The 63,470-nt window shown below is 44.2% G+C and overlaps 1 protein-coding gene across 2 annotated transcripts; it reads right to left on the bottom strand.

Annotated features, from left to right (window-relative positions):
- Positions 1 to 51,153: 51,153 nt before the first annotated feature.
- LOC123082483 (histidine-containing phosphotransfer protein 2-like) lies at positions 51,154 to 53,946 on the bottom strand. Of its 2 annotated transcripts, none has more exons than XM_044504812.1 (5): positions 53,729 to 53,946; positions 53,519 to 53,634; positions 53,364 to 53,432; positions 51,783 to 51,855; positions 51,154 to 51,374 (listed from the first exon to the last, which is right to left on the bottom strand). In XM_044504812.1, exons 1-5 carry the CDS (start codon positions 53,786 to 53,788, stop codon positions 51,336 to 51,338), a joined length of 357 nt encoding a protein of 118 aa, XP_044360747.1. In that variant the 5' UTR covers positions 53,789 to 53,946; the 3' UTR covers positions 51,154 to 51,335. The 2 variants fall into 2 exon arrangements, with proteins under 2 accessions (XP_044360747.1, XP_044360748.1); XM_044504813.1 differs by having other exon boundaries at positions 53,732 to 53,844.
- Between the last annotated feature and the right edge of the window lie 9,524 nt (positions 53,947 to 63,470).

Here is a 63,470-nt window from a genome sequence, read left to right on the forward strand (position 1 = left end):
GATACAAAGATTGGATACAAGAGATGAACTAGGGTTTGAGATGAGATGGTGCTGGTGAAGATGTTGATGGAAATTGACCCCCTCCCGATGAGAGGATCGTTGGTGATGACGATGGTGATGATTTCCCCCTCCTGGAGGGAAGTTTCCCCGGCAGATCAGCTCCGCCGGAGCCCTAGATTGGTTCTGCCAAGGTTCCGCCTCGTGGTGGCGGAGTCTCATCCCGAAAGCTTGCCTCTGATTTTTTTCCTCGACGAAAGACTCCATATAGCAAAATATGGGCATCAGAGGGTGAGGGAGTCCTGTATTAGGGGGTCTCCGGATAGCCGGACTATCTCCATTGGCCGGACTGTTAGACTATGAAGACACAAGATTTAAGAGTTCGTCTCGTGTCCGGATGGGACTCTACTTGGCGTGGAAGGCAAGCTAGGAAATACGTATATGGATATCACCTCCTTTGTAACCGACCTTGTGTAACCCTAACCCTCTCCGGTGCCTATATAAACCGAAGGGTTTTAGTCTGTAGGACGACAATCACAACATACAATCATACCATAGGCTAGCTTCTAGGGTTTAGCCTCTCTGATCTCGTGGTAGATCTACTCTTGTACTACCCATATCATCAATATAAATCAAGTAGGACGTAGGGTTTTTACCTCCATCAAGAGGGCCCGAACCTGGGTAAAACATCATGTCCCTTGCCTCCTGTTACCATCCGGCCTAGACGCGCAGTTCGTGAACCCCTACCCGAGATCCGCCGGTTTTGACACCGATATTGGTGCTTTCATTGAGAGTTCCTCTGTGTCGTCACCGTTAGGCTTGATGGCTCCTACTATCATCGATAGCGATGCGGTCCAGGGTGAGACATTTCTCCCTAGACAGATCTTCGTATTCGGCGGCTTTGCACTGCGGGCTAATTCGCTTGGCCATCTGGAGCAAATTGAAAAGCTACGCCCCTGGCCATCAGGTCAGATTTGGAAGTTTGAACTACACGGTCTACATCCGCGATGACTTGATCTTCGACGAATTCGAGCCATAGCCGGGCGCGCCGCACTATCGCGATGGGTATGACCTAGCTCTGCCGCCGAACAGTAACCCAGAAGCCGCGCCTGCATCAGCTCCGACCCTTAGTTCGGAGCCAACTGTGCCAATCGAGGACGGATGGTTAGACACCGCCTCAGGGTCTGCAGTTTCAACGGCGATCAAGCCGAACACCAGCATAATCCTCTGCGCAGCCCGTGACTCCAAGGTGTCGGACTCTTTTTCTGACTCCGAACCGCCCGCGCCCCTGCCAATCAAATCCGATTGGGCACCGATCATGGAATTCACTGCCGCGGATATCTTTCAGCACTCGCCCTTCAACGACATTCTGAATTCACTAAGGTCTCTCTCTTTGTCAGGAGAGCCCTGGCCGGATTATGGCCAACAGGATTGGGATTCGGACGACGAAGAAATTCGACGCCCACCCACCACCCACTTAATAGCCACTGTCGATGACTCAACCGACATGCTCGACTTCGACTCCGAAGACATCGACGGTATGGACGACGATGCGGGAGGCGAAGAGGAACCACCGCCCACAGGGCGCTGGACGTCCACTTCATCATATGACGTATGCATGGTGGACACAATAAAAGAAGACGACGACGAGGAACGAAAGGACGCATCGAAGGCTTGTTACCTCGAGAAGCAGTCAAAGCAGCGACACAAGCGCCGCCCCAAATCTCGCCTCGGCAGAAATAACGATCATACAGACCCAGCGTTGGAGCAGGGCGAACCACTGCTGGACCACGGCAATACGGAGAATCAAACCGAACAAACTAATTCTGTCAAAGATAATAGTCCGGACGACATAACGCCGGACAGGCACCCAGAGCAGCAGAATTCCCATCAAAGGCTTGTTGCCACCGCGAGGAGTCTGAAAAAGCAGAAGCAAAGGCTCAAGGCTGCGCAAGACACACTCCAAATCAGATGGAGTAAAGTACTCAACACAGCAGCGAGGTACGGCGACAATCGCCCCACCAAGAGCTACCCAAAGCGGAAGTTGCTACCTGAATTCGATGAGGAGGCCTCAGACCCCCCACAACCAAAAATCAAAACAGCCACCTGGCCGGATAGACGACCTCATGGCCAACTTCGAGCTGCAAACAACGCCACTCACAAGCCAATACGCGATCCATGCGAGGGCTCACACCAAAAGGATGGCGCAACCAGATCCATCTATGGACCACGCAAGCGCGCCCCAGCATACAACATAATACAACAAACATCCGAACAACGCGGTACACCTAGATACAGGGGTGCCACACACCCCCTATGTTTCACCGATGAGGTGCTGGGCCATGAATTTCCAGAGGGATTCATACACGTAAACATAGAGGCATACGACGGAACAATAGACCCTGCGGTCTGGATTGAGGATTATATCCTCCATATCCATATGGCTCGAGGAGATGATCACCACGCCATCAAGTACTTACCCCTCAAGCTCAAAGCGCCAGCTCGTCACTGGCTTAAAGGCCTCCCCGAAAACTCCATAGGAAGCTGGGAAGAGCTCGAAGACGCTTTTCGGGAAAATTTTCAAGGGGCTTATGTCCGACCTCCAGATGCGGACGATTTGAGCCATATAACTCAACAGCCCGGAGAGTCAGCCCGAAAACTTTGGAATAGGTTTCTTACTAAAAAGAACCAAATTGTCGATTGTCCGGACGCCGAAGCCCTGGCAACTTTTAAGCATAGCGTCCGTGATGAATGGCTCGCCAGACACCTCGGCCAAGAAAAGCCGAGAACAATGGCAGCATTAACAAGCCTCATGACCCGGTTTTGCGCGGGTGAGGATAGCTGGCTAGCCAGATGCAGCACCAGCGACCCTAGTACATCTGAAGCTAGAGATGGAAACGGGAAATCATGGTGCAACAGCAGTAACAAACGGCGGAACTAAGAAGACAGCACGAAGAGCACGGCAGTAAACGCCGGATTCAAAAGCTCTCAGCCAGGTCAGCAAAAGCCGCCCTCTAAAGGCGCCAGAGACGAATTGTCCAGCCTAAACAAAATTCTGGACCAAATATGTCAGATGCATAGCACCCCTGGTAAACCTGCTAATCATACCCACAGAGAATGTTGGGTCTTCAAGTAGTCCCATAAGCTCAACGCCGTACACAAAGGGGAGGATACACCAAGCGAGGACGAGGATGAGCCTCTCAAGCAAGACACTGGGGAACAAAAGAAATTTCCACCAGAAGTCAAAACAGTAAACGTTTTACACGTGATCAAGGGAAGAAACAAAACAGCACTCCCAGAACAATATGCCCAAGGGCCTATCAGCGCGGAGTCCTGCCACTGGTCGTCTCAACCGATCACTTTCGACCATCATGATTACTCAGCAAGTATCCGGCGTGTAGGATGGGCTGCCCTGGTATTAGACCCAATAATTGACGGATATCACTTCACACGAGTTGTGATGGACGGTGGCAGTAGTCTAAACCTGATATATCAGGATACAATCCGCGAAATTGGGATAGACCCAACAAAAATTTGCCATAGCAATACTACCTTTAAAGGAGTAACGCCAGGCCCAGGGGCTCATTGCAGGGGCTGCCTGCTACTAAAAGTTATATTCGGCTCCCCCGATAACTTCCATAGCGAACATTTAACCTTCCACATTGCTCCGTTCCAAAGTGGCTATCAAGCACTACTCGGACGCGAAGCTTTCGCTCGCTTTAACGCAATACCGCACTACGCTTCCCTCAGACTCAAGATGCCCGGACCATGTGGCATCATTATAGTAAATGGAAGTATTAAGCGATCTTTGTGCGCGGAAGAGAGTGCGGCTGCCTTGGCAGCCACACACTAAAAACGGCCTCACCAACTAAAGCATTTAACAGGTCGTCAAGACCTCGAACACGGTTAGATGAGTCCGGCACAGGTATATGTAATTCATACCGGATCAATGGTCACACCCCTATACAAGGGGCTCAACGCGCCAAACAAGTGGCAATTTTTACTCATCTGGAATTATACTTGGTTCCTTTAAAAACTACCTTTTGCACGACAACTTTTTCACCTAAGTTCCTCTCTTTTACAGATGATCATCGTGCTACACCCGTCCAGGATACGGCACAACGGAGACACAGGCGCAGACGTGCAGCAGGGACCCGCTCCAAGGATTCTTTTTAGATTAAGACCCTGCGTAAACCTTTTTTACTGTCTCTTGCTGATACATATCCACCGAATTCTCAGCACAGTTGAGAAGGATGCTGACGTCTTGGCATGTGGCCACGTCAGAATAATGCACGTACCTGGACACAAGGGGCTTCTTACGAAGGGCACTATTTAGGTCCGGTTTATACCATAAAGACCGAATACCTTAGGGAGTGTTCGGCGTCGCGAGTTTGGCCTTATATGCATCAGCTTCGAATCATTGTCTTTGGTTAAATGTTGGGTTTGCCCGGCTCCTGTGTTTTGGTGCCTTAGGTTCCGCTTTACCGGCCAAGGTAGCACCAGGAGAACTACTGCGATTGTGCCCTGGTTCATCCGGACGAGCACCTCAGTAGAGAAAGCCGAAAACTGACTGTCATGATATAGCGTGAGACTGGTCAACCACTCGGTGACCTATCGGAATGTTAGAATTCCTCCGCCTTAACGAAGGGCTGTTTTCCGGCCGGGCATGTACGCATCCCACGATCGGGAGAGTGCGGAGCCACCAGGGGCTATCTAGTAGCCCCAATGTCAAACTCCTATGGCTAAGTGAAAGTGTTAAAGCATTATAGTCCGGTTGCCTCGCTCGCTATGCTATCACCTCCTTAATAGGACCAAGACATTGGGTTAAGTGTGAACACGCCTTTTTTGCAAGCACCCCCGCATTCTATGCGTGGGGGTTGAAGCCGACGGCTGCAATCTTTCAGGTTATACACAGGTATACATAAACGGCCGCACAGGAGGCATCATACTACTTTTAGGAAAAAGTATAAAAATTACCTTATAAAAAATTCATAAAAGCAATGTGCTTACAATGAGAATACATATCACTCAAACATAATATTTTTCGAGCACTGAGCCTCTATCAAACGAGCACCCTCGAGAACCTCCTCGAAATAGTGCTCTGCAGCCACCCGGCCTATGGTCGAACCCTGCGCCGCAACAGTGGTAGCGTCCATCTCCGCCCAGTATGCTTTAACACGGGCAAGGGCCATCCGCAAGCCTTCTATGCATGTCGACCTCTTCATTGCATTAATGCGCGACACCGCATCAAGGAACTGCTGCACTAAGCTGAAATAGCTGTTCGGCTTTGGCCTTTCCGGCCATAGCTGATCCACAACAGACCTCATGGTGAGTCCGGACAACCTATTCAGTTCGGCCCATTCGGCTAGCTGGTCAGTCAATGAAAGCGGACGCTCTGGAACGTGGAATTGCGTCCAGAACAACTTGTCCACTTCACGATCTGTCTGACCTTGGAAGTACTTGGCCGCATCGGCAGCGCTCGCCGCCAAATCCATATACGCATCTGCCGAACTCCATAGCCGATCCAGAGGGGCATACCGTGGATCTCCGAACTTCCTCCGTAACATGAAGGGTTTCCCAGCCGCAATATCCCCGGCTTCCCGCAGCTCCTCCTTCTTTGCTCTCATAGCAGAACGAGTGTCTTTTGTCCGCCGTCGCGGCATTCTCAAGGTCCGTTGCCTTCGCTCGGTTTTCTTTCTCAAGGACCCGGCAATGGTCGGCAGTGTCTTTTAATTCTACTGCCATCTTGGCCATCTTCTCCTGGCTCTCGCAATGTGCGGCCTTCTCGGCTTTCGACTCTTCGGCCGCCTTCAAAGCAGCCACATTACTAATCCTCGCTTGTTCCTTGGCTCGGGCAAGTTCCTCCCGCAAGGCTTCCATGGTGGCAGCTCCATCTGGAGTCACAACATATTAAAGATACTGGCATTATGCTGCTCTTACTATGTGGCGTTCACCGGATAATAACACTTACCCTGTGCCTCGTCAAGCCTCTTGTTAACAAGCTCGATGTCGGCGTCTGCCGCATACGGTTGCCGTTTTAATTTGGCAAACTCACTAGTCCGGCTAGCCACCGGAGCTTCCACCACCTGCACATAGGGGCAGTCTGGTTATTGCCTGGGAATATGATCCTCTATTCGCCGCCGTTCTCGACGACAACCAGAGTCTCAGGGGCTACTATCTACACAGGGCACACATAACATGTGCAGTACTATCACATATTATCTCACGTACCTCAAAGCCCGTTAGTAGACTCATAAAGGCTTCATGTAATCTGTTTTCAGCGGACGAGGTTCTCTCCATCACCGTACCCATCAGCATACGGTGTTCTTCTGAGATGGCCGCTCGCCCCACCAACTCCCTTAGAACGTCCGACCGCACACCAAACGGTGAAGGACTCTTTTGTATGCTCTCTTCGGGAGCCGGACACTAGGGACTTTGGGGGTCTACGGGATTATCTTCTGGCCTCACCGGATCCGGAGAGGCCCTCCGTGACGACACTTCGGGGTCGCCCACTTCTGGAGTGGAGGAGTTCGGGGGAGGCGTTTCGCTCTCCATCATCTCTGGAAGAAGATCCTCCGAAGAGGAGCTCATTTGAGAGGGGCTAAGGCCCGAACTGCAAGATATATGCGGTGGTTATTTTCTCAGAGAAAAAAGATAGCATACCTTTACTATTAAAGTATTTTGGATCACTTACGACTCGTTGGAGGGCTGATCCCCCCGCGGACTTTGTGCGGTAAAAGCACCCCCCGAGGCAAGACCCTCTGTGGGAGACTTCTTCTCCCGTTTGGAGGCTTCAGCTTCCGGATCCTCGGAAGCAGTCCTTTTCCTCCCCCGGTCGTCCTCCTTCATGGACACACTCATTCCCTTGGTTGGAACGGGCAGCGATGGGGGCCCGCGTCCGCCCGTATTATCCCCCCCCCCCCCGGTATCTTCCTTCAAGGGCGCCGGGCAAGGTGCGACCTCGAGCATCTTTTCCAATACCGGATTTTCCAAACCATCAGGGAGGGGGGCCAAACACTGAGTCATCTTCGCCTTTGTTACCCAGTCCTGGTCAAAAAGCAAACTCTCAGAAATAACTTCGAATAAAAGACAGTGTGTTCGGCTAGAGGGTTTCTTACTTGTTCGGCGGCGCGGTTACTGCTCAGGCCCGCGTCCTCGGTAATATCCGGACATTCTACTTGAGGTCCTAAGAATGACTTGTACATCTCGTCGTGCGTCAGGCCGAGGAAACTTTGAATGTCACGTGGTCCCTCTGGGTTGAACTCCCACAAGTGAAGGGGCCGGCGTTTGCAAGGCTGGATTTGCCGAACCAGCATAACTTGTATTACCACAACCAAATTAAAATCTCCCTCGAAGAGATCTCGGATGCGGCTTTGCAGTATAGGCATGTCCTTGGCTGGACCCCAGCTCAGACCCCTGCTAATCCATGACATCAGTTGTGGTGGGGGGCCCGAGCGGAAAGCGGTGGCAGCCGCCCACTTGGCACTTCTGGGAGCCGTGACGAAAAACCACTCCCGTTGTCATAATTCGGACACCTCTGGAAAGGAACCTTTCGGCCATGGAGCTCCTGCCATCTTGCCTATTGATGCACCTCCACACGCTACATGTTGCCCCTCGATCATCTTCGGCTTTACTTCAAAGGTCTTGAGCCACAGGCCGAAGTGAGGGGTAACGCGGAGGAAGGCTTCACACACGACAATAAATGCCGTGATGTGGAGAAAGGAGTCCGGAGCTAGATCATGGAAATCTAGCCCGTAATAGAACATCAAACCCCTGATGAACGGATCCAGAGTGAGGCCTTGACCTCGGAGGAAGTGGGAGACGAACACAACATTCTCGTTGGGTTCGGGAGTAGGGACGATCTGCCCTCGAGCAGGCAGCCGATGCGAAACCTCAGCGCTCAGATATCTAGCCTCCCTCAACTTCTTAATGTCCTCTTTTGTAATGGAGGAGGGCATCCATCAGCCTTGAAGTCTGGATCCGGACATGGTTGAAGATCCGGAGCACCTAACCTAGGCTTTGGGTGTTAGAACTCGAGGCGGGGGAAGGGTTTGATTGAGTACGAGAGGGAAAAAGCGAAAACCTTGTCCCCTTATAAAGAGGGTGAATATCAAGCGTCCTCTCCGTAACCGTTTGGGACATGCCAATAATCTAGGAGTCCTAGACACGGTTGGGTTACCCACAACCGCATTAATGAGAATCTCGTAATTAGGGGAACACGATCTCCGCTTCGGCAAGACGTGTCAAGAAACCACCTCGCATTATGTGTGGAGCTGGTTAAAAGAAACGTTCGAATAATCACCCGGCCATGACATAACATCATGCTGCCAAAACAAGCCAGCAAATTAGATCTGCAGAAAAATTATTCTCTCTGCGGTGGAACGTGCAACTTATTTTGCAGGGTCGGACACTATCCTCGTATTCAAATTCTTCTGTGATGTATTCGGAGAAGGAACCCGCCTTGCAATGCCGAAGACAATACTCATCGTCATTGAAGCCTGGTTCAGGGGCTACTGAGGGAGTCATGTATTAGGGGGTCTTCGGATAGCCGGACTATCTCCATTGGCCGGACTGTTAGACTATGAAGATACAAGATTGAAGACTTCGTCTCGTGTCCGGATGGGACTCTACTTGGCGTGGAAGGCAAGCTAGGCAATACGTATATGGATATCTCCTCCTTTGTAACCGACCTTGTGTAACCCTAACCCTCTCCGGTGCCTATATAAACTGAAGGGTTTTAGTCCGTAGGACAACAATCACAACATACATTCATACCATAGGCTAGCTTCTCGGGTTTAGCCTCTCTGATCTCGTGGTAGATCTACTCTTGTACTACCCATATCATCAATATTAATCAAGCAGGACGTAGGGTTTTACCTCCATCAAGAGGGCCCGAACCTGGGTAAAACATCGTGTCCCTTGCCTCCTGTTAACATCCGGCCTAGACGTGCAGTTCGGGACCCCTTACCCGAGATCCGCCAGTTTTGACACCGATAGAGGGCCACCAGGGGGCCCACGAGGCAGGGGGCACGCCCCCACCCTCGTGGCCAGGGTGTGGCCCCCCTCTGGAACTTTCTTCGCTTAATATTTTTTATATACTCTGGAAATAACTTCCGTGAAGTTTCAGGACTTTTGGAGCTGTGCATAATAGGTCTCTAATATTTGCTCCTTTTCCAGCCCAGAATCCCAGCTACCGGCATTCTCCCTCTTCATGTAAACCTTGTAAAATAAGAGAGAATAGGCATAAGTATTGTGACATAATGTGTAATAACAGCCCATAATGCAATAAATATCGATATAAAAGCATGATGCAAAATGGACGTATCAACTCCCCCAAGCTTAGACCTCGCTTGTCCTCAAGCGAAAGCCGAAATTGAAAAATATGTCCACATGTTTAGAGATAGAGGTGTCGATAAAAAATAAAATATGGACATGAGGGCATCATGATCATTCTTAGAACAGCAACATATATATATATATATATATATATATATATATATTGTCATATGATCTCTTATCCTAAAGTAACAATTCAATCACAATTTCAAGTATGAATCATAAACTTCATTGAGAACCAACAAACTCTAATCTCAGTCATTGAGGCAATTGTAATTTATCATAACATAGGAAAGAGTCAATATAAGAGCTTCTCAGCAAGTCCACATACTCAACCATCTTTTAGTCTTTCACAATTGCTAACACTCACGCAATACTTATGGGTATGGAGTTTTAATCGGACATAGAGAAATATAGGGGCTTATAGTTTTGGCTCCCAATGTTTTACCTCAAGGGTAATGTCAACAATAATAGTTCATGAAGACTCACATCCAATTAGCTATATATATCAGGATCTTTCCAACATATTGTGCTTGCCAAAGGATAAAATGTAAAAAAGGAAAGGTGAAGATCACCATGACTCTTATGTAAGGTAGAAGATAAAATTAAAAGATAGGCCCTTCACAGAGGCAAGCAGAGGTTGTCATGCGCTTTTCTGGTTGGATGCACAAAATCTTAATGCGAAAGAACGTCACTTTATATTGCCACTTGTGATATGGACCCTTATTATGAAGTCCGTCGCTTTTATTTCTTCCATATCACAAGATCGTATAAAGCTTTTTTTTCTCCCACACTAATAATTCATACATATTTAGAGAGCATTTTTTATTGCTTGCACCGATGACAACTTACTTGAAGGATCTTACTCAATCCATAGGTAGATATGTTGGACTCTGATGGCAAAACTAGGTTTAGGGATATTTGGAAGCACAAGTAGTATCTCTAATTGGTGCAAAGAAATTGGCTAGCATGAGAGGGAAAGGCAAGCTCAACATGTTGGATGATCCATGACAATATAATGTATCTCAGATGTAAGAAAACATAACCCATTACGTTGTCTTCCTTGTCCAACGTCAACTCTTAGCATGTCATACTTTAATGTGTGCTCACAATCATAAAAGATGTCCAAGATAGTGAATATATATGTGAACCTCTCTTTCTTTATTACTTCCTATTAATTGTAACAATGACCAAAACTATGTTTATCAACTCTCAACAACTTTTATTCATCATACTCTTTATATGTGAGCTCATTACTCTCCATGAGATCCATATGATCTCTTTGTTTCTTTTTTATTTTAGTTTTCTTTTATTTTATTCCCTCAAGATCATAGCAAAATAATGAAGCCCTTGACTCAACACTAACCTTTATTATATATAACTCACGGACTCGATTACATAGAAGGATCATAAAGCAAAACTCACAACTAGATCATACTAACACTTTATTCTACTAGATCAAGATATTATCAACAGGATCGAACTCAGAAAAACGGTAAAGATAAAAGTGATGGTGATACGATACCGGCGCACTCCCCAAGCTTGGCATTTGCCAAGGGGAGTGCCCATACCAATGTGTTTATATCTCCTTTGTCAGTGAAGAGGATGTTGGTGATGATGGATGATACGTCTCCAACGTATCTATAATTTTTGATTGCTCCATGCTATATTATCTACTGTTTTGGACTATATTAGGCTTCATTTTCCACTTTTATATTATTTTTGGGACTAACCTATTAACCGGAGGCCCAGCCCAGAATTGCTGTTTTTTGCCTATTTCAGTGTTTCGGATAAACGAAATATCAAATGGAGTCCAAACGGAATAAAATCTTCGGGAACATGATTTTCTCACCGAACATGATCCAGGAGACTTGGACCCTGCTCCAAGGAACAAAAGAGGTGGTCACGAGGGTGGGGGTGCCCCCCCTAGGGCGCGCCCCCCTGCCTCGTGGGCCCCTCGTTGCTCCTCCGGCGTACTTCTTCCTCCTATATATGCACACATACCCCCAAACGATCAGAACAGGAGCCTAAAACCTAATTCCACTACAGCAACTTTCTGTATCCATGAGATCCCATATTGGGGCCTGTTCCGGAGCTCCGCCGGAAGATGGCCGTCATCACGGAGGGCATCTACCTCATCATAGCCTCTCCGATGAAGTGTGAGTAGTTTACCTCAGACCTTTGGGTCCATAGTTAGTAGCTAGATGGCTTCTTCTCTCTATTTGAATCTCAATACAAAGTTCTCCCCCTCTCTTGTGGAGATCTATTTGACGTAATCTTCTTTTTGCGGTGTGTTTGTTGAGACTGATGAATTGTGGGTTTATGATCAAGTCTATCTACGAATAATATTTGAATCTTCTCTGAATTCTTTTATGTATGATTGGTTATCTTTGCAAGTCTCTTCGAATTATCCGTTTGCTTTGGCCAACTAGATTGGTAGTTCTTGCCATGGGAGAAGTGCTTAGCTTTGGGTTCGATCTTGCGGTGTCCTTACCCAGTGACAGAAGGGGCAGAAAGGCACGTATTGTATCGTTGCCATCGAGGATAACAAGATGGGGTTTATTTCATATTGCATGAATTTATCTCTCTACATCATGTCATCTTGCTTAAGGCGTTACTCTATTTTTAACTTAATACTCTAGATGCATGCTGGATAGCGGTCGATGAGTGGAGTAATAGTAGTAGATGCAGAATCGTTTCGATCTACTTGTCACGGACATGATGCCTATATACATGATCATGCCTAGATATTCTCATAACTATGCTCAATTCTGTCAATTGCTCAACAGTAATTTGTTCACCCACCGTAGAATACTTATGCTCTTGAGAGAAGCCACTAGTGAAACCCATGGCCCCCGGGTCTATTCTCATCATATCAATCTCCATTACTTTAATCTTGCTTTGCTTTTTACTTTGCCTTTATTTTTTACTTTGCATCTTTATACCAAAATTACAAAAAATATTATATCTATCATATCTCACTCTCGTAAGTGACAGTAAAGGGCTTGACAACCCCTAATCGCGTTGGTTGCGAGTAGCTATCGCTTGGTGTAGGTACGAGGGACTTGAGCATGGGCTCCTACTGGATTAATACCTTGGTTCTCAAACACTGAGGGAAATACTTACGCTACTCTGCTGCATCATCCCTTCCTCTTCGGGGAAAACCAACGCAAGCTCAAGACGTAGCAAGAAGGATTTCTGGCGCCGTTGCCGGGGAGTCTACGCAAAAATTTAACATACCAAGTACCCATCACAATCCCTATCTCTCGCATTACATTATTTGCCATTTGCCTCTCGTTTTCCTCTCCCCCCAATTCACCCTTGCCGTTTTATTCGCCCTCTCTCTCCCTATCCCCCCTCTCTATTTGCCTTTTTGCCCGTTTGCTTTTTGTTTGCTCGTGTGTTAGTTTTCTTGTTTGTCATGACGGCTCAAGATACTACTAAATTGTGTGACTTCACCAATACGAACAATAATGACTTCCTTAGCACTCCGATTGCTCCTCTTACCGATGCTGAATCTTGTGAAATTAATACTGCTTTGTTGAATCTTGTTATGAAAGATCAATTCGCTGGCAAATGCAAAGATGCTTTTATCTCTAAGTATTTTCCTCCCGCTAAGATCATCTCTCTTAGAAACGATATTATGAACTTTAAACAACTTGATCATGAACATGTTGCACAAGTTTGGGAGAGAATGAAATTAATGATACGTAATTGCCCTACTCATGGTTGCAATTTGTGGATGATTATACAAAAAATTTATGCCGGATTGAATTTTGTTTCTAGAAATCTTTTAGATTCGGCCGTGGGAGGCACTTTTATGGAAATCACTTTAGGAGATGGTACTAAACTCCTAGATAATATTATGGTTAATTATTGTCAATGGCATACTGAAAGATCTTCTAATAAAAAAGTGCATGCGATAGAAGAAATTAATGTGTTGAGTGGATAGATGGATGAACTTATGAAATTATTTGCTACTAAGAGTGTTTCTTCTGATCCTAATGATATGCCTTTGTCTACTTTGATTGAGAATAACAATGAATCTATGGATGTGAATTTTCTTGGTAGGAATAATTTTGGTAACAACGCTTATAGAGGGAATTTAATCCTAGGCCATATCCTAGTAATCCTTCTAATAATTATGGGAACTCCTACAATAACTCTTATGGAAATTATAATAAGATACCCTCTGATTTTAAATATAATATTAAAGAATTTATTTTTTGCAAAAGAATTCTAATGCTATGATTGAAGAAAAATTGCTTAAGATTGATGATTTGGCTAGGAACGTTGATAGAATTGCTCTTGATATTGATTCTTTGAAATTAGATCTATTCCACCTAATCATGATATGAATGAGTCTCTAAAAGCCATGAGAATTTCAATTGATGAGTGTAAGGAAAGAACCGCTAGAATGTATGCGTCCAAAGATGCCTTTATTAAAGCGTGTTCTTCCAATACCTATGAAAATCAAGATGGAGATCTAAAAGTTATTGATGTGTCTCCTATTAAATCTTTATTTCGCAATATGAATCTTGATGAAACTGAATATGATCTTCCTTTACCTAGAAGGCGTTCTAAAAATCGGAGTATTTAGATCTTTATGATGAAATTGATGAAAGTGGGATTGAAAGAAATAAAAATCTAGATGTTGCTAAACCCACTATATTGGATTTCAAGGAATTTAATTATGAAAGTTGCTCTTTAATTGATTGTATTTCCTTGTTGCAATCCGTGCTAAATTCTCCACATGCTTATAGTCAAAATAAAGCCTTCACCGAACATATTGTTGATGCTTTGATGCAATCTTATGAAGAAAAACTTGAGTTGAAAGTTTCTATCCCTAGAAAACACTATGATGAGTGGCAACCAACTATTACAATTAAAATTAAAGATCATGAGTTTTATGCTTTGTGTGATTTGGGTGCTAGTGTCTCTACTATTCCCAAGACTTTGTGTGATTTACTAGATTTCCGTAACTTTGATGATTGCTCTCTAAACTTGCATCTTGCGGATTCCACTATTAAGAAACCTATGGGAAGGATTAATGATGTTCTTATTGTTGCAAATAGGAATTATGCACCCATAGATTTCATTGTTCTTGATATAGATTGCAATCCTTCTTGCCCTATTATTCTTGGTAGACCTTTCCTTAGAACGGTTGGTGCGATTATTGATATGAAGGAAGGGAATATTAGATTTCAATTTCCATTAAAAAAGGGCATGGAACACTTTCCATGAAAGAAAATAAAATTACCATATGAAACTATCATGAGAGCCACTTATGGATTGCCTACCAAAGATGGCAATACCTAGATCTATCCTCGCTTTTATGCCTAGCTAGGGGCGTTAAACGATAGCGCTTGTTGGGAGGCAACCCAATTTCATTTTTATTCCTTGATTTTTGCTCCTGTTTAGTAATAAATAAATTATTTATCCTCTGTTTTGGTTGTGTTTTTTTGTGTTTCATTAGTGTTTGTGCCAAGTAGAACCGTTGGGAAGACTTGGTGAAATTCTTGTTGAACTTGCTGTAAAAAACATAAACTTTAGCGCTCACGAGAACTGCTGCCATTTTTATTTGAAAAGTTCTATTTAGTTAATTATTTTTGCAGATGATTAATAGATAAATTCCTCACGTCCAGCAATTTATTTTAGAATTTGCGGGGTTCCAGATCTTGCGCTGGCTACAGATTACTACAAACTATTCTGTTTTTGACAGATTCTGTTTTTCGTGTGTTGTTTGCTTATTTTGTTGAATCTATGGCTATTAAAATAGTTTATAATCCTATAGAAGTTGGAATACAGTAGGTTTAACACCAATATAAATAAAGAATGAGTTCATTACAGTACCTTGAAGTGGTCTTTTGTTTTCTTTCGCTAACGGAGCTCACGAGTTTTCTATTTTGAGTTTTGTGTTGTGAAGTTTTCAAGTTTTGGGTGAATTCTTTTTATGGATCATGGAACAAGGAGTGGAAAGAGCCTAAGCTTAGGGATTCCCATGGAACCCCCAAGATAATCCAAGGACACCAAGAAGTCAAAGCTTGGGGATGCCCCGGAAGGCATCCCCTCTTTCGTCCACTTCCATCGGTAATTTACTTGGAACTATATTTTTATTCACCAACATGATATGTGTTTTGCTTGGAGCGTCTTGTATTATTTGTGTATTTGTGTCTTAGTATGCCACAATCATCATTGCTGTACACACCTTTTGAGAGAGCCATACATGAATTAAAATTTGATAGAATACTCTATGTGCTTCACTTATATCTTTTGAGCTAAATAGTTTTGCTCTATGTGCTTCACTTATATCTTTTGAGCGTTATAATTTTGCTCTATGTGCTTCACTTAGATCTTTTAGAGCATGGTGGTGGATTTTTTTTAAAGAAACTATTGATCTCTCGTGCTTCACTTAAATTATTTTGAGAGTCTCTTAATAGCATGGTAATTTGCTTAATAATAATATGCTTGGTATTCAAGATTTGTGAAACTTTCTTTTGAGTGTGTTAAATACTAAGAAAAGATTGAAACATGATAATTGTTTTGAGATATGGAGGTGATAGTATTAAAGTCATGCTAGTTACTTGTGAATTTAAAGTATACTTGTGTTAATGTTTGTGATTCCCGTAGCATGCACGTATGGTGAACAGTTATGTGATGAAGTCGGAGCATGATTTATTTATTGATTGTCTTCCTTATGAGTGGCGGTCGGGGACGAGCGATGGTCTTTTCCTACCAATCTATCACCCTAGGAGCATGCGCGTAATACTTTGCTTTGATAAGCTTCTAGATTTTTGCAATAAGTATATGAGTTCTTTATGACTAATTTTGAGTCCATGGATTATACACACTCTCACCCTTCCACCTTTGCTAGCCTCTCTAATACCTCGCACCTTTCACCGGTATCATACACCTACCCTATATCTTCCTCAAAACAGCCACCATACCTACCTATTATGGCATTTCCATAGCCATTCCGAGATATATTGCCATGCAACTTTCCACCGTTCCGTTCATGACACATTTATCATTGTCATATTGCATATCCCGGTACACCGCCGAATGCATTCACATAGAGTCATATTTTGTTCTAAGTATTGAGTTGTAATTGTTGAGTTATAAGAAAAATAAAAGTGTGATGATCATCATTATTAGAGCATTGTCCCAGTGAGGAAAGAATGATGGAGACTATGATTCCCCGATAAGTCGGGATGACACTCCGGACGAAAAATAAATAAATAAAAAGAGGCCAAAGAAGCCCAAATAAAAAGAGGCCATAAAAAAGAGAAAAGGCCCAAGTCAAAAAAATGAGAGAAAAAGAGATAAGGGACAATGTTACTATCCTTTTACCACACTTGTGCTTCAAAGTAGCACCATGATCTTCATAGTAGAGAGTCTCTCATGTTATCACTTTCATATACTAGTGGGAATTTCTCAATATAAAACTTTGCTTGTATATTCCAATGATGGGCTTCCTCAAAAATTGCCCTAGGTCTTCATGAGCAAGCAAGTTGGATGCACACCCACTTAGTTTCTTTTTGAGCTTTCATATACTTATAGCTCTAGTGCATCCGTTGCATGGCAATCCCTACTCACTCACATTGATATCTATTGATGGGCATCTCCATAGCCCGTTGATACGCCTAGTTGATGTGAGACCATCTTCTCCTTTTGTCTTCTCCACAACAACCATTCTATTCCACCTATAGTGCTATATCCATGGCTCATGCTCATGTATTGCGTGAAGATTGAAAAAGTTAGAGTATGAAACAATTGCTTGGCTTGTCATCGGGGTTGTGCATGATTTAAATACTTTGTGTGGTGAAGATGGAGCATAGCCAGACTATATGATTTTGTAGGGATAACTTTCTTTGGCCATGTTATTTTGAGAAGACATAATTGCTTTATTAGTATGCTTGCAGTATTATTGTTTTTTATGTCAATATAAACTTTTGTCTAGAATATTTATAATATGAATATTCATACCACAATTAAGAAGATTTACATTGAAATTATGCCAAGTAGCACTCCGCATCAAAAATTCTCTTTTTATCATTTACCTACTCGAGGACGAGCAGGAATTAAGCTTGGGGATGCGTGATACGTCTCCAACATATCTATAATATTTGATTGCTCCATGCTATATTATCTACTGTTTTGGACTATATTGGGCTTTATTTTCCACTTTTATATTATTTTTGGGAATAACCTATTAACCGGAGGCAAAGCCCAGAATTGCTGTTTTTTTGCCTATTTCAGTGTTTCGGATAAACGGAATATCAAACGGAGTCCAAACGGAATAAAATCTTTGGGAACGTGATTTTCTCACCGAACGTGATCCAGGAGACTTGGACCCTGCTCCAAGGAACAAAAGAGGCGGTCACGAGGATGGGGGGCGCCCGCCCCTAGGGCGCGCCCCCTGCCTCGTGGGCCCCTCGTTGCTCCTCCGGTGTACTTCTTCCTCCAATATATACACACGTACCCCCAAACGATCAGAATAGGAGCCTAAAACCTAATTCCACCGCCGCAACTTTCTGTATCCACGAGATCCCATCTTGGGGCCTGTTCTGGAGCTCCGCCGGAAGAGGGCCGTCATCACGGAGGGCTTCTACATCATCATAGCCTCTTCGATGAAGTGTGAATAGTTTACCTCAGACCTTCGGGTCCATAGTTAGTAGCTAGATGGCTTCTTCACTCTCTTTGAATCTCAATACAAAGTTCTCCCCCTCTCTTGTGGAGATCTATTCGATGTAATCTTCTTTTTGCGGTGTGTTTGTTGAGACCGATGAGTTGTGGGTTTATGATCAAGTCTATCTATGAATAATATTTGAATCTTCTCTTAATTCTTTTATGTATGATTGGTTATCTTTGCAAGTCTCTTCGAATTATCCGTTTGGTTTGGCCACTAGATTGGTAGTTCTTGCCATGGGAGAAGTGCTTAGCTTTGGGTTCGATCTTGCGGTGTCCTTACCCAGTGACAGAAGGGGCAGCAAGGCACGTATTGTATCATTGCCATCGAGGATAACAAGATGGGGTTTATTTCATATTGCATGAATTTATCTCTCTACATCATGTCATCTTGCTTAAGGCATTACTCTGTTTTTAACTTAATACTCTAGATGCATGCTGGATAGCAGTCGATGAGTGGAGTAATAGTAGTAGATGCAGAATCGTTTCGATCTACTTGTCACGGACATGATGCCTATATACATGATCATGCCTAGATATTCTCATAACTATGCTCAATTCTGTCAATTGCTCAACAGTAATTTGTTCACCCACCGTAGAATACTTATGCTCTTGAGAGAAGCCACTAGTGAAACCTATGGCCCCCGGGTCTATTCTCATCATATCAATCTCCATTACTTTAATCTTGCTGTGCTTTTTTACTTTGCCTTTACTTTTTACTTTGCATCTTTATACCAAAAATACCAAAAATATTATATCTATCAGATCTCACTCTCGTAAGTGATCGTGAAGGGCTTGAGAACCCCTAATCGCGTTGGTTGCGAGTAGCTATCGCTTTGTGCAGGTACGAGGGACTTGAGCATGGGCTCCTACTGGATTGATACCTTGGTTCTCAAAAACTGAGGGAAATACTTACGCTACTCTGCTGCATCATCCCTTCCTCTTCAGGGAAAACCAACGCAAGCTCAAGACGTAGCAAGAAGGATTTCTGGCGCCGTTGCCGGGGAGTCTACGCAAAAATTTAACATACCAAGTACCCATCACAATCCCTATCTCTCGCATTACATTATTTTCCATTTGCCTCTCGTTTCCCTCCCCCCCCAATTCACCCTTGCCATTTTATTCGCCCTCTCTCTCCCTATCCTCCCTCTCTATTTTCCTTTTTTGCCCGTTTGCTTTTTGTTTGCTCGTGTGTTAGTTTGCTTGTTTGTCACGATGGCTCAAGATACTACTAAATTGTGTGACTTCACCAATACCAACAATAATGATTTCCTTATCACTCCAATTGCTCCTCTTACCGATGCTGAATCTTGTGAAATTAATACTGCTTTGTTGAATCTTGTTATGAAAGATCAATTCGCTGGCCTTCCTAGTGAAGATGGCGCTACTCATCTGAATAGCTTCGTTGATTTATGTGATATGCAAAAGAAAAAGATGTCAATAATGATGTCGTTAAATTGAAGCTCTTTCCTTTTTCGCTTAGAGATCGTGCTAAAGCTTGGTTTTCATCTTTGCCTAAGAACAATATTGATTCATGGAACAAGTGCAAAGATGCTTTTATCTCTAAGTATTTTCCTCCCGCTAAGATCATCTCTCTTAGAAACGATATTATGAACTTTAAACAACTTGATCATGAACAAGTTGCACAAGCTTGGGAGAGAATGAAATTAATGATACGTAATTGCCCTACTCATGGTTGCAATTTGTGGATGATTATACAAAAAATTTATGCCAGATAGAATTTTGTTTCTACAAATCTTTTAGATTCGGTCGTGGGAGGCACTTTTATGGAAATCACTTTAGGAGATGCTACTAAACTCCTAGATAATATTATGGTTAATTATTGTCAATGGCATACTGAAAGATCTTCTAATAAAAAAGTGCATGCGATAGAAGAAATTAATGTGTTGAGTGGATAGATGGATGAACTTATGAAATTATTTGCTACTAAGAGTGTTTCTTCTGATCCTAATGATATGCCTTTGTCTACTTTGATTGAGAATAATAATGAATCTATGGATCTGAATTTTGTTGGTAGGAATAATTTTGGTAACAACGCTTATAGAGGGAATTTAATCCTAGGCCATATCCTAGTAATCCTTCTAATAATTATGGGAACTCCTACAATAACTCTTATGGAAATTATAATAATATACCCTCTGATTTTAAATCTAATATTAAAGAATTTATTTTTTGCAAAAGAATTCTAATGCTATGATTGAAGAAAAATTGCTTAAGATTGATGATTTGGCTAGGAACGTTGATAGAATTGCTCTTGATATTGATTCTTTGAAACTTAGATCTATTCCACCTAATCATGATACGAATGAGTCTCTAAAATCCATGAGAATTTCAATTGATGAGTGTAAGGAAAGAACCGCTAGAATGTATGCTTCCAAAGATGCCTTTATTAAAGCGTGTTCTTCCAATACCTATGAAAATCAAGATGAAGATCGAAAAGTTATTGATGTGTCTCCTATTAAATCTTTATTTCGCAATATGAATCTTTATGAAACTGAATTTGATCTTCCTTTACCTAGAAGGCGTTCTAAAATTCGGAGTATTTAGATCTTTATGATGAAATTGATGAAAGTGGGATTGAAAGAAATAAAAATCTAGATGTTGCAAAACCCACCATATTGGATTTCAAGGAATTTAATTATGAAAGTTGCTCTTTAATTGATTGTATTTCCTTGTTGCAATCCGTGCTAAATTCTCCACATGCTTATAGTCAAAATAAAGCCTTCACCGAACATATTGTTGATGCTTTGATGCAATCTTATGAAGAAAACTTGAGTTGAAAGTTTCTATCCCTAGAAAACTCTATGATGAGTGGCAACCAACTATTAAAATTAAAATTAAAGATCATGAGTTTTATGCTTTGTGTGATTTGGGTGCTAGTGTCTCTACTATTCCCAAGACTTTGTGTGATTTACTAGATTTCCGTAACTTTGATGATTGCTCTCTAAACTTGCATCTTGCGGATTCCACTATTAAGAAACCTATGGGAAGGATTAATGATGTTCTTATTGTTGCAAATAGGAATTATGCGCCCGTAGATTTCATTGTTCTTGATATAGATTGCAATCCTTCTTGCCCTATTATTCTTGGTAGACCTTTCCTTAGAACGGTTGGTGCGATTATTGATATGAAGGAAGGGAATATTAGATTTCAATTTCCATTAAAAATGGGCATGGAACACTTTCCATGAAAGAAAATAAAATTACCATATGAAACTATCATGAAAGCCACTTATGGATTGCCTACCAAAGATGGCAATACCTAGATCTGTCCTCGCTTTTATGCCTAGCTAGGGGCGTTAAACTATAGCGCTTGTTGGGAGGCAACCCAATTTCATTTTTATTCCTTGATTTTTCCTCCTGTTTAGTAATAAATAAATTATTTATCCTCTGTTTTGGTTGTGTTTTTTTGTGTTTAATTAGTGTTTGTGCCAAGTAGAACCGTTGGGAAGACTTGGTGAAATTCTTGTTGAACTTGCTGTAAAAAACAGAAACTTTAGCGCTCACGAGAACTGCTGTCATTTTTATTTGAAAAGTTCTATTTAGTTAATTATTTTTGCAGATTACTAATAGATAAATTCCTCACGTCCAGCAATTTATTTTAGAATTTTCGGGGTTCCAGATCTTGTGCTAGCTACAGATTACTACAGACTGTTCTGTTTTTGACAGATTCTGTTTTTCGTGTGTTGTTTGCTTATTTTGATGAATCTATGGCTAGTAAAATAGTTTATAATCCTATAGAAGTTGGAATACAGTAGGTTTATCACCAATATAAATAAAGAATGAGTTCATTACAGTACCTTGAAGTGGTCTTTTGTTTTCTTTCGCTAACGGAGCTCACGAGTTTTCTATTTTGAGTTTTGTGTTGTGAAGTTTTCAAGTTTTGGGTGAATTCTTTTGATGGATCATGGAACAAGGAGTGGCAAGAGCCTAAGCTTAGGGATGCCCATGGCACCCCCAACATAATCCAAGGACACCAAGAAGTCAAAGCTTGGGGATGCCCCGGAAGGCATCCCCTCTTTCGTCCACTTCCATCGGTAATTTACTTGGAACTATATATTTATTCACCAACATGATATGTGTTTTGCTTGGAGCGTCTTGTATTATTTGTTTATTTGTGTCTTAGTATGCCACAATCATCATTGCTGTACACACCTTTTGAGAGAGCCATACAAGAATTAAAATTTTATAGAATACTCTATGTGCTTCACTTATATCTTTTGAGCTAAGTAGTTTTGCTCTATGTGCTTCACTTATATCTTTTGAGCGTTATAATTTTGCTCTATGTGCTTCACTTAGATCTTTTAGAGAACGGTGGTGGATTTGTTTTAAAGAAACTATTGATCTCTCGCGCTTCACTTAAATTATTTTGAGAGTCTCTTAATAGCATGGTAATTTGCTTAATAATAATATGCTTGGTATTCAAGATTTGTGAAACTTTCTTTTGAGTGTGTTGAATACTAAGAAAAGATTGAAACATGATAATTGTTTTGAGATATGGAGGTGATAATATTAAAGTCATGCTAGTTAGTTGTGAATTTAAAGAATACTTGTGTTAAAGTTTGTGATTCCCGTAGCATGCACGTATGGTGAACAGTTATGTGATGAAGTCGGAGCATGATTTATTTATTGATTGTCTTCCTTATGAGTGGCGGTCGGGGACGAGCGATGGTCTTTTCCTACCAATCTATCACCCTAGGAGCATGCGCGTAATACTTTGCTTTGATAAGCTTCTAGATTTTTGCAATAAGTATATGAGTTCTTTATGACTAATGTTGAGTCCATGGATTATACACACTCTCACCCTTCCACCTTTGCTAGCCTCTCTAATACCGCGCACCTTTCACCGGTATCATACACCTACCCTATATCTTCCTCAAAACAGCCACCATACCTACCTATTATGGCATTTCCATAGCCATTCCGAGATATATTGCCATGCAACTTTCCACCGTTCCGTTCATGACACATTTATCATTGTCATATTGCATATCCCGGTACACCGCAGAATGCATTCACATAGAGTCATATTTTGTTCTAAGTATCGAGTTGTAATTGTTGAGTTATAAGAAAAATAAAAGTGTGATGATCATCATTATTAGAGCATTGTCCCAGTGAGGAAAGAATGATGGAGACTATGATTCCCCGATAAGTCGGGATGACACTCCGGACGAAAAATAAAAAGAGGCCAAAGAAGCCCAAATAAAAAGAGGCCATAAAAAGAGAAAAGGCCCAAGTCAAAAAAATGAGAGAAAAAGAGATAAGGGACAATGTTACTATCCTTTTACCACACTTGTGCTTCAAAGTAGCACCATGATCTTCATAGTAGAGAGTCTCTCATGTTATCACTTTCATATACTAGTGGGAATTTTTCAATATAGAACTTGGCTTGTATATTCCAATGATGGGCTTCCACAAAAATTGCCCTAGGTCTTCATGAGCAAGCAAGTTGGATGCACACCCACTTAGTTTCTTTTTGAGCTTTCATATACTTATAGCTCTAGTGCATCCGTTGCATGGCAATCCCTACTCACTCACATTGATATATATTGATGGCCATCTCCATAGCCCGTTGATACGCCTAGTTGATGTGAGACCATCTTCTCCTTTTGTCTTCTCCACAACAACCATTCTATTCCACCTATAGTGCTATATCCATGGCTCATGCTCATGTATTGCGTGAAGATTGAAAAAGTTAGAGTATGAAACAATTGCTTGGCTTGTCATCGGGGTTGTGCATGATTTAAATACTTTGTGTGGTGAAGATGGAGCATAGCCAGACTATATGATTTTGTAGGGATAACTTTCTTTGGCCATGTTAGTTTGAGAAGACATAATTGCTTTATTAGTATGCTTGCAGTATTATTGTTTTTATGTCAATATAAACTTTTGTCTAGAATCTTTCTAATATGAATATTCATACCACAATTAAGAAGATTTGCATTGAAATTATTCCAAGTAGCACTCCGCATCAAAAATTCTCTTTTTATCATTTACCTACTCGAGGACGAGCAGGAATTAAGCTTGGGGATGCCTGATACGTCTCCAACGTATCTATAATTTTTGATTGCTCCATGCTATAGTATGTACTGTTTTGGACTATATTGGGCTTTATTTTCCACTTGTATATTATTTTTGGGAATAACCTATTAACCAGAGGCAAAGTCCAGAATTGCTGTTTTTTTGCCTATTTCAGTGTTTCGGATAAACGGAATCTCAAACGGAGTCCAAACGGAATAAAATCTTCGGGAACGTGATTTTCTCACCGAACGTGAGCCAGGAGACTTGGACCCTGCTCCAAGGAACAAAAGAGGCGGTCACGAGGGTGGGGGGCGCCCCCCTAGGGCGCGCCCCCCTGCCTCGTGGGCCCCTCGTTGTTCCTCCAGCGTACTTCTTCCTCCAATATATACACACGTACCCCCAAACGATCAGAATAGGAGCCTAAAACCTAATTCCACCACCGCAACTTTCTGTATCCACGAGAGCCCATCTTGGGGCCTGTTTTGGAGCTCCGCCGGAAGAGGGACGTCATCATGGAGGGCTTCTACATCATCATAGCCTCTCCGATGAAGTGTGAATAGTTTACCTCAGACCTTCGGGTCCATAGTTAGTAGCTAGATGGCTTCTTCACTCTCTTTGAATCTCAATACAAAGTTCTCCCCCTCTCTTGTGGAGATCTATTCGATGTAATCTTCTTTTTGCGGTGTGTTTGTTGAGACCGATGAATTGTGGGTTTATGATCAAGTCTATCTATGAATAATATTTGAATCTTCTCTGAATTCTTTTATGTATGATTGGTTATCTTTGCAAGTCTCTTCTAATTATCCGTTTGGTTTGGCCAACTAGATTGGTAGTTCTTGCCATGGGAGAAGTGCTTAGCTTTGGGTTCGATCTTGCGATGTCCTTACCCAGTGACAGAAGGGGCAGCAAGGCACGTATTGTATCGTTGCCATCGAGGATAACAAGATGGGGTTTATTTCATATTGCATGAATTTATCTCTCTACATCATGTCATCTTGCTTAAGGCATTACTCTGTTTTTAACTTAATACTCTAGATGCATGCTGGATAGCGGTTGATGAGTGGAGTAATAGTAGTAGATGCAGAATCGTTTCGATCTACTTGTCACGGACATGATGCCTATATACATGATCATGCCTAGATATTCTCATAACTATGCTCAATTCTATCAATTGCTCAACAGTAATTTGTTCACCCACCATAGAATTCTTATGCTCTTGAGAGAAGCCACTAGTGAAACCTATGGCCCCCGGGTCTATTCTGATCATATCAATCTCCATTACTTTAATCTTGCTTTGCCTTTTACTTTGCCTTTACTTTTTACTTTGCATCTTTATACCAAAAATACCAAAAATATTATATCTATCAGATCTCACTCTCATAAGTGACCGTGAAGTGCTTGACAACCCCTAATCGCGTTGGTTGCGAGTAGCTATCGCTTTGTGCAGGTACGAGGGACTTGAGCGTGGGCTCCTACTGGATTGATACCTTGGTTCTCAAAAACTGAGGGAAATACCTACGCTACTCTGCTGCATCATCCTTCCTCTTCGGGGAAAACCAACGCAAGCTCAAGACGTAGCAATGGATAATCGCACATCAAGCATAGGAGGTCTTCCAACTTGCGGATAATGCCCTTGAGTGCGATGATATGCTCCTTCAACAAAATATTTTCACGTGTGAGATACTTGTTTTGTATACGAGCTAACTCAATCATCTTGAAAGCTTCAATCTCAGTTGGGGTAAGAAGATTGTGATCAAGTTTAAGGATGTCTTCTGCTGCCGGAACTTGGTCCTCTGTGCCCTTCTTGATCTCTTCATCCTTGTTGATCTCCATAGGTTCTTCCCTCTTCAGCTCTATCTTCATTAGCTAAGCATCATTGTCACCATTGTTGGAGGAGGGGGACGACATGATGCCTGACCTTGACAATCCTGACAGAAAACAGCTCGAAATAAAGACAAGAGATATTTGCGTGATACGGTGGTCAAAACCTTCGGGAGATTATATAATGAATTTTTACTGACCAGAAGAAGTATCGTGCAAGAAAACAGAGTCCTGAGAGCACACGAGGTGCCCACGAGGCAGGAGGGGGTGCCCTCCACCCTCGTGGAAGCCTCGTGTCCTTTCGGGTCTGCTTCTTATTTTCCTATTTTTCTAAGTATTCCAAAATGGAGAAAAATTGACATTAGAACTATTTTGGAGTCAGTTTACTTACCGTACCACATACCTATTCCTTTTCGGAGTCTGAAGAGTTCTGGAAAGTGTCCCGTATGTATTCCTCCGGGGTTACGGGTTCAATGATATTAGTTTCAATATTTATAGGATTACCTAAAATATAATGTTTGATTCTTTGATCATTCACCACCCTCGGATTTGTGCCTTCGAAGTTGTTGATTTTTATGGCACCGGAATGATAGACCTCCTCGATAACGTAAGAACCTTCCCATTTGGAGAGGAGTTTGCCTGCAAAAAATCTTAAACGAGAGTGGTATAGCAATACACAATCACCTACATTAAACTCATGCTTTTGTATCCTTTCGTCATGCCATCTTTTAACTTTTTCTTTAAACAGCTTGGCATTTTCATAAGCCTGGGTTCTCCATTCATCAAGTGAGCTAATGTCAAAAGGCCTCTTCTCACCAGCAAGTTTTAAGTCATAGTTGAGCTCTTTAATAGCCCAATATGCCTTATGTTCTAATTCAAGAGGTAAGTGACATGCTTTACCATAAACCATTTTATATGGAGACGTACCCAAAGGATTTTTATATGCAGTTCTATAGGCCCATAATGCATCATCAAGTTTCTTGGACCAATTCTTTCTAGATCTATTAATAGTCTTTTGCAAAATTAATTTGAGCTCTCTGTTACTCAATTCTACTTGACCACTAGACTGTGGGTGATAAGGAGATGCAATTCTATGATTAACGTCATACTTAGCAAGCATCTTACGAAATGCACCATGAATAAAATGTGAACCACCATCAATCATTAAATATCTAGGGAATCCAAACCTCGGGAAAATAACTTCTTTAAGCATCTTAATAGAGGTGTTATGATCAGCACTACTAGTTGGAATAGCTTCTACCCACTTAGTAACGTAATCAACAGCGAGTAAAATATGTGTATACCCATTAGAGGAAGGAAAAGGTCCCATATAATCAAAGCCCCAAACATCAAATGGTTCAATAACAAGTGAATAATTCATAGGCATTTCTTGACGTCTACTAATATTACCAATTCTTTGACATTCATCACAAGACAAGACAAACTTATGGGCATCCTTGAAGAGAGTAGGCCAATAAAAACCGGATTGCAATACCTTATGTGCAGTTCTATCTCCAGCATGGTGTCCTCCACAAGCCTCGGAGTGACACTTGCCTAGGATCTGTTACTGTTCATGCTCAAGTACACAACGTCTAATAATAGCATCTACTCCTTCTTTATAAAGATGTGGGTCAACCCAAAAGTAATGTCTCAAATCACAGAAGAACCTTTTCTTTTGCTGGTATGTGAAACTAGGTGGTATAAATTTAGCAACAATATAATTAGCATAATCAGCATACCATGGAGCAGTTCGAGAAGCATTTATGACATTTAGTTGTTCATCAGGAAAGCTATCATCAATAGGTAGTGGGTCATCAACAACATTTTCTAACTTAGACAAGTTCTCTGCAACGGGGTTCTCAGCTCCCTTTCTATCAATAATATGCAAATCACATTCTTGTAGCAAGAGAACCCATCTAATATGTCTAGGCTTAGCATCTTTCTTTTCCATAAGGTATTTAATAGAAGCATGATCAGTGTGAATAGTTACTTTAGAATCAAAAATATAAGGTCTAAACTTATCACAAGTAAATACAACTGCTAAGAATTCCTTTTCAGTCGTAGCATAATTTCTCTGGGCATTGTCTAGAGTTTTACTAGCCTATTGAATAACATTTAATTTCTTATCAACTCTTTGCCCTAGAATAGCACCTACAGCATAATCACTAGCATCACACATAATTTCAAAGGGTAAATTCCAATCAGGTGGCTGAACAATAGGTGCAGAAATCAATGCTTTCTTAAGTATTTCAAATGCTTCTACACAATCATCATCAAAGACAAAACGAATATCTTTTTGTAATAGATTAGTCAGAGGCTGAGAAATTTTTGAGAAGTCCATAATGAACCTCTGTAATGCCCCGAGACTGATGTGCCAGGTGTCCTCCAATTATTCGCCGTCGTTGACATGTCATTTGCTTGCGTGTTGCATCTTGTCATGTCATCATGTGCACTGCATCATCACGTTTTCAAAACTTGCATTCGTTCGGGTTCTCCGAGTTCTCTCTGTGTCCGTTCTGAGCCCAACCACACTTGCACGCGCCCGCGGCATGTCCGAAATAGTATTTTATAAGTGGCCGGAAAATGTTCTCGGAATGGGATGAGATTTGACATGTGGTCTTATTATAGTGTAGATAGACCGCCTGTTAAGTTTCATCGCATTCGGAGTTCGTTTGATAGCCCAACCGTTAAACTATAGAGGCATTATAGCCGGTCAAATCGTCGGACGTTTTCGGTCTCCGGAAACAGTTGTCGGGTCTCTCTCTTCTCTTCTCTCAACTCAAGACCGTCTACACAGCCCACTGCTTACCGCCAGGCCCAACCTAACCTCTCTCAACAGCCCGCAGCCCTCCTCACGTGCGCGTCCAAAATTGTCCCGGACCCGACCCGAACTGTCGCCACCGTTGTGTCCGGAGCATCCCCAAACGTCTACAAAACGTCTCTGTTTTGTTAATTGGACTTCCTAACATATTTTTCTTGACCGTTCGATTAAGATCGGAGGCATCAAATGCCCCTAAACTTAGCCCTTTTTGCTATATATAGATCTACCAATAGCCTATTTTGGGCAAACCCTAGAAATTAGGAGGCTTGTCCCATCAGTCCAATTCAGCCGCCGCCACATTCCAAATCCCCCTCGAAATCTCCCCCTGCCGGATCCAACCAACCAGTGCTCCTCCTTGGATCCCGCAGCGCACCCACCAACCAAAGTTTCTCCCGATCCTCTCTGTCCCATCCACCCCATCGATCGACTTGTCCTTCTCCTCGCCTCTCCCTCAACCGGACGTCGCTGCCGGCGACCAGCACCCCCGGGCCGGCCTTGTCTCCCTTCTCCTCGGTCGTCTCTTTCCGTTTCTCCTTCCCCGTGCTCACCCGCTCTTCCGTCGTCGTCTGCCTGCAGGGAACGAGGAGGACGTCGTCCGACGCCATGGACGGCCTCGAGCTCGTCCCCATCGCCAGCCTCCTCTCCTTGAATCTCCAGCCTCATCCCGCCTCCGTCTCCCCTGGTTATGCGAGAGCTCAAGGACGAGGACGAGCCCCTTGCCTCGTCTTGATCCTGTGGATCCGAATGCCCAGCGCCGCTCGTCGTCGTCCGCCAGGATTCTGCGCCCCGCCGAGTTCCCTTCCACGCCACTGGAGCTCCATTCTCGTGCCCAGATTCGCCGGATCCCGCCGTCCTAGTCCCCTCCGGCCGGTCCTCGCCGGAGCCCTCGCCGGTCTTCGCGCCATCGCCGGCCTCCCCTGCATTGCCCGGAGTGCTGCATTGCCAAGGATAAAGAGAGGAACACACACAACCAGCGCCTCCGCTCGCCTGCGTTGCCCGGAGTGCTGCGATGGCCTACCTCTTTGCCTCGATCCGGCCCAACTCCCCCCCAAGCCAGCCAATGCCAGATCGAACCAAGGCCCAGCTGCGCCCCAGCGTGCCTCCTCTTCATCGATTTGGGCCAGACCCACTGGGTGAGGCCACACCCCAGCGCCCCACCTTTTATTTTTTTTCTGTTGGGCTTGTCTCAGTTTTGGCCCATATAGTGTTTTTCCCTGTCTGCGAAATTTACCTATTATCCAGAGTTTGCCTGTTTTGCAGAATAGTCCCTAGAGTTCATGCATTTAAAAACTCACAAATGGTGCATCGGATTAAAACAATTTAAATATGTAAAATGCTTAGAATTTTATATAGTTTCATAATATGTCATTTTCACCCATGTTTAAAATGTTTAAAATGCTGTTTGTGTAACTTTGTCCATATGCCATGCTAAAATGGTTTAATTCATAACTAAATAACCGTAGCTCCATTTTTAACAAACTTTATATGTAAATGGGGTAGAAAAATGCCTAGTTTAACATGGTGCACTCATCTTGCATGTTAAACAACTCTAAAATATGGTTTAGGGCAGAACAGGACCTAACCTAATATATGCACATGAGGAGTTTCCGGATTTGTTGTTCGTTGCTTCCGGCCTCATTTAAACTTGACTAGATAGGTAGTTTACTTTGCTTCACCCTTGCCATGTTAAGAGCATTTAATTTTGTTGGGGTACATAAACGAGAGAGAACTAAATAATTGATGTGGTGTTCCGTCAATATGCAACCCGTTGCATATTGAGCTCCACTTAACTTGTAGTGTTGCTTGTGCATTTTGCCATGTCATTTATCATTAAACCGGACATGCATCATACTTGTTTGCGCATCATGCCATGTCTATGTGGTGGTTGTTTACTATGTTGTGTGCTTCTTTTCCGGTGTTTGCTTCTTCGGGTTGGTTCCGATAACGTCGCGGTTGTGAGGAACCGTTCGTCTACGTCCGTTTGTCATCTTCATGGACTCGTTCTTCTTCCTTGCGGGATTTTAGGCAAGATGATCATACCCTCGAAATCACTACTATCTTTGCTATGCTAGTTTGCTCGCTCTTTTGCTATGCCTATGCTGCGATACCTACCACTTGCTTATCATGCCTCCCATATTGTTGAACCAAGCCTCTAACCCACCTTGTCCTAGCAAATCATTGTTTGGCTACGTTACCGCTTTGCTCAGCCCCTCTTATAGCATTGTTAGTTGCAGGTGAAGATTGAAGTTTGTTCCTTGTTGGAACATGGAGATGTTGTTCCTTGTTGGAACATGTTTACTTGTTGGGATATCACATTATATCTTATTTAACTTAATGCATCTATATACTTGGTAAAGTTTGGAAGGCTCGGCCTTATGCCTGGTGTTTTGTTCCACTCTTGCCGCCCTAGTTTCCGTCATATCGGTGTTATGTTCCCGGATTTTGCGTTCCTTATGCGGTTGGGTTATAATGGGAACCCCTTGATAGTTCGCCTTGATTAAAGCTTTTCCAGCAATGCCCAACCTTGGTTTTACCATTCGCCACCTAGCCTCTTTTTCCCTTGGGTTTCCGGAGCCCGAGGGTCATCTTATTTAACCCCCCTGGGCCAGTGCTCCTCTGAGTGTTGGTCCGACTGAGTAGACTGCGGGGCCACCTCGGGGCAACTTGAGGGTTGGTTTTACTCGTAGGATTTCTCATCTGAGTGTGCCCTGAGAACGAGATATGTGCAGCTCCTATCGGGATTTGTCGGCACATTCAGGCGGTGTTGCTGGTCTTGTTTTAACCTGTCGAAGTGTCTTGAATTACCGAGATACCGAGTCTGATCGGAACGTCTTGGGAGGAGGTCTATTCCTTCGTTGACCGTGAGAGCTTGTCATGGGATAAGTTGGGACTCCCCTGCAGGGATTAGAACTTTCGAAAGCCGTGCCCGCGGTTATGGGCAGATGGGAATTTGTTAATGTCCGGTTGTAGATAACTTGAACCTTAACTTAATTAAAATGAATCAACTGAGTGTGTTACCGTGATGGCCCCTTCTCGGTGGAGTCCGGGAAGTGGACACGGTGTTGGAGTAATGCTTGCGCAGGTTGTTCTCTAGTTTCTCTCTCGTGCTTTGCCTCCTCTTTTCGCTCTCTTTTGCGAATAAGTAGCCACCATACTTGCTATTCGCTTGCTGCAGCTCCACTCATATTTTACCTTGCCTTACCTATAAGCTTAAATAGTCTTGATCGCGAGGGTGCGAGATTGCTGAGTCCCTATGGCTCACAGATTACTATTACACCAGATGCAGGGCCTCATGATTCCTCTCCAGGTGACGCGTATGAGCTCAAGTGGGAGTTCGACGAAGACTCTCAACGTTACTATGTTTCCTTTCCCGATGATCAGTAGTGGTGCCCAGTTGGAGGTGAACGGGACCGATGTCGCATGTTGGGTTCTCTTTTATTTTGGCGCCGTAGTCGGGCCATGAGTGTTTGGTTGATGTAATGTTATTTATGTACTTGATTGACGTGGCGAGTGTAAGCCAACTATGTTCTCTCCCCTTTTATTATTATATTACATGGGATGTTTGTGAAGATTGCCAAACTTGCGACATATGCCTTCAATGCGATTATGTCTCTAAGTCGTGCCTCGACACGTGGGAGCTATAGTCGCATCGAGGGTGTTACATCCTCCTATAAAAACCGACATAACCAAGGAAACTTCTTATACCTTTGATGTCCTTGGGACACGGCATCTTTTCAATAGCATCAACTTTAGCTTTATCAACTTCAATACCTCTTTCAGAAATTGTATGCCCCAAGACAATTCCTTCATTAACCATAAAGTGATATTTCTCCCAATTCAGAACAAGATTAGTTTCTTCACATCTCTGCAAAACTCGATCAAGGTTGTTCAAGCAATCATCAAAAGAGGATCCATAAACTGAGAGATCGTCCATGAAAACCTCACATATCATTTCACAAAATTCAGAAAATATAGCCATCGTGCATCTTTCAAAGGTAGCAGGTGCATTACATAAACCAAAAGGCATGCGTCTATAAGCAAAAGTACCAAAAGGGCAAGTAAGAGTGGTGTTTGATTGATCATCAGCTGAAACGGGTATTTGAGAGAAGCCAGAGTAACCATCTAGAAAGCAAAATTGTGTATGTTTGGATAATCTTTCTAGAATTTGATCTATAAAAGGCAACGGGTAATGATCTTTTTAGTAGCCTTATTTAATTTGCGGAAATCAATTAACATCCTATAACCTGTAATAATTCTTTGCGGGATCAATTCATCTTTATCATTAGGAAAAACAGTAATACCTCCCTTCTTAGGGACACAATGGACAGGACTTACCCACTTACTATCAGCAACGGGATAAATTATACCTGCCTCAAGGAGCATTAATATTTCCTTTCTTATGACTTCTTTCATCTTAGGATTCAGCCATCGTTGGTGATCAATAACTGGTTTGGCGTCTTCCTCCAAATTTATTTTGTGTTGACATAGGGTGGGACTAATGCCCTTAAGATCATCAAGAGTATATCCAATATCAGCACAGTGCTTCTTCAGAGTTTTCAATAATTTCTCTTCCTCCTTCTCTGAAAGGTTAGCACTAATAATAACAGGATATATTTTCTTTTCATCAAGATAAGCATATTTAAGAGTATCAGGTAATGGTTTAAGCTCAGACACGGGATCACCCTTGGGTGGAGGAGGAACCCCTAGGATTTCAACAGGCAAATTGTGTTTCAGAAAAGGTCCTTGTTTAAAGAATACTTCATCTATTTACCTTCTTTCATTCATGAACATATCATTTTCATGGTCTAGCAAATATTGTTTTAATGGATCAGTAGGAGGCACGGCAATAGAAGCAAGACCAATAATTTCATCTTTACTAGGCAATTCTTTATCATGCGGTTGTCTACAAAATTTAGCAAAATTAAACTCATGAGACATATCCCCTAAAAACCAAAAAAAACAATATCCTTATTGCAGCCTATCTTAGCATTGAGAGTATTTAAGAAGGGTCTACCAAATATAATGGGACAAAAGCTATCTTGAGGGGAACCAAGAACAAGAAAATTAGCAGGATATTTAACCTTCCCACACAAGACTTCAACATCTCTAACAATCCCAACTGGTGAAATAGTATCTCTATTGGCAAGCTTAATGGTAACATCGACATCTTCTATCTCAGCTGGTGCATTATCATGCATAATTTCTTTGTATAAGGAAATAGGTATTGCACTAGCACTAGCACCCATATCACATAAGCAATGACAACAATGATCTCCTATTTTTAACAGAAATAACAAGCATGCCTACAATAGGCATGTGTTTATTTCTAGCATCAGGTCTAGCGATTCTAGCAGCTTCATCACAGAAGTAAATAACATGCCCATCAATATTACCGGTCGATAGATCTTTAACCATAGAAATTTTAGGGTCAACTTTAATTTGCTCAGGGGGTTTAGGTGTCTTAATATTACTTTTGTTGACCACAGTTGAAGCTTTAGCATGATTCTTTATTCTAACAGGGAAAGGTAGTTTCTCAACATAAGCAGTAGGAACAACAGGATCATTATAAGTGATAGTCTTTTCTTCAACTTTAATAGGTGCAACTACTTTTACTTCAATGTGAGGATTATATTTAAACCACTTCTTCTTAGGGAGATCAACATGAGTAGCAAAGGATTCACAAAAAGAACCTACTATCTCAGAGTCAAGTCCATATTTAGTGCTAAATTTACGGAAAACATCGGTGTCCAGAAAAGATTTAACACAATCAAACTTAGGTGTTATACCTGACTCTTTACCTTCGTCGAGATCCCAATCTTCATAGTTGCATTTAATTCTCTCCAACAAATTCCATTTGTATTTAATAGTCTTCATCATAAAGGAACCAGTACAAGAAGTATCGAGCATGGAGCGTTAGAAAGCCAAGCATAAAAATTTTGAATAATCATTTCTCTTGAGATCTTAGGATTGGGGCATGAATATAACATTGACTTAAGCCTCCCCCAATCTTGAGCGATGCTTCCTCCTTCGCGAGGCCAAAAATTATATATATAATTACGATCACGATGAACAAGATGCATAGGATAAAACTTCTGATGGGATTCCACTTTCAATCGCTTATAGTCCCATGATCCCATATCATCACATAGCCTATACCATGTCAATGCATCTCCCTTCAAATATAAAGGGAAGACCTTCTTCTTGATAACATCATCGGTCATACCTGCAAACTTAAATAATCCACAAACTTCATCCACACAGATTAAGTGTAAGTCAGGATGCAATTTTCCATCTCCTGCAAAAGGATTAGCTAGCAGTATCTCTATCATACCTGAAGGAATTTCAAAGTAAACATTTTCATTTTCAGTAGGTCCAGTAGGTTGAGGAGCAACTATTTGCTCTACCGGTCGGGGTGAAGATACCCCGAAAAAATGCCTCAAAGGATTACTTTCCATAGTAACAAGTGATAGTAAATTTCAGCACACAATATAAATTTTTCCTTACCAAATTCCACCTACCAAAGGCGCTTCACTCCCCGGCAATGGCACCAGAAAAGAGTCTTGATGAGCCACAAGTATAGGGGATCTATCGTTGTCCTTTCAATAAGTAAGAGTGTCGAACCCAACGAGGAGCAGAAGGAAATGATAAGCGGTTTTCATCAAGGTATTCTCTGCAAGCACTGAAATTATCGGTAACAGATAGTTTTGTGATAAGGTAATTGGTAACGAGTAACAAGTAGCAAGTGTAAATAGAGTGCAGCAAGATGGCCCAATCCTTTTTGTAGCAAAGGACAAGCCTGGAAAAACTCTTATATTAAGTAAAGCGCTCCCGATGACACATGGGAATTATCGTCAAGCTAGTTTTCATCACGATCATATAATCCACGTTCGGTACTTTCATAATTTGATGTGTGGGTGGACCGGTGCTTGGGTGTTGTCCTTACTTGGAAAAACATCCCACTTATGATTAACCCCCATTGCAAGCGTCCGAAACTACCACAGAAGTATTAAGGTAAACCTAACCATAGCATGAAACATATGGATCCAAATCAGCCCCTTACGAAGCAACCCATAAACTAGGGTTTAAGCTTCTGTCACTCTAGCAACCCATCATCTACTTATTACTTCCCAATGCCTCCCTCTAGGCCCAAACAATGGTGAAGTGTCATGTAGTCGACATTCAGATGACACCACTAGAGGGATGACAACATACATCTCATCAAAATATCGAACGAATACCAAATTCACATGACTACTAATAGCAAGACTTCTCCCATGTCCTCAGGAACAAACGTAACTACTCACAAAGCATATTCATGTTCATAATCAGAGGGGTATTAATATGCATAATGGATCTGAACATAAGATCTTCCACCAAGTAAACCAACTAGCGTCAACTACAAGGAGTAATCAACACTACTACCAACCCACAGGTACCAATCTGAGGTTTGGATACAAAGATTGGATACAAGAGATGAACTAGGGTTTGAGATGAGATGGTTCTGGTGAAGATGCTGATGCAGATTGACCCCCTCCCGATGAGAGGATCGTTGGTGATGACTGTCGGTGTCAAAACCAGCGGATCTCGGGTAGGGGGTCCCGAACTACGCGTCTAGGCCGGATGGTAACAGGAGGCAAGGGACATGATGTTTTACCCAGGTTCGGGCCCTCTTGATGGAGGTAAAACCCTACGTCCTGCTTGATTAATATTGATGATATGGGTAGTACAAGAGTAGATCTACCACGAGATTAGAGAGGCTAAACCCTAGAAGCTAGCCTATGGTATGATTGTATGTTGTGATTGTTGTCCTACGGACTAAAATCCTTCGGTTTATGTAGGCACCGGAGAGGGTTAGGGTTAGACAAGGTCGGTTACAAAGGAGGAGATATCCATATACGTATTCCCTAGCTTGCCTTCCACGCCAAGTAGAGTCCTATCCGGACACGAGACGAAGTCTTCAATCTTGTATCTTCATAGTCTAACAGTCCGGCCAATGGAGATAGTCCGGCTATCCGGAGACCCCCTACTATAGGACTCCCTCTGTAGCCCCCGAACTAGGCTTTAATGACGATGAGTCCGGCGCGCAGTATTATCTTCGGCATTGCAAGGCGGGTTCCTTCTCTGAGTACATCACAGAAGAATTTGAATACAAGGATAGTGTCCGACCCTGCAAAATAAGTTCCACGTTCCACCGCAGAGAGAATAATTTTTCCTCAGATCTAATTTCTGGCTTGTTTTGGCAGCATGACGTTATGTCATGGACCGGTGATTATTCAAACCGTTTCTTTTAACCAGCTCCACACATAACGCAAGGCGGTTTCTTGACACGTCTTGCCGAAGCGGAGATCGTGTTCACCTAATTACGGGATTCTCATTAATGCAGTTGTGGGTAACCCGACCGTGTCTAGGACTCCTAGATTATAGGCAAGTCCCAAACGGCTACGAAGAGGACGCTTGATATTCACCCTCTTTATAAGGGGACAAGGTTTTCGCTTTTTCCCTCTCGTGCTCAATCGAACCCTTCCCCCGCCTTGAGTTCTAACACCCAAAGCACAGGTTAGGTGCTCCGGATCTTCAACCATGTCCGGATCTAGCCTTCAAGGCCGATGGACGCCCTCCTCCGTTATGGAAGAGGACATTAAGAAGTTGAGGGAGGCCAGATATCTGACCGCTGAGGTTTCGCATTGGCTGCCTGCTCAAGGGCAGATCGTCCCTACTCCCGAACCCAACGAGAATGTTGTGTTCGTCTCCCACTTCCTCCGAGGTCTAGGCCTCACTCTGGATCCTTTCGTCAGGGGTTTGATGTTCTATTACGGGCTAGATTTCCACGATCTAGCTCCGGACTCCTTTCTCCACATCACGACATTTATTGTCATGTGTGAAGCCTTCCACCGCGTTACCCCTCACTTAGGCCTGTGTCTCAAGACCTTTTATGTAAAGACGAAGATGATCGAGGGGCAACATGCAGTGTGTGGAGGTGCATCAATAGGCAAGATGGCAGGAGCTCCATGGCCGAAAGGTTCCTTACCAGAGGTGTCCGAATTATGGCAACGAGAGTGGTTTTACGTCACGGCTCCCAGAAGTGCCAACTGGGCAGCTGCCCCCGCTTTCCGCTCAGGCCCCCCACCACAACTGATGTCATGGATTAGCAGGGGTCTGAGCTGGGGTCCAGCCAAGGACGTGCCTATACTGCAAACCCGCATTCGAGATCTCTTCGAGGGAAATTTTAATTTGGTTGCGGTAATACAAGTTATGCTGGTTCGTCAAGTCCAGCCTTGCAAACGCCGGGCCCTTCGCTTGTGGGAGTTCAACCCAGAGGGACCACGTGCCATTCAAAGTTTCCTCGGCCTGACACACGAGGAGATGTACAAGTCATTCTTCGGACCTCGAGTAGAATGTCCGGATATTACCGAGGACGCGGGCCTGAGCAGTAACCGCGCCGCCGAACAAGTAAGAAACCCTCTAGCAGAACACACTATCTTTTATTCGAAGTTATTTCTGAGAGTCTGCTTTTTGACCAGGACTGGCTAACAAAGGCGAAGATGATTCGGTGTTTGGCCTCCCTTCCTGAGGGTTTGGAAAATCTGGTATTGGAAAATATGCTCGAGGTTGCACCTTGCCCGGCGCCTTGAAGGAAGATACCGGGGGGGATAATACAGGCGGACGCGGGCCCCCATCGCCGCCCGTTCCAACCGGGGGAACGAGCGTCTCCACGAAGGAGGATGACCGGGGGAGGAAAAGGACTGCTTCCGAGGATCCGGAAGCCGAAACCTCCAAACGGGAGAAGAAGTCTCCCACAGAGGGTCCTGCCTCGGGGGGTGCTTTTGCCGCCCAAAGTCCGCAGGGGGATCAGCCCTCCAACGAGTCGTAAGTGATCCAAAAAACTTTAATTGAAAAGGTATTCTATCTGTTTTCTCTGAGAAAATAACCAGTGCATATATCTTGCAGTTCGGGCCTTAGCCCCTCTCAAATGAGCTCGTCTTTGGGAGATCTTCTTCCAGAGATGACAGAGAGCGAAACGCCTCCCTCGGACTCCTCCGCTCCAGAAGTGGGCGACCACGACGAAGTGTCATCATGGAGGGCCCCTCCGGATCCGTTGAGGCCAGAAGATAATCCCATAGACCCCCGAAGTCCCCAGTGTTCGGCTCCCGAAGAGAGCATACAAAAGAGTCCAGCACCGTCTGCTGTGTGGTCGGACGTTTTGAGGGAGTTGGTGGGGCGAGCGGCCATCTCAGAAGAACACTGTATGCTGATGGGTACGGTGATGGAGAGAATCTCGTCCGCCGAAAGCGGATTACATGAAGCTTTTATGAGTCTACTAATGGGCTTTGAGGTACGTGAGATAATATGTGATAGTACTACACATGTTAGGTGTGCCCTATGTAGATAGTAGCCCCTGAGACTCTGGTTGTCGTCGAGAACGGCAGCGAACAGAGGATCATATTCCCAGGCAATAACCAGACTGCCCCTATGTGCAGGTGGTGGAAGCTCCGGTGGCTAGCCGGACTAGTGAGTTTGCCAAATTAAAACGGTAACTGGATGCGGCAGACGCCGACATCGAGCTTGTTAACAAAAGCCTTGACGAGGCAGAGGGTAAGCGTTATTATCAGGTGAACACCACATAGTAAGAGTAACATAATGCTAGTATCTTTAATATGTTGTGACTGCAGATGGAGCTGCCACCGTGGAAGCCTTGCGGGCGGAACTTGCCCGAGCCAAAGAACAAGCAAGGATTAGTAATGCGGCTGCTTTGAAGGCGGCCGAAGAGTTGAAAGCCGAGAAGGCCGCACATTGCGAGAGCCAGGATAAGATGGCCAAGATGGCCGTAGAATTAAAAGACAATGCCGACCGTTGCCGGGTCCTTGAACCGAGTGAAGGCAACGGACCTTGAGAATGCCGCGACGGCGGACAAAGACACCCGTTCTGCTATGAGAGCGAAGAAGGAGGAGCTGCGGGAGGCCGAGGATATTGCGGCTGGGAAACCCTTCATGTTACGGAGGAAGTTCAGAGATCCACGGTATGCCCCTCTGGATCGGCTGTGGAGTTCGGCAGATGCGTATATGGATTTGGCGGCGAGCGTTGCCGATGCGCCCAAGTACTTCCAAGGTCAGACAGATCGTGAAGTGGACAAGTTGTTCTGGATGCAATTCCACATTCCAGAGCGTCCGCTTTCATTGACTGACCAGCTAGCCGAATGGGCCGAACTGAATAGGTTGTCCGAACTCGCCATGAGGTCTGTTGTGGATCAGCTATGGCTAGAAAGGCCAAAGCTGAACAGCTATTTCAGCTTAGTGCAGCAGTTCCTTGAAGCGGTGTCGCGCATTAATGCGATGAAGAGGTCGGCGTGCATAGAAGGCTCGCGGATGGCCCTTGCCTGGGCGGAGATGGACGCCACCACTGTTGTGGCGCAGGGTTCGGCCATAGGCCGGGTGGCTGCCGAGCACTATTTCGAGGAGGTTCTCGAGGGTGGTCGTTTGATAGAGGCCCAGTGCTCGAAAAATATTATGTTTGAGTGATATGTATTCTCATTGTAAGCACAATGCTTTTATGAATTTTTTATAAGGTTATTTTTATACTTTTGCCTAAAAGTAGTATGATGCCTCCTGTGCGGCCGTTTATGTATACATGTGTATAACCTGAAAGATTGCAGCCATCGGCTTCAACCCCCACGCATAGAATGCGGGGGTGCTCAGAAAAAACGTGTGTTCACACTTAACCCAATGTCTTGGTCCTATTAAGGAGGTGATAGCGTAGCGAGCGAGGCAACCGGACTATAATGCTTTAACACTTTCCCTTAGCCATTGGAGTTTGACAGTGGGGCTACTAGATAGCCCCTGGTGGCTCCGCACTCTCCCGATCGCGGGGTGCGTATATGCCTGGCCGAAAAACGGCCCTTCGTTACAGCGGAGGAATTCTAACATTCCGATAGGTTACCGAGTGGTTGACCAGTCTCACGCTATATCCTGACAGTCAGTTTTCGGCTTTCTCTACTAAGGTGCTCGTCCGGATGAACCAGGGCACAATCACAGTAGTTCTCGTGGTGCTACCTTAGCCGGTAAAGCGGAACGTAAGTCACCAAAACACAGGAGCCGGGCAAACCCAATATTTGACCAAAGACAATGATTCGGAGCTGATGCATATAAGGCCAAACTCGCGACGCCGAACACTCCCTAAGGTATTCGGTCTTTATGGTATAAACCGGGCCAAAATAGTGCCCTTCGTAAGAAGCCCCTGGTGTGCAGGTACGTGCATTATTGTGACGTGGCCCCATGCCAAGACGTCAGCATCCTTCTCAACTGTGCTGAGAATTCGGTGGATATGTATCAACAAGAGACAGTAAAAAAGGTTTACGCAGGGTCTTAATCTAAAAAGAATCCTTGGAGCGGGTCCCTGCTGCACGTCTGTGCCTGTGTCTCTGTTGTGCCGTATCCTAGACAGGTGTAGCACGATGATCATCTGTAAAAGAGAGGAACTTAGGTGAAAAAGTTGTCGTGCAAAAGGATAGTTTTTAAAGCAACCAAGTATAATTCAAGATGAGTAAAAATTGCCACTTGTCTACGCTTTAAGCCCCTTGTATAGGGGTGTGACCATTGATCCGGCATGAATTACATATACCTGTGCCGGACTCGTCTAACCGTGTCCGAGGTCTTGACGACCTGTTAAATGCTTTAGTTGGTGAGGCCGTTTTTAGTGTGCGGCTGCCAAGGCAGCCGCACTCTCTTCGGCACGCAAAGATCGCTTAATACTTCCATTTACTGTAATGATGCCATGTGGTCCGGGCATCTTGAGTGTGAGGGAAGCATAGTGTGGTATTGCGTTAAAGCGAGCAAAAGCTTCGCGTCCGAGTAGTGCTTGATAGCCACTTTGGAACGGAGCGATGTGGAAGGTTAAATGTTCGCTATGAAAGTTATCAGGGGAGCCGAATATAACTTTTAGTAGCACGGAGCCCGTGCAATGAGCCCCTGGGCCTGGCATTACTCCTTTAAAGGTAGTATTGCTATGGCAAATTTTTGTTGGGTCTATCCCCATTTCGCGGATTGTATCCTGATATATCAGGTTTAGACTGCTGCCACCGTCCATCAGGACTCGTGTGAAGTGATATCCGTCAATTATTGGGTCTAATACCAGGGCAGCCCATCCTGCACGCCGGATACTTGCTGAGTAATCACGATGGTCGAAAGTGATCGGTTGAGACGACCAGTGGCAGGACTCCGCGGTGATAGGCCCTTGGGCATAATGTTCTGGGAGTGCCGTTTTGTTTCTTCCCTTGATCACGTGTAACACGTTTACTGTTTTGACTTCTGGTGGAAATTTCTTTTGTTCCCCAGTGTCTTGCTTGAGAGGCTCATCCTCGTCCTCGCTTGGTGTATCCTCCCCTTTGTGTACGGTGTTGAGCTTACCGTACTACTTGAAGACCCAACATTCTATGTGGGTATGATTAGCAGGTTTACCAGGGGTGCTATGGATCTGACATATTTGGTCCCGAATTTTGTTTAGGCTGGACAATTTGTCTCTGGCACCTTTAGAGGGAGGCTTTTGCTGACCTAGCCGAGAGCCTTTGAATCCGGCATTTACTGTCGTGCTCTTCGTGCTGTCTTCTTTGTTCCGTCATTTGTTACTGCTGTTGCGCCGTGATTTCTTGTTTCCATCTCTAGCTTCAGATGTACTGGGGTCACGGGTGCTGCATCTGGCTAGCCAGCTGTCCTCACCCGGGTAAAAGCGGGTCATGACGCTTGTTAATGCTGCCATTGTTCTCGGCTTTTCTTGGCCGAGGTGTCTGGTAAGCCATTCGTCACGGATGCTATGCTTAAAAGCTGCCAGGGCTTCGGCGTCCGGACAATCGACAATTTGGTTCTTTTTAGTAAGAAACTTGTTCCAAAGTTTTCAGGCTGACTCTCCGGGCTGTTGAGTTATATGGCTCAAATCGTCCGCGTCCGGAGGTCGGACATAAGTCCCTTGAAAATTTGCCCGAAAAGCGTCTTCGAGCTCTTCCCAGCTTCCTATGGAGTTTTCAGGGAGGCATTTAAGCCAGTGACAAGCTGGCCCTTTGAGCTTGAGGGGTAAGTACTTGATGGCATGGAGATCATCTCCTCAAGCCATATGGATATGGAGGATATAATCCTCAATCCAGACCCTAGGGTCTGTTGTTTCGTCGTATGCCTCTATGTTTACGGGTTTGAATCCCTCTGGAAATTCATGGCCCAGCACCTCATCGGTGAAACATAGGGGGTGTGCGGCACCCCTGTATCTGGGTGTACCGCATTGTTCGGATGTTTGTTGTGTTACGTTGTATGCTGGGGCGCGCTTGTGTATTAGCTTGTGAGTGGCGTTGTTTGCCGCTTGAAGTTGGCCGGGAGGTCGTCTATCCGGCCAGGTGGCTGTTTTGATTTTTGGTTGTGGGGGGTCTGAGGCTTCCTCATCGAATTCAGGTAGCAACTTCCGCTTTGGGTAGCTCTTGGTGGGGCGATTGTCGCCGTACCTCGCTATTGTGTTGAGTACTTCACTCCATCTGATTTGGAGTGTGTCTTGCACAGCCTTGAGAGCCTTTGCTTCTGCTTTTTCATACTCCTCGCGGTGGCAACAAGCCTTTGACAGGCATTCTGCTGCTTTGGGTGCCTGTCCGGCGTTATGTCGTCCGGACTATTATCTTTGACAGAATTGGTTTGTTCGGTTTGATTCTCCATATTGCCGTGGTCCGGCAGTGGTTCGCCCTGCTCCAACGCTGGGTCTGTATGATCGTTATTTCTGCCGAGGCGGGATTTGGGGCGGCGCTTGCGCTGCCACTTTGACTGCTTCTCGAGGGAACAAGCCTTTGGTGCGTCCTTTCGTTCCTCGTCATCATCTTCTTTTGGTGTGTCCACCATGCATACGTCATATGATGAAGTGGACGTCCAGCGCCCTGTGGGCGGTGGTTCCTCTTCGCCTCCCGCATCGTCGTCCATACCGTCGATGTCTTCGGAGTCGAAGTTGAGCATGTCGGTTGAGTCATCGACAGTGGCTATTAAGTGGGTGGTGGGTGGGCGTCGAATTTCTTCGTCATCCGAATCCCAATCATGTTGGCCAAAATCCGGCCAGGGCTCTCCTGACAAAGAGAGAGACCTTAGTGAATTCAGAATGTCGTCGAAGGGCGAGTGCTGAAAGATATCCGCGGCAGTGAATTCCATGATCGGCGCCCAATCGGATTTGATTGGCAGGGGCGTGGGCGGTTCGGAGTCAGAAAAAGAGTCCGGCACCTTGGAGTCACGGGCTGCGCAGAGGATTATGCTGGTGTTCGGCTCGATCGCCATTGAGACTGCAGCTCCTGAGGTGGTGTCTAACCACCCGTCCTTGATTGGCGCAGTTGGCTCCGAACTAAGGGTCGGAGCTGATGCGGGCGCGGCTTCTGGGGTACTGTTCGGTGGCAGAGCTAGGTCATACCCATTGCGACAGTGCGGCGCGCCCGGCTGTGGCTCCAATTCGTCGAAGATCAAGTCTCCGTGGATGTAGGCTGTGTAGTTCAAACTTCCAAATCTGAACTGATGGCCAGGGGCGTAGCTTTCAATCTGCTCCAGATGGCCAAGCGAATTAGCCCGCAGTGCAAAGCCGCCGAATACGAAGATCTGTCTGGGGAGAAAAGTCTCACCCTGGACCACATCGCTATCGATGATAGTAGGAGCCATCAAGCCTAACGGCGACGACACAGAGGAACTCTCAATGAAAGCACCAATGTCGGTGTCAAAACCGGCGGATCTCGGGTAGGGGGTCCCAAACTGCGCGTCTAGGCCGGATGGTAACAGGAGGCAAGGGACACAATGTTTTACCCAGGTTCGGGCCCTCTTGATGGAGGTAAAACCCTACGTCCTGCTTGATTAGTATTGATGATATGGGTAGTACAAGAGTAGATCTACCAAGAGATCAGAGAGGCTAAACCCTAGAAGCTAGGCTATGGTATGATTGTATGTTGTGATTGTTGTCCTACGGACTAAAACCCTTCGGTTTATATAGGCACCGGAGAGGGTTAGGGTTACACAAGGTCGGTTACAAAGGAGGAGATATCCATATATGTATTGCCTAGCTTGGCTTCCACGCCAAGTAGAGTCCCATCCGGACACGAGCCGAAGTCTTCAATCTTGTATCTTCATAGTCTAACAGTCCGGCCAATGGAGATAGTCCGGCTATCCGGAGACCCCCTAATACAGGACTCCCTCAATGACGATGGTGATGATTTCCCCGTCCCAGAGGGAAGTTTCCCCGGCAGAACAGCTCCGCCGGAGCCCAAGATTGGTTCTGCCAAGGTTCTGCCTCGTGGCGGCAGAGTCTTGTCCAGAAAGCTTGCCTCTGATTTTATTTCCGCGACAAAAGACTCCATATAGAAGAAGATGGGCATCGGAGGGCCACCAGGGGGCCCACGAGGCAGGGGGCGTGCCCCCAACCTCGTGGCCAGGGTGTGGCCCCCCTCTGGAACTTTCTGCACTCAATATTTTTTATATATTCTGCAAATAACTTCCGTGAAGTTTCAGGACTTTTGGAGCTATGCAGAATAGGTCTCTGATATTTGCTCCTTTTCCAGCCCAGAATCCTAGCTGTTGGCATTCTCCCTCTTCATGTAAACCTTGTAAAATAAGAGAGAATAGGCATAAGTATTGTGACATAATGTGTAATACCAGCCCATAATGCAATAAATATCGATATAAAAGCATGATGCAAAATGGATGTATTAGCGAGCAAAGCTAGGGCGCATGATGTGGGTCAGGCGACACAATAACGCACACTGTTCCCGCACGGGCACGCCATGTCCGCGTCCGGTGAGCCGCTTGCTGACGTCGGGAAGGACTTGGAGCTGGCCAGGTGGAAGAAGGAGAGCAAGTGAGGTGGTGCGGGCAAGATGTAGTGTCGCAAGGGCGGCGTTTGGGTGGCGGCCGAGGGTCCCGACGTCCAGAGCGCGCGCATTGCATGTCGAACAACTGCATCCTGCATGGTCACTGTATGCAGTGGCATATGTGGGACTTTAGGCCAACAGGCCAAAAACCAGGGTGTCACAAAGAAAGAGTGCATTTTTGACTTCCTCGAGTGTGTAAGGGGAAACTAGCATATCATTCATCTCAGTTGTGACCTTGCTTGGGACATTTTTTATTACTGTATCCATATAGCTTACACCCTCAGACGTATACAGAGATTTCTAGAATTCATGGACCATGTTTTTCAACTCCTCGGATCCTCCGCTATTACACCAAGAGAATTCTGCAAAGCTTTGGTCATATGTTTCTTCCTCAAGATGCTAGCCTGAAGATGGAAAAACTTCCAGTTTTTGTCTCCTGAGGCCAACCACTCAGCTCTTGCTCGTTGTCACCACATCACCTCCTCACGATGGTAGATCTGTACTAATTTTTCACTGATTTTTAGCTCTGCGTGAGTGGGAATCGTCCTGTTTCAATCAGACCAAAGCTTTTCTAATTATTGCATTGTTTTGATGTCCATGCATACACTACCAAATGTATCATTGTTCCAGCGCAAGAGAGGGCTGCCAACTTCGTACTCAACTCGTTTGTTCCGAAGGTGGTAACCGATGCAGCCATGTCGTGTTAATCGTATCACCCCATTGCTCATGTCCTTCCATCATAACCTTGTAACTAAAGGTCTTGGCCCTTGTGTTTGTTGGGAAACGTAGTAGAAAACAAAAAAATGCCCCTATGCACACCCAAGATCAATATCAAGATGCATTACGGATTGAGATCATGATCGTTACCGTCACCGAGTTGCAGCAGAAGAAGAACGTGTCAGTTTAGATCATACCTGGAGTCCCTTGAACCTTCGAGGAACGATCCCGCAAACCGCCGACGAACAGTCCCTCGAATTGAAGACCGAAAGCACAGTCTCTCTACTTGGTTGCAAGCGTGCAGCCTTCATGACCTGGCAGTGCTTCGCCATTGCAAGCTAATCGTCGCCACAGAATTAGAGGTAGGAGATTAGAACCACACTGGGATTCTACTTATGAGGATTATAGGATCTAGGTCTAGCTCTAATTAGATCAACTAGGATCGACTAGAACTAGAACTAAAGGGAACTAGAGGAGGCTCCAAACTTGTATATGTCCATAGAGTAAAAACCCCTGGTATATATAGGTTGGAGGGGAGGGAGAGGGCAGCCAAGGAGGGAAATTCTCTCCTTGGGGCGCTAGCCTTAGGAGGAGGAGTTGGACTCCTCCCACACTCCAATTCGCCCTCCCTCCCCCCCACCCACACACACACAAGGAAGGGCCTCCACTTCCTATTGGGCCAAGTTGGCCTGATGCTCCTTCCCCAGTTTGGCCTTTTGAGGACCGTTTGTATCAAAAGCCTTATAATATATATTAGACCCTTTTATATATCATTTAACAGCCCCGGAAACATTTTACACCTATATATTATTTATCGGTAATACCCGATATTAACCGATACTCTATGAAACCCTTTCAGTGACCCCAAACGCTTAGGGATATTTATGAAACAATTCCACAAATATATACTCATCATTCCCGTCCTACTAACACTCAGCAGATCGTAATTTCCTTAAGCTTGTTTCCCCGTAGGTTCGGTAACTCATAGACATGAACAAAACCACTTCGCTCAATGACCGATAACGAAAACGTGGACGTCCGTATCGATCCCTATGAGCACCGGAATGATATTCAAGTGAATATTTGGTTATCATGTGATGCTCCCATTGCTTCGCAATATTTCACAAAACCCAGATACATCGGTGTCCTCCTGTGTCATCACATGCTCATGATACCATTATCCTCGTTACAGGTTTTGTTCTTCTTTCTCGTTGTCATGTTCCGGCATCCCCGTGACATAGTCACATGTGTCGTGCTAGATAATGATTGATACCATCACACCGAGAGGGCCCTAAGAATATCTCTCCATCTTCATAGGAGGCAATCCCACTCTCGGGCTATCTAGTCCCTTGTCAAAATTTCTGATAGGCCTGTAAGTTGTCATTATGATCACCATGTTACAGGTGACGTTTGAGCAACCCCAAAGTCCACCGTACGGTAAGAAGTGATTACGGTACTCTCATGGTCTAAGGAGAAAAATCACACGTTAACACTAGGTGTTGCTACAATTTATTACAGACGATATAAACTCAATTCTTTACACACAAATTTTGGTCGATTCAATATGATCGTTCTTCTAACGTCATACTCTGAATGTTGTTTTAGGACTATCGTTACACTTAGCGATATCCTAAGATCTGGAAAACATGACCACCAACAACACTTGAGCCAGTCTTAGAGGCAAGATTAGGAACCTATTCTCTATCGTTTATCATTCCACACATGCATATGAGTTTTCCACTGAGTCGTCTATTCCAGGATCATAGCAGTTATAGCGTGAAATATAAACTCTTAATTATGAAAATGAAATTATAATAATACAATATTATTGCCTTTAGGGCATATTCCCAATAGTATTATGTTGTTGCTGCCGATGTAAAGTCCACCAATATCGCATCATGATCTGAAGTCACGACTGTCAGGTGAGATTAATCAGCAAGTGAAACCTTCGCTGCCAGTCCACAGAAACCAGCACTCGGTCTAGGCGCACCATTGTGAAAGTACCACACATGTAACCTTCATCTCAAAGGTCGGTCCTGAGTAACCCAAATCTAGCAGCATGCAAACATCAACCTTGTCTTGAAAAGCTTGGATCTGCACACTGCTGTGTTGTCCAACTCCTTTGTGCTCATCCGTATGTAGAACCTCATTGAAATCGCCCAAGAAAAGCCATGGGAGATTGTTGGAAGTACTGATGTTTTTAATAGTGTCCATTGTTTGGTGCCTCAAGTGGGTTTGAGCTTCACCATACACTATTGTAACTCTCCAAGGATCAAGGCTTGGTTCAAGAATGGAGCACTCAAAATGATACACAGAGTAACCAAGAATTTATTTCATTATTCCAGAAAATGCCAATACCACCACTTCTTCCCTGGCTATCAATCACATATCCATTATCATACCCTAATGTTCCTGCTAAAGATTCTACCCTCGAGCCTCTTGTTGGGTTTCTACTATGTAGAGGATGGCAGGGGAAAATTTCCTTGTGAAATCACAAAGCTCACTGATTGTCGTGGCTCTGCCCGCACCGCAATAATTCTAGCAGAAGACACGCATTGGACATGGCGGCACTCCTCTAGGGAGCCTAACAATTTTGCCATTGGGTTTTTTGTGTTGCCACCGTTCTTATGCAACGTGTTCTTATCTGCTGCAATTACTTGTCCTTGACCTGTTTTGTTCCTGCCGAGACGAGGGGCTCGAAGGGGTTTGAGGGGAAGGTAGCGTCGGTGTTTTGCCTTGGGCCGACATAGCTGTTATGGCTAACTCATCTGCCACTGGATCAACTTTCGTTGCAAGCTCTAAAGCTCGTTTTTTGTTCAGTTCGGCCTTGTGCATGTAGGCATCAGGGTCCTCATACTCTGATTCCCCCTGGGTGCGCCTAGGTCCATGATCAGTCCTGCCGCTGTGGCCACGGCCTCGCCCTCTCCCTCCTCCAGGTCCTCTCCCCGCTCCCTTGAACCAGCTAGCTCACAGATTTTTGAAAACTAGGGCTAACGGTGGATGCACTCCATCCCGACATTCCTTGAACATGTGGCGCAAATAACCACAAACCACGAATGAATCTGGTAGCCGCTCATATGCGACTGTGAAGACCATATGTTCATACACATTTAACATTTTTCAAATGCTTGAGTTACATTTTTTCAAATACTTGTTCAACATTTATTTTAGATACTTGTTCATCATCTTTTGAACATATGGTCAACATTTCTTCCATACTCCCGCCGTCCGGTGAAATGTCTACATATAACAAATTAGGACAAATAATGGAGTGGAGTACAAAATGCAATGGGAAGATGCAAGCCACCATCTCTTTTTTTTTATTACCAAAACCCCAATGAGCTAAATGTAGAATGTTATTGGTCTTGTACCGTGTGATGACATAGAAGCATTTTTTCTACTTTCATGTGCATTGGGAGGATAGAAATACACTCTTTTGTGGACAAAATTTAAAGCCAAACGTACACCCTTCAGCGGATGGAGGGACTACACAGTTAATATTTTCCATATGCTTGGTTAACATTTATTAAATACATGTTCATCATTTTTTTCAAATACTTGATTAAAATTTGTATACATATTATAAAAAATCATCATTGTTTCCATACATGGTCAACATTTTTCTATACACATTTAACATTTTCAAATGCATAACTATTTTTAGAATAGAGTATATTTTTGTCATATATATCTTTAGAGTATTTGGAGGCGTAAATGAAAGTAGAAACCAAAAAAGGAATAGCATATCATTAATACTAGGAATATTCCGAAAACGACAACAATTTATCCTCATCATTGATATTAATCAGGATACCGGTAACTCCGTTACACTAAACGCAACTAAACTCGATTCTTCTAATGACGCCTATGGGGAAGTGCAACCGGCAAATAAGAATCATTCGCCCAGTATAATAAATAGATCTGAATCGCACGACATTGACGCGGCGGGCAAACAAACCTAGAGTTAAAAATAAGCAGGTGGAAGAGAGAGAAAGGGTTTATGATGGTCATCACGTGGAGGTGCACCGCGTGAGCTGCTGCGTCAGGGCTTGCACCTCGTCAAAGTCCACTTCAGGCTCCTCCCTGCGATTTTCAGAGCAGGTAATTAAGATGAGTCAGTACCGAGACAAAGAGCAGAGGGAGAGATGATAGAGGGCGTGGGAGCGGACATCAGGATGTCGATGTCGTCGATGATCTCGGAGGCGCCGTAGATGAAGAGGCGGGAGACCTTGACGGCGGTGCCCTCGTCCCACAGCTCCACAAATGTGTCCTCGTCCACGACACCCTGGATCGACGTCGACCACGGCAAGGCAAACTCATAGGCCAAGTCAGGCCAAATTCCACAACCACACGACTAGAGGGCAGGGGAGGGGCCTCACCTAGGTGTACATGCCGGTGAGATGGGCGTTGAGCTGGGCCCTATGGTATGATGTTCCAACGATCATCGTTGGAGCTGTAATTGGCGACTTAATTAGCCAAGACTTTTCATACCAATGCAAATACACCTAAGCCCAGAGATGCTCTTCACGCTGTCTCGCGAACCGACAGCTTTGTGATCCCTGGATGTGACCTCGCAGACCATCCATTCTGTTTTTTCCCTCCTCTGGCTACTGCTCATGGTGCCATCATACTCTTATAAGAAGGCCACACTGAAATTTCAGACCGAAAGGACATGTTTAACATGCGCAAATATGGTGATTGGCTACACTCTGGGTACAACGACCAACAACAAGACTTGCTTATAGAGAAAAACAAACCGAGCCTACAGCAAAACAAAGTCACTAGAGGACTAACAAACCAGGTATAGGTTTTATAAACAGCCCATAGGAAGGGCGGGAACACATCCACGACACACTAAAATATGGACTTCACACTGACATCAACACACGACAATAGTTTTATTTCACAGGGTTACGAGCCCAAAGTTCCGACACAAGAATATTCATCTAAGTTTTACGCGCACCCTTTGAAAACCGCTACATCTTCGGAGGCACATGGAACACATAATGCAAGGGATTGCATGGGGCCACGTTCTCCCCCCTTCACTTGCCGCTACTTAGGAGTTAGGACCGCATGCCGCGATCTGCTCTTCAAGCTGCATCAAAAGATGAATAATAGGTCAATGATTAAGATAAGTCTATGGCACATAATGATGCTCAAGTCACGTGGTTTCACTAATCATCCTTGTTACAAGTTAGCTAGTTTCTTATTTGCGCATTTGGCGAAGCTTAATTTAAGCTGGGAAACAAAGAATTTCTACCAATTTTTTTAGCTACCATGTGCATCTACCAAGCATGATCACAAAATTACCACATAATCATTTAACGGCTAAATGAGACTTTTCGGTACCTCAAACTAAGTGATCCAAATCTAAATGTCAAAAGAATTAGATTAAGTATTAAACATTGTTCCCTTTTCTCTATCTTAATATGACCAATCTATGAGTTATGGAACTAGTGGGAATTTGGTATCAAAATCCAACATTAGGCACATAAGGTGCTACCTGCATCATGATCTCCAACTCATGTCGCACAATATAGAACTCATTCCTAACAAGAGCCAATGACACGAGACACCTGAAATAATGCAAAAATACAACATTGTCAAATTCTGAAGAGGTTAATAGAACTGAGATGAAATGGTTCAAAAATTGTAACCCTATACTTCAAAAGAGAAAAATCTGTAGCCATATATGAATTTAGTTGTGCGATAAACAGAAGTCTAGAGCCAATAAATTACAAGAGAACCATCAAAATATAGCATATTCAGATAATGAACTGAGTAATATCAACAACGTGATTGCAGATGAAGTGAAAAAGCAAATCAGGTTACTTCTTAACAACATTAGATTGGTATGAGCTGAAAATAACGACAGAAAAGACAACATGAGCTGGCAGGTTTACATGGAGACATTCAAAAACAATGTTGTGAATAATTATTGTGTAACAATATTTAATAAGCTGTTGAGTTCTGGCCCATGTTTGTATTGTATGGCATAGAAATTGCCGAAGTGCATGCAGGCAAGGTTCACTTGCTGTGCACCAACATTGAAACATGCAAAAAAAATGCAGATCAGGAAATTAGGAACTTATCAAACTTATTTTAAACTGAGACGTCAACTCAATAATATTCCCAAGGAGCCATTTCCTATCATGATTGTCAACTCCATGAATTGTTTGATGAACCAGAAAAAAACACCATTGCCATTATGTGCAATTGTCATGAATACCGACAATTACGCTACACGAGACACAACTACAATTAGGTCTTCTAATTTTGGATATACGACACCCGAATCACGTCCATGGCGTAGACACCCTGCGTCTGACATATCTGAATAGAAACAACACTGTTCCAATGGAGAAACAGAAAAAATGGCCATTGGTGTTATGTAGAATTGCAGATCATTAATACCAGCCATGCTTATAAAACAACAATTTTTTTCATGCTCGGACTAGAATAATGGCATTGCCCGAAGAACAGACATGATAGTAGAACAAACGTTTGCAAAATGACAAAAATTCCCCTCGCCAAGCTATACGATTTGATTGAAATTGGGAAGAATACCAAAAAAATTCGTTACACGATATATGACTAAACTCAGCTCTTCTACCTATGGCTATACGGCACCTGTAGAACGACACCGAACCTCAATTGTGCGGCCGTGTCGTGAGGTACGCACCCAGTGCCGACACATCCAAATAAAGAACAACATCGATGCCGTGGAAAAACTAGAAAAAACACAATTAGAGATACATAGAATAGCAGATCATTAATACCAGAAAAAACACCATTAGTAATACACGGAATAGCAGATCATTAATACCAGGAATATTCTGAAAATGACAACAATTTATCCTCATCATTGATATTAATCGGGATACCGGTAACTCCGTTACACTAAATGCAACTAAACTCGATTCTTCTAATTACGTCTATGGGGCAGTGCAACCGACAAATAAGAATCATTCGCCCAGTATAATAAATAGATTTGAATCACACGACATTGAGGCAGCGGGCAAACAAACATAGAGTTAAAAATAAGCAGGTGGAGGAGAGAGAAAGGGTTTATGATGGTCATCACCTAGAGGTGCACCGCATGAGCTGCTGCGTCAGGGCTTCCACCTCATCAAAGTCCACTTCGGGCTCCTCCCTACGATTTCCAGAGCAGATAATTAAGATGAGTCAGTACCGAGACAGAGAGCAGAGGGAGAGATGATAGAGGGCGTGGGGGCGGACATCAGGATGTCGATGTCGTTGATGATCTTGGAGGCGTCGTAGATGAAGAGGCGGGAGACCTCGACAGCGGTGCCCTCGTCCCACAGCTCCTCGAACGTGTCCTCGTCCACGACACCCTGGATCGACGTCAACCACGGCAAGGCAAACTCATAGGCCAAGTCAGGACAAATTCCACAACCACATGACTAGAGGGGAGGGGAGGGGCCTCACAACAGTGTACATGCCGGCGATATGAGCGTTGAGCTGCGCCCTCAGTGCTGCGGCTGCCATGGCAAGGCGAGGAGAAGTCCGGCGGTCCGAGGGACTGAGCGGTGGAGACGGGGGGAATTCGGCTGCGGATGCGGAGTGAACGAGGACGGGATCAAGGAGGAGCGGAGGTTGTATAGCTGGGCTCACGAGGGTCTCTCATGTAGGCGTTTGGCAGCGAGTGCTCTACTAGCTGTACTGCGTCGTCGGCCGGGCGCCATTAGTTAGCTTGGAAACGGCCCGCGTGCGTAATGCGTGCATGCATCATGCATTCAGGCATGGAACCACCGGTTGTGTGTCCACGTGTTCATAGAAGTGAGCGTCTGTTTCAACTTTAATCTCTTTTCCTTTCAGAAAAAACTTTAGTCCCTCACAATGTTTATAGGGACGAATAGAAGACCATCCACTCTCCTCTGTCTCACTTGAGTGAATTGGTTTCGAGAGCATTCCACCACTTTTTATGACTTTCACAGTTTCACTTTCAACCCGATTCACCGCCTACACGCCCTTTACGTCCAGTCATTCCAAAGAGTACTTGCCCCCCACCCCTTGTCTTAGCGCGGCTGCTGGCACGCAGTTACCGGGACTTCTTCCTCTAGTTCTGCCGTGATCGCGCACTCGACGTAAGAACTTTACAAGGAGCATTGACCTTCTCACTCACGCGAGATTGCTGGATTGGGCTTTCGCCCATTGTCCAAGATTCCCCTCTGTTGCCCCCCATGGGAGTCTGGGTTGTGTCTCAGTCCTAGTGTGGCTAATCATTCAAAAAGACCAGCTAAGCATCATTGGCTTGGCCAACCTTTACCTGACCAACTAACTAATGCTACGCAGGCTCATCAAACAACGCTTTGAACTTTCTTCAGGATTTGGCCCAAACTATTCAACAGATTCCCACGCATTAGGCATCCGTTCGTCACTTTGTTCTCACCTATTCCGATTAATTCCAGCAAACGGAGGCTGTTAGGTCAAAGCCGCAGCGCACGCCCTATAGTTTTGAAGCAAGGCGAGAGAACTTTAGCTATGGGGAGACCTAACCAAACATGGCGGTCAACCCCTAGGGATAAATCATGCTTCACGAGTTTGTGAGCTTCAACATTCAAGCTCCTAAATTCATGGCTAATGATACAATTAGTAAAAGTAGCCTTCCGATCTATGATCCATGTATGATTGCTCTGCATATAGCTGTGCTCTTCTGATGTATATCTGCAATGCTACCTTGAAATCTGAAGCCACCTTAATCTTCCTCTCATAGAGATTATCAGCAAGCGCAAGTGCCACCCTTATTGCTGCATATTCGACAGTAGCAAGATCTAATATATGTGGGAACACAATGGCTGACACACCCAGAAAATTACATGCTTGATCTCTGCATATAGCTCCCATTGCGCCTCGAGTGCCGCCTGGTCCAACCACCGAACCCACATTGACCTACACCATTTCTTTGGGTAGCGCTCATCTTAGTTAAGTAACTCTGCACAAAAGCCTGAAAAGTGAAAGGACTTTTATATATCTCCTCATGTATAGCTTTGTGCCCAGCTCCCCATATCATCCGCAAAAGTGATCGTAAACATGATAAAATCCTCATCATGTGATAACACCTCATGCATGGTGAATAGCCATTGTTTGGCGTCATCATTTACATTCAGACTCAACCGCTCGACAATTTGCTCGTATGATAGTGCCCACGTGCTCCTTGAAACCAAGCAATTCAGCAGGGCGTGCCTGCATGTATCGTTAGACCCGCACAAACAACAAGCACTCATCGTCGACATGTTTCTATGATGAAGAAGGACATTGCGAGTATAGTGCTAATCTCCACATGAACACCTTGATTTTTGAGGGGCTTTTATATGCCATAAGTCTGTCCATCCTGGACAATCAGCCTCTGAGTTTGATCGGCCGCCCTGCTCATACAGCCATGATTCTCTTCTGATCTTGGTTCACTGTATCTTCTTGTAAGCGGAATCCACAGTGAACATACCCCTTCTATCCTCACTTCAAGCACAAAATCAGATATATGTCTCGTGCAAAGAAGGATCTTCAATATAGTCTCGGCATCAATGGGAATAAGTTATGATTACATAAGTTCATCCCTTGATGACACAGTGTAATCAGTGTGTTCCGCGAACCTTGTCGGCGGCTGCGGTATTTGTGAAGTTCTCGGCCTCTTTATATGCTCTCTAGTTATCTAGTTGTCATTCCAAATATCAGGGGATTCTCTATCTCCTAATCTCCATATCAAACCATAAGTCGTTATGTCTTTCCCATGCAAAATAGCCCGCCATATCTGTGATGGGTGTGGTCCCAAGGTTGCATCAGAAAGAGAGTTATTTGGATAGTAGAAAACTTTTAAGATTAATGAACTCGGAGAACCGGTATGGTCTAGCAAGGTACAGGCTTGCCTGGAAAGTAGGGCTAGATTAAAGATCTCAAATAAACGGTCTCATCGTAACATCCCATGAGACCCAGCATGTCTTAGTTCTCCCATGTTTACTTCCCTACCAAAATTGTCGGATTCAAGAGGTGACACTCGCGCAACATCCTCGCGGGAAACGGAAGCAGGCCATGGAATATACAGGAATTGCCTATGCCACAGAGTTTATCAAAACCTCGTTACCTGCAGTTGACAGGAGCTCTTCCATCTATCCTCTCAGCTTTTCGGAAACTCTGTCACGTAAGTATTTGAAAGTCCTGTTCTTGGACTGCCCCACATCAGTTGGCATACACAATTTCCTGTCATTGAGTGACTCATTTTAGACGTTCAAAGTATGCTTGACATCTTCCTTGAGAGCCTGAGGGCATCCTCTCTATTGCAAAATATAAAGGACTTGTCATGATTTATTCTTCGTCTGGATCCCAACCAATAATTCTCTAGTAGGTTTGATACTTCAACTGCCCCATCATGACTCGACTTAAAAAGCAAGATGTTGTCATCTGCAAAAAGTAGATGGTTCACAGCCAAAGTTGTTGGTGCCACTTAAGCGTGACGAAGAAGAACTGGATTTCAGGAGGCATTAAAGGCCCTCTACTGCAATTAAGAAATGATATGGGGATATTGGATCTCCCTGCCGGATAACTCTGTTGGGTTGTAATTGATCAAGTATCTCATGATTAAAAAGAACCGAGAAAGATACCATCTGAACCATGCCCATAACTATTTGTACCCATGTTGGAGAAAAACCCAATTTCAACATCGTGGCTTTAGAATAGTCCCACTCCAACCTATCATATGCCCTCCTCATATCGAGCTTCAAAGTATAGTAGCTACTAACTTTTTCCCTCGCTGCATTTCATGAAATGTAGGAACTCATATGCACTAACAATATTATCCGTGATCATTCTTCCAAGGGAAAAAGTTGATTGCTCCTCGGATATGATATCAGGTAAAATTTGCTTCAATCTATTTGCAATAACCTTGGAAGCTATCTTGTATAAAACATTGCACAACTGATAGGCCTAAATTTTGTTAAGAGGGTTGGGTTTGTTACCTTGGGAATCAAAACCAGAATTGTATGATTGATGCATTCAGGACTATCTTCCCCTCTCACGATTGTCAAAACCGCCTCTATTACTTCTTTACCACAAATATCCCAATGACGCTGATAAAAATGGGCAGGGAACCTATCAGAGCATGTAGACTTCATTGGGAACATTTGAAATTGTGGCACCCTGGCTCAGAGTAACCAGTTTACCTTGCATTGCCAGCCCAGAGATCAAGTCTTCTGGCAACACATAACAACTTGGTACATACATAACCGCTTTATTGATCTCTTGCAAATACATAGGTTTGATGATTACATAAGAAAGCGAGGCCAAGCGGCACACACGGTGCGACTCCACTATGTACATTATCTATTAAACATCTCAAGGGCCTTGATGCTAGAGGATACAACTACTCAGTAGCTAAACAATGAGGTAGCAAACTCCGTGCCACAAGGACACTGCTAGGACACAGCCTAGATCGTGAAGCACCGATCAACCTCAACTCCTTGCACGGTTTCTCCTGCATCTAGCATGACACACCAGGTGGGTACTTTGAATGTAGTCGCAAGCTCACAGCAAAAATGACAAACAATAACATGGAATGGACAAATTAAACATGATCATTAGCATGATGTTACCAATCGTAGTGTGCAAGTGGAATACCGTCATGGTCCCTTGGACCAACTTACCCATCTCAAGGGTTACCTCGTAACCACCATTGGTAGCAACCATACCATCGTGATCAACACACGATCACCTCAAGATCAAGTGACTTCTTCATGTGCAAGCTCGAGGTTCATAAGTGTGCAAGTTAATTATTTATGTTGACCCATAGTGTGACCTACTACAAACTGTGTCCATAACCGAGGATGTGGCTATCGATAGATTATACACTCTGCAGAGGTTAGTACACTCTACCCACACTATGGAACTCATGGCCTCATGCTCCCATTCGGGTGGACTAACGACATTCCAACAAAACCAATATATTGTATACACTCTGCCTGCCACTCCGAAAAACTCCTGACTGGGCTATGCCATGGGTCACCCCTATGTTAACTCGTGAATCCGCTACCTTTGTGGCCGCCACCGCCATGCCCAAACAAACTTTATCATCCCAAATGGGGACCTCGTTACCATAAAACTTGGTCTCACAAGGTTATTGACGCCTACCGGGATAGGGTAGCACATGCACATAGCATTCCCTCGTTAGAGGCACCGGCGAGAGGCATGACAATAGAGCGAATTAGAACATCCTCATCCAGGAAAGTGTGGTTGCACTAGTGAGCTCGATTCGGTGGTACTATGACTCTATTAATAGCTTTGACCCAGTTTGATTATAGTCAAGTTTAACTTGAATTAAAATTATTCGAGCCATAGAATGCAATAGAGTGCATGATAGTGAGCTAAATGGTGGATGAATCCTAACTTAACCATATAACATTTACTCTATTGTCTACAACATACATATGACATGGAAATGAGCATAATGTAACAAGTAGCATGCAGGTAATAGTTTAAATTCATAAGGCATATAAGTAATCTATATTCAATTCGAACCAAATCCATTGCAATGCCATCTTGCAAATGAATGTTGTGGCTTGCCTTAGTTCAGAGGAGTGTCACGATACTCCTGGTCTTCTCCCACACAGTTAGTTTCTTCTAAAAATAAATTTAATAACAAAAATAAAATGTCGCATAAAGCTTTTTCTAATACCATAAATTCTAGACAGCAAGGGATAATCTCAAATTGCACCAACAGAAAGTTCATCTCATGACGAAACTATGGCAAAAAGTTCAACTCATTTGGACTTTTGGTTTAGAAATCATAGCTAGTCAAAGTTTGGGTCAAAATCTAATTTTAAATTGAATTAACAGAAATTCCAGGGAGGGACACGTTGAAGGCGTATTTTGCTAGGGCGCCTCCATAGAAAATGATTCAGAGGGGAAGAGAGAAGCTTACAAGTATGGTCCCCGTGTTAGGTTTAGGAGAGAGAAAGAGAGAGAGAGAGAGAGAGAGAGAGAGAGAGAGAGAGCAGAGGTAGGCGGCTATTGCCGTTGGCGATGGTCGTGATGGGTTCAGAGCAGCGTGGGGAGCACACATGTCCCCCTTGCTTGGTCGGAGGTGGACGAACGGCGAGGCTGGCTTCCTCTCCAGAGAAGATGGGCAATGGAGCTCGTCGGAGTCGGTGTTCCCGATATTGTTCCGACTGATCAACTGCACCATCGTGCTCTAGAGATCAACACGAGCTCGCCTGAAGAAGTCATGGAAGTAGAGGAGGGCAGGAGCGAGAGAATGGTCTAGGGGGGGTCCGCAGGCAACTCCGGCGATGATCGGAGGCAGGAGGCCATCCTGGCCTTGCCCCGCTCGTCGGTGGTAAATTTATGGCCAGTGGAGGAGTGGTGGATGGTTTACCAGCTAGGGAGGGGGCTATTTATAAGAGAGGGAGATGCCGAGCACCGGGCACCGCCGTGAGGAAGCTTGCGGAGCTCTGGCTAGGTGTGTAGCTCGGGCACGGGTGGTGAAGTGACTAGAGGGGCACCGGGGAGATGTAGATGCACTCGGGCAAAGCTAGGGCGCACGATGTGGGTCAGGAGACGCACTAACGCACACTATTCCCGCACGGGCACGCCGTGTCCGCGTCCGGCGAGCCTCTTGCTGACGTCGGGAAGGACTTGGAGCTGGCCAGGTGGAAGAAGGAGAGCAAGTGAGGCGGCGTGGGCAAGCTATAGTGTCGAAAGGGCGGCGTTTGGGTGACGGCCGAGGGTCCCAGCGTCCAGAGCGCGCGCATTGCATGTCGAACAACTACATCCCGCATGGTCACTGCATGAAGTGGCACACACGGGACTTTAGGCCAACGAGCCAAAAACTAGGGTGTCATAGAGAAAGAGTGCATTTTTGAGTTCCTCGAGTGTGTAAGGGGAAACTAGCATATCATTCATCTCAGTTGTGACCTTGCATGGGACATTTTTTAGTATTGTATCCATATAACTTACACCCTCAGATGTATACAGAGATTTGTAGAATTCGTGGACCATGTTTTTCAACTGCTTGGATCCTCCGCCGTTACACCAAGAGAATTCTGCAAAGCTTTGGTCATATTTTTCTTCCTCGAGATGCTAGCCTGAAGATGGAAAAACTTCAAGTTTTTGTCTCCAGAGGCCAACCACTCAGGTCTTGCTCGTTGTCGCCAGATCACCTCCTCACGATGGTACATCTCTACTAATTTTTCATTGATTTTTAGCTCGGCGTGAGTGGGAACCGTCCTGTTTGGATCAGACCAAAGCTTTTCTGATTCTCCCTTTGTTTTGATCTCCTTGCATACCTGCCAAATGTATCATTGTTCCAGCGCAGGAAAGGACTGCCAACTTCGTACTCAACTTGTTTGTTCCCAAGGTGGTACCCGATGCAGCCATGTCGTGTTAATCATATCACCCCATTGCTCATGTCCTTCCCTCATAACCTCGTAAAAAAGGTCTTGGCCATTGTGTTTGTTGGGAAACATAGTAGAAAACAAAAAATGCCCCTACGCACACCCAAGATCAATATGAAGATGTATTACGGGTTGAGGTCATGATTGTTTCCGTCATCGAGTTGCAGCAGAAGAATAACGTGTGAGTTCAGATCATACTTGGAGTCCCTTGAACCGTCGAGGAACGATACCGCAAACCGCCGATGAACAGTCCCTCGAATTGAAGACTGAAACACAGTCTCTCTACTTGGTTGCAAGCGTGCAGCCTTCATGACCTGACAGTGCTTCACCATTTACTCTTGGCTACTTATGTTGATCTAAAGCAACTCTAATGGTGTTAAATCTAGCAACAAGAGTAAGAAAGATTCTTCTTCTAGTAGTAACAATAATCATGCCAAACCCAATGTTGTTGCTTCTAGTAGTTCTCTTGAGTCCACTAATGATTCTCTTAGCCAAGTTACACTTGAGCAAGAAAATAGCTTATTGAAGGGAATTATAGAGAAAGGTGTTTACAAGAGCCTTGCCGGGAGTAAGCAATTTGAGGAAATTGTACGCAAGCAAGGAAGACACCGGAAGAATCAAGCAATTGGTTTTGAACGAAGGTTTAATGCCAATGGAGTTGAGTGGGAAGAAGATCAATGCCCCAAGACGAAGTTTGTTCCTCAACAAAAGAAGTATGATCCTACTTCTTTCCAAGGAACACAAGCTCAAGATGATCTTCCACCACAAGACCACAAGCAAAAAGGCAAGGACAAGCTTCAAGAGGAGATTGATGCATTTGAAGAATCTCCCAAAGCCTTGGTCAAGTGGGTTCCCAAGACTACATCAAGTTCAACTTCATCGAGTACGCCTACAACTCCAGGGATTCCCATCAAGATGGTGTGGATCCCGAAGAAAAATAACTAGAGAGTTCTTGAGGGTGACTCCGCCAACACTTCACTCATATCTTTTGGCAAGGACATGTGCAAACAACTTCCATATCTTGCACTAGTTCAAGGAGTCACAAACCCTCTTGTTGATAAGACAAGGGACAAGGTAACCTAATGGTTTCGTGGACATCATTTTATGTGAACATCACTCTATGTCTATGGATATCCTTGTTTGATCCTTGTGGGACTAACCCGTGTAGGTATTGAAAGTGCAACTCACTCTAATTGATTGCTCCAAATGATCTACATCAACATTGAGCATCTACATCTTCAACACCTACATGAAGTCATCGTCGACAAAACCCAAGGTTAGTTCATCCCTCTTAGGGGGGATATCACATTAGGGGGAGCTTTACTCTAATCAATTGAGCTAAAGCAACTCTAATGGTGTGAACACAACAATGCTTTATGTAAAAGTGGCAACCCCACTTATGCTTAAACGATGAGTATGACCTATGATCAAATGTTCTCATTTGACTCCTCAGTCAATATACTCATATATGGATGACCTAGTCATCGCCAATTGCTTGATAGATTCTAGAGTGTTTGTGCATGCTCTGCCACAAATTTCATTTGCCATTTTATTGTGTGAGCATGTTGGTCGCATATTTTACTCATTCAAGGACATCCACTTGTTGTTTTGATTGGTTGGCATTTTTCTATTTTGCCAAGTGGATGAACAAGAATGCCTAAGAACCTCCTCTAGCTATCTATGCTTTTCTCGTCTCAAACTCTATTCATGCTACATCACAAAGTTTGATCAAGTCAGATTCGAACCACTCTGTGTGAGGAGCACTCGGAGTCCCGGATTCATCATAGACTTAAACTTCCAAAACCTCTTTGTGCATTTCAGTATGACCGAGTCATCCACTTCGATCACACCGAGTTCACTAAGTTAATCTAGGTTTTCCATCTCGGTACAACCGATTTGAACTTTTCGGCCACATCGAGTTGCAGTAACCGCTCGTGATTCTGCATCTCGGTGCCACCGAGTTGTTCCACTCAGTCACACCGACAGGGTCGGGATATATATACCGACGGGTTGAATTTTAGAAATTTCTCTCAAACACTTCACCCCGCGCATGTCCTGCTCTGCCTCCTCGGGTCTCTAGATCGTCTCCTCGCCGCTAGTGACCTCCCGCCGCTAGTCTCCGTCGCCGTCAATGGAATTCTGCTCCGCCGTTGTCGCCGTAGCGAACTCCCGCCGAACTAGGGTATGAGTTCGACTCTTTGTGCTATTTCCCAACTCCGATTTGTAGCACATTACTTTGCCATGATAATGACCACGTATGCAAACAATCCATCCACTAAAAACCTCCTTTAGATTAGATTGGATTTGAAAATTTAGTGTTAGGTCTCCGTCGGACTCATCTCGGACCGACCGAATTGTAGAAATCGGTCTCACTGATTTGGCTTAGGCCGTAGCACATGCATTTTCGGTCTCACCACAAATTGCAAATCAGGGTGACCGAGTTCGATTCTCTGTGAAACCCTAGCAGTCTTGGTGCCACCGAACTGTGACTCGGTCTGACCGAGTTCACTAGTTTAGGTTCCAAAAGTTGCTTCGGTATCACCGAGTTTATCAAATCGGTAGCTCCGAAATGCTTTCTGTGGAGAACTAAAACTAGATCTAGTTCTAGCTCTAGCTCTAATTAGATCCTACACACTAGGATTCTACTTATGAGGATTAGAGGATCTAGGTCTAGCTCTAATTAGATCGACTAGGATCAACTAGAACTAGAACTAAAGGAAACATGAGGATACTCCAAACTTGTATATGTCCATAGAGAAAAAACCCTGGTATATATAGGTTGGAAGGGA

This window comes from Triticum aestivum, chromosome 4A, assembly GCF_018294505.1.
Source record: "Triticum aestivum cultivar Chinese Spring chromosome 4A, IWGSC CS RefSeq v2.1, whole genome shotgun sequence".
NCBI lineage: Eukaryota > Viridiplantae > Streptophyta > Magnoliopsida > Poales > Poaceae > Triticum > Triticum aestivum.

Coding starts and splice junctions, on each gene's coding strand:
- LOC123082483 (XM_044504812.1), bottom strand. CDS start 53,788: ATGGCAGCCGCAGCACTGAGGGCGCAGCTCAACGCTCATATCGCCGGC. Junction 51,856..53,363: donor CTCATGCGGTGCACCTCTAG/GTGATGACCATC, acceptor GCATTATTTCAG/GTGTCTCGTGTCATTGGCTC. Junction 51,375..51,782: donor AGTTGGAGATCATGATGCAG/GTAGCACCTTAT, acceptor CTTTTGATGCAG/CTTGAAGAGCAGATCGCGGC.